This window comes from Chelmon rostratus, chromosome 6 (genome assembly GCF_017976325.1).
Source record: "Chelmon rostratus isolate fCheRos1 chromosome 6, fCheRos1.pri, whole genome shotgun sequence".
Classification (NCBI taxonomy): domain Eukaryota; kingdom Metazoa; phylum Chordata; class Actinopteri; order Chaetodontiformes; family Chaetodontidae; genus Chelmon; species Chelmon rostratus.
In genome coordinates, this window is record NC_055663.1 from 5,553,442 (window position 1) to 5,625,530 (window position 72,089).

Below are 72,089 nucleotides of genomic sequence, written 5' to 3' on the forward strand. Positions count from 1 at the left end.
AGGCCACGTTATTTTTGTCACGAGACATTTTCAGCTGAGCTTTGGTCACTGGCTCTGGCTCGGACACGTTTCTGGTTAGAAATGCTGTGATTGGCAGAGCATGTGTCTGCACCTCTTGGGCACACTTGTGTTTAGCCCATTTGCCGTGCTGGCTCACATCGCAGATACACAAACCTCTGCGTGGCATATTTTACAAAAAGCATGACTTTGACTGACATTGCTCTTCAATAACTCCAGGTAAGCTGCCTCCCATTTAGGTAGCCTTTTTGACAGGTACTCCATCCATCTCCTTTTTCATCTTCTTCTTCTTGTTTTATTGGCAGGAATATAGCAAACACATCAAACAGGCCTGGCGGTTATGCCTCCCGTCATCTCAGGAGGGCATCAGTTGAGTAACTCTCTCTTATTTCATCACTAGAGGCCTTCCTCCAAATAACCTTGATGCGCAGGATGGAAATCAGTAAATCAGTTCATAAAGTTCATCAAAGAAAGTGTTTGCTGCGTCGATGACTGGCCAGTTCATCCTGTCATGAATGCTGTGAGCAGGAGAACAGTAATAGCACCCAAATGCAGACAATGGAGGCAGAGCCGGTGCAGATCAATGATTTATTCACAGAAAAGAAGATTCTACGCTTACAGGACCATGAGGCGGGTAACAGGTGACAGGTTTGATGGTACAGGTAACAGGCAAAGGGAACAGCGAAGGCGTGAAACAACAGAGCAACATAGCAACAAAGCCGAACTGGCAGGGAATGAATGGCTGAGACGGATAAATGTGCCGAGGAGCTGAATGGAAAACAGCGACAGCAGGGCAGGGCCAACGAGACTCGACGCAGGGCAGGTGTGGAGGGAAGAAACAGGCTGAGGAAGGAGAACGGGAACACAGAAGGGGAACAGTGCAAACAGACAGCAAGACTCCAGAGAACACAACAAAACCATACGGGACTGCAGCAGGACAACGGCAGCAGGATTTTAACTTCTCATACAATAAACTACACTGCCACACTTTTACTTTTACTAACTCCCAGCTAAAGGTGTTTATTTACCACCAACTTTCTAAACAGTGTTACAAAACCTTCCAAAAAGTGTTCACAGATAAAAGTCTCACGTAAAACCAAAAGGTCAGACAGCAGCTGAGTGAGACTTTGAGGAATTAAAGCACGTCTTTGATAGTAGGTGTTTGCTCGAAAGACATCAACAGGGCTCGTCTGAGGCTGGCAGAGTTTATATGAATAACACCTTCATTTTAAGTCTGTGAAATGTTTGTATGTGGATAAAACATGAGCCTTAATTTAAACAGTTGTCATCTGAGGAGGAGGAAAGGAGCCCTGTGTGGGAGGAACTTCAGCGCCTCAGAACGAGGCTTCAAACCACTGTAAAATTAAGCTTATGAAGAACCCATTCCTCCCTGTCCCTTTCTCTCTCATGCTACCTTTTCATGCTAACAAGCATTGAACTTGCCCACAGAGGCTTTCTGTGCTCTTTTCTCCCTTTTCACAGGTTACACACTCGTCCAAGTCAGCTACCTAAAGCCCTTCACTAATGAAGGACCTGCTGATTGGACGCCTTTCTTTCTTTCCTTTCTTCTTCCTTTCATTTTTTTTCTTGCTTTCATTTCCACTCCATTCTGAGCTCTCGCCTGCCCGCACACACACACACACACACAGAGAGGTGTTAATGGAAAGGAACTGTAGAGCAGGTCCCCCAGTCACACTGAAGAGTCACCTGACCTGGACCATTCTAATTATAAGGTGTTGTTGGTCCCATGAACACACAGGCAGTCAGAGGTGCACACACACATCCACACGCATGCACAGATGTAAACAATCCCTGTGGTCTCAATGGGATGTTGTAGCTCACGTGATGAGGCCTGACATCCCGAGTAGACATCATTAGATCTTCTTACTGTATATGTTTCAAGTGGAGGCACATCAAAGGCCAAAGTCTCCATAGTGAAAGTTACCATAGCATCATATGAAAACACCCTATGGTGTCACTGCTATATGGTAATGTGTGTGTGTGTGTGGGTGTGTGTGTGTGTGTGGTGGCGGCGGCTCAGGGGCTGGAAAGTCAGGGGGGCGGGGGGGCGAGGAGCCATGTGCATCATTCAGCAATGGATTGACATCTGAAGAAAAATAGCTGCAGGTCTAATCAATTTGAATGTGCTCCCCTGAGATACTACCCTGTGTGTGTGTGCGGCTGTGTGCTCTTGTGTGTCTGCGTGAGTGTGTTTGTCAGGTGAGGTGAGCAGCAGGCATCAGCAGCATTTCAGTCCAGTCAGCAGTGATCTTGCCAACCTCTGCACGACCAAGCTCATGAATAGATCAGTACTTTGTGTGTGTGTGTGTGTGTGTGTGTGTGTGTGTGTGTATGTGTGTGTGTGCGTGTACTTGCGAGTGAGGACCGGAAAGAGTTTTTAACCAACAGAGTGGAAACACTTTTGGAAAGTGAGGACATTTTGGCTTGTCCTCAAAATGTCTGTTTGAAGGTTCAGACTTGGTTTTAAGGGTTAGGTTAAGGTTAGCCATTTGTGTGTGTGTGTGTGGCAATGTGTTACTCACATTGTGGGGACAAAATGCAAGTCCCATAACGTAAATCATTAACTTTTATGGTGAGGCAAATGGTGGTTATGGTTAGGGTAAGTCTCCAGGAAGTGAATGTTGGTGTCACAGTGCCTTCATCTGCTCACCTGCTCAGCCAGTACTTTCCACTCTCGCTCCCCTTGCCAGCCACGCCCACCGGTCCACTCACCTGATCTTCATTTCCAATCAGCCCAGTATTTAAACTGCTCTCCCCACACTCGCTCAGCGCCGTCTCTTCTCCTGTTCCCTGGTAAATACCTCAGCCTTCTGTCTCAGACAAAGAGTCCTGCCCTGCACTTCCTGGTGCCTTGTTTGCCTGTGATTGTTTGCCGTTGGCCTCGCTAAACATTTCAAGAGGCTTTGAATCCACCTGAAAGACTGAACTGAGTCATATTTCTCTGCTCATTGGATGTCCTGCAGAGTCTAATATCCTGAGAGGCTTTTCATTGAAACTAGACTGTGGACAGAGTGTCTGTCCCTCCATCCCAGTCTCCCAAAGACTTGGAAACATTAAGGACACTGTGAGTCAGTCTCATGCGTTGGATGTTTCCGTGTGCAACGTGGTAGCAGCCCGCTGTCTGCTAACTTCACACGGCACGCTGCTTTGATAGTGGAGTGGAGGGGAAAAGAAGAACTTTGATGTTTTTTCACTACTTGCATAAATGTAAACAACACCTGAGCTGAGGTGGATCTCAGCACAAACAGTGGCAGAGTTAGCAGAACGGCAAAGGTTCACCGAGGCAGTTTGACATCAGCTTGCTTACTTTCAGTCCTCTGAGCTCCATGAGCAATATCACAACACAAAGCTGCTCTCCGTCAACAGAGCTGCTACAGTTTACAGTGAACCACACACACCCACTGGAAAGATAATAGTCACACTGAGAAACTATAAACCACTACATAGACTGTTAGCTTCACAATAAAGCTGCAAGGTGGGAGGAGATATTTTGGCGGTCCACTGTTAAAGACATTTTCAAGTCTAAGGTAGGTGACTAAAGGCTGGATCTTTTCTGTGGTAAAAAGTTAATGATACAAGCCTCTGTAAATAAAACATAAAAAAATAATTTAACTCAACGTTTAAGGAGCATTTTTGATAACAAGCATCAAATCACAGATCCTAAAATTCTGTAATTCAGTGTGAGTGGCTATCGGTGAGGAAAAGATCAAGCTTATGCTTAATGAAACGTCAGCAGGTGAGCTCACTACACTTCAGATTCTTGATCATTTATGGATTCGGCAACTGTCGCACATTGTTTTGTTCCCAATTACCACATGTGAAGCATTGTTAATGTAAATTGAACCTCTTCTTCTCTATTGCATCAACAGCTGAGGCTCATGGGTATTGTGTTATTTAGACCCATCATATCAAACTTACACAAAAAAACAAACCAAAATCATTTCCCTAAACAGTTGAAATATTATTGTCAGTATTGTGTTTTAAGTAGAATTACATTTCCAGGAGTCTCCTGTGCGTCTGTGTTAATGGAAATTGAGGCTATATCACTGAAATGGGAATTCAGTGAGAAAAAAAAAAGTCACATTTCAGTTTTCCATATAGCCCAGCAGTCAAGACTTCAGGTTCAGCGATGCCTCAACCACACATCTGCAGTCAGCTGGCTGTAACTTTGTTGAGGCGTTCAGCAGCAGAGGCAGCGGCATGAAGCCATCGTGTGTTTCAGTGTGTCAGACGTCATTTTGTGGAATCACACATTTCAGAATTAGATTTTCAGGTTGACTGGGGGATTGTTCTGCTCAGTCTGATGTGAAACACAAAATGCTGCTCGTTGTTTGATCGTTCCATTTGTTTGAGATGAAAGCAAAAGTTCAACTCAGAGTAAGTTGTTTTTGTTTTTTTTTTCAGGCATGCTGACTGACTTTGATCACTGCTGCTTGCTTTGGTAGATAAGAAAATGAAATCAACACCGACCTTGAAGCTCATTTGATGAAACGACTTTAAACAACAGGAAACACACTCTAATCAAAGCTGTAGTTAAGGATTGTCATCTTTCCTGACCTTGGTTTTGTCCTGGTAGAGCCAGAGCTGGTGATGTGGACAGTAGTTGTCCCCGTGGCCAGATATTCATGGTCCCCAGAGGATGGTCATGACTTTGGTGACCCTCTAACCTTTCTTGTAGATTCAAGATTCAAGATTCAAGAGTCTTTATTGTCATTGCACATGTCAATGAAATTTTCGTTGCAACCCCCATGTTAGATGGTAAGAAAGATAAGACTAGAAAGAGTGAATAAAATTAAGATAACTACAATAAAATAAAATAAACCAACATGCAATAAAAAAAATATTCGTGAAGCAATTAAAAATATAACAGAATGAAAATATACTTAGGCAATAAAATATACTAAACAATAAACAATAAAATATGGAAGTGAAATGTGCAAACAGAATAAAATATACAAGCAGAATAAAATATAAAATATACACAGTGAAATGTACCGACAGAATAAAATATGCCAATGAAACTGAAATGTGCTGATATACTAAAATGTATATAATTATAGTATATGTGTGTACATAAAAGTCAAGTACACAGAAGGTGCAGGTGGAGGTAGAGGTGTAGGTGTAAAGTGCGGTGTGCAGTGTTCACAGTTCACACAGTCTCTCACTGCAGTGAGGGGCTGCTGGGGGTGATAGCTCTAACAGCTCTGGGGAAGAAGCTGTCCCTCAGTCTGTTAGTGGTGGTGCGGATGTTCCTGTACCGCTTTCCTGATGGAAGCGGTACAAACAGTCTGTGGCCCGGGTGGTTGGGGTCCGTGGCGATGGATCTCGCCCTCTTTCTGACCCGACCTTCATATATAGAGTCTAGGACAGGGAGGGGGCAGCCCACGATGCCCTGTGCAGTTTTAATCACCCGTGCCAGTTGTTTCCTCTCCTGTGCCGTGCAGCTGCCATACCACACTGTCACACTGAGGCAGAGGATGCTTTCAATTGTGGCCCTGTAGAAGTTAACGAGCAACCGAGAGGAGAGTCCAGCCCGTTTCAGCTTCCTGAGGAAGAAGAGCCTTTGTTGTGCCTTCTTCACCAGGCGGGAGGTGTTCATGGACCAGGAGAGGTCAGATGTGATGTGGAGGCCCAGGAACCTGATGTTGTCCACACGCTCCACCACTTCTCCGTCCATGAGGAGGGGGGCGTGATCCGTCTTCCTGGACCTCCTGAAGTCCACAATGACCTCCTTGGTTTTCCCTGTGTTCAGCACCAGGTTGTTGGCTGAACACCACTGGGTGAGCTGGTGTATCTCCTCTCTGTAGTGGGTCTCGTTGTTATCTGAGATGAGACCCACTACTGTAGTGTCGTCTGCAAACTTCACGACTGTGTTGGTGGGGTGGATGGCAGCACAGTCGTGAGTAAACAGGGTGAAGAGGGCTGGGCTGAGCACACAACCCTGTGGCGTGCCCGTGCTGAGGACCAGAGGGGATGATGTGATGTTCCCTATTCTCACCACCTGAGGCCTGTTGGTGAGAAAGTCTCTGATCCAGTGGCACAGAGATGCAGGCAGACCCACCGTGTGTAGCTTCAGCGCCAGCTTGTCTGGGATGACGGTGTTAAAAGCTGAGCTAAAGTCTACAAATAGCATCCTGACGTAGGTGTTGGGCTGCTGCAGGTGGGTCAGGGCTGTGTGCAGGGTGATGGAGACAGCATCCTCTGTGGACCGATTCCCTCTGTAAGCAAACTGAAGGCTGTCTCGGTCCGAGGGGATGAAGTCTCAGATGTACCTGAGAATAATCCGCTCAAAGCACTTCATGATTACCGGGGTCAGTGCAACAGGCCGGTAGTCATTCAGGCAGGTGATGGATGTCTTCTTCGGTACCGGAATGATGGTGGAGGACTTGAGGCACTCAGGAACCGTGGACAGCTGCAGGGACAGGTTGAAAATGTCCAGGAACACTCCTGCTAGCTGGTCAGCGCATGTCCTCAAAGTCTTGCCTGACACCTTATCCGGTCCTGCAGCTCTGCGGGTGTTGATCCTGCTCAGGGTGGATGACACCTGGTGCTGCTGCAGGACGAGGGGCTGGTGCTGCTCCTCCAGCCGGGGTAGGTGTGTGACTTCTCTGCTGCCTGATGTGTCGAAGCGGGCAAAGAAGCTGTTCAAGGTGTCAGGCAGGGCGGGGTCGTGGCTGGTGAGCTGAGTGTTCGGCTTGTAGTCCGTTATGGTTCTGATGCCTCTCCACATGCTCTGTGGGTTGTTGTTCTTGAAGTGATCTTCAATTTTGTTTTTGTACTGGAGCTTGGCCTGCTTGATTCCTTTCTTCAGCTCTGCTCGAGCCCTGCTATAAGCCAGCCTGTCTCCAGATCTGTAGGCAGTATCCCGGGCTTTCAGCAGGGACCGCACTGTGCTGTCCAGCCATGGTTTCTGGTTGGGAAACACTGTGATGGTCTTAACAGGGAGGACAGCATCAGTGCAGAACTGAACATAAGACAATACAGATGATGTGTACTCCTCAAGGTCTGCCTCTTCTCTGAACACAGTCCAGTCTGTCAGTTCGAAGCAGTCCTGAAGTGCAGAGGAGGCCTCCTCAGTCCATATCTGTACTGTCCTGGTGGTCGGCTTTGTTCTGCAGGCCAGAGGCTTGTAGGCAGGAATGAGTTTCACGGAGATGTGGTCTGACATGCCCAGGTGTGGAGCTGCTACAGCCTTGTAAGCAGCAGGGATGTTGCAGTAAACTTGATCCAAAATGTTACTGTCTCTGGTAGGAAACTTTATGTACTTATGAAATTTGGGAAACACCGCCTTCAGTTCAACGTGATTAAAGTCCCCCGCCACAATCACGGCCGCCTCCGGGTTGCCGTTCATCTGCCCGCTGATCAGGCAGTACAGCTCCTCTAATGCTAACTTAGCATTAGCCCGCGGTGGGATGTAAGCGGCCACAATAACAATAGACGAGAGTTCTCTAACCAGCTTGAACGGTCGGCATTTCACCGCCAGGTATTCCAAATCAGGAGAGCAGAACGTGCTGACGGTGCGTGTGGCTGTACACCAGGCATTGTGTACATACAGCGCCAAGCCTCCGCCTCTGCTCTTACCTGAAGCTGCAGTCCTGTCCGCCCGGAACAGAGAGCGCCCCGCTATCTCCACCGCTGCGTCCGGGATGTTGTCGTCCAGCCAGGTCTCTGTGACAACGGTAACACAGCTGTCCATCCGGCGAGAGACTATCCTTAGACGGACCTCGGCGATTTTGTTGGTGAGAGACCTGGCGTTGGTGAGGAAGAGACTGGGGAGAGCCGGTCTGTGAGGGTTAGCTTGTAGCCTAGCACGCACGCCGGCTCTCTTCCCCCGCTTTTGTTTACGGTGCCTCCTCCGTCTCCTTGGCAGGTAGCACCACAGTCAGCAAAAATCCTCATTTGTTCACAAGAAATATTGAAATATTATGCGTATATTGTCATGAAATGGATGAGCACATTCGCATTCCCCAGAGGACTGAACCCTTTCCAATTTGTATGATCCACAAGAATGGGGTCAACATCCTCTGACCTCTTTAAAGAGCCCCTGAAAATATTTCTTTTGCTGACCTCAGTGGCTTAACTGGTCGCCTCGCTGCAGTGATGCAGGTGTTCTGCAGGGTGTGCCTCTGATATCGGTATTGGGTGTGGTTACAGATGCAGCAAAGCACACCTCTGACCACACCCATCAGTGATGCTGGTCATTATCACAAACGTGAGCGTGGGGCGAGTGTTGTAGTAAAAACATCTGGCACAGTAAACGCAGGTGTCGACCAGTTACATCCTGTGCTGCTCATTAAAAGTGAGCCAATAAGTCACAGATGATGAAAGTGAATATGTTTAACATCATTTTAAAGCCTTAAATCACATGAGAGCGAAGCATATAGTGCCATAACTGTTTATACTGATATGTCAGAGCCAATTTAAAGAGAGGCAGCAGAAGCCAGCATATACTTTATGTTTTCATGACAAAAATATACTTTCAGAAACCCCTTTAATAAGTGGAGATGAATTTCAAAGTGCCGGTGAAATATGCAAGGAGAAAAGGTGAGCCGCCTGGCATCTCAGACACCAAATCAAAGACATTAAAAGGGTCTCTCTGAATTTCCCAAACAATCTTAATAAATGTGAACGCCTCACAGAGGTCAACAGATGTGTCACATCTTTCAAAACAACAGCATAAATCACAGCATGCCGTGTCACTGCAGCCTGCTCACTGAAATTTGATTGATATAGTTTTGTTTTTTGGAAGATACATGCCACATTGCTCTCTGACAATTTTCTTTTTGAAAATACAAACTAACACACCAAAAAAAAAAAAAAATCGTGTGCCTTTTACACTCACATGCCAGTGAAAAGCAACCGTTACATAGCATGTGTTTGATGTTTAATGGATAAGGCAGGCGATGGTTTATTTTTTCTAATTGACAACACATCCCATGAAGCCAACAATGTATAGAGCCCATTCATAAGCATTGTCTGTGTATGAAATGCCTGATTTATCTCCACACGTTTGCATTGACACTGACAAGTTTATCTTCAGATAATTGCGCACATCCTCCTGCTGCTGTAAATACTCAGTACTGTAGCATACCAAATGTGTTTTAATCCATGGCTGAAAATAGTCCCTAGCAACATGGGCTGATTAACTTCCATGGGGCCCCTGGCAAAAAAGAGCTACTGCTGAATCGCTTTTTGCTCCCGATTCCTCCATCTGTGCATTGTGTACAATATTGCCATGGTGGAATATTACATGGCTCAAGCTTTGCCGTGTGCTAATTTCTTTAGAAGCAAATTAATTTAGGAATATGTACCATGTAATTATAATATATAATGTACTAGAAGTAGATTTTGATTGACTCTCTTCAAGAATTTAGTAGTGCACATTCCTAAAACGCCAAACAAAGTTTAAATTAATCACATTACCAAACTCGCTACACTTGCTACACACGTCTTTTCCAGCACAGGAGCTTCCCATAATCTGAATTTGTAAGAACCCATAATTCTGCGGCCTTACGTTCCGCCTTATGTTTTAAGAACCAGAGCATTCAGGATTATGTCGGATGCTGTCAAACCAGCCCGCTGCTGGATAGGATAGAACATAATCATTTTACAGCTCTTTTTTCTTTGCAAGTAAAATAGCTTGTTTGCGCTGCCCCACTGTTTGAGATGTTACAGCGGAAATGTTGCCATGTTGCAAATGAAGTGTTGCTTTTCTTTTTCCCAAAAGTACCTGGAACTTGGATTTAGTTTCACCTCCTTAGCAGTGCCAATATTTCAGTAACTTGCCATCAAAGTGCGGAGATGCAGAGAAAACAAAAGCAGAAGCTGCAACCATGGCTGCACTCTTTTAGTCTTCTTTGAGTAACTGTTGCTGTTTTGGGAAGGTATTTTCTCCTTTTTGAAAAATAAAACTAGATATTTGTGACCTGGTTTTAAAGATTTACATCTTCAGTATGAGTAAATTAATGAGGGCAGACAGAGAAGGGAAGTCATCAACTATCATTATTGGTCTCTTTATGGGATCTGTTGACAGTAGGGAAACATTGGCTTACACCTGTCTTATCCTTTAACATTTGTCATATTGATATTATATCACACTATACTGGGTGCAGTGAGAGCAACGCCTCCTGACATCGATAGTCTTAACAATTCTGCCCATCAAATTTATTTATCGGAAAAATGCTTTTTTACATTTCTCCACCTCTTTTTATCCCCTTTATCTCTTTCCGATCACAATCAAGTCTGCAAAGCCTGGAGATTTCTCTCGCTGTCCATATCAATCAGTCACTCCACCTCTCTACTCGTGCCTCTCTCTCTCTTCTTAGTTCAGATATGAAATATTAACCAAGGCAGGTTGAGAAGCAGTTGATCGGCTGTCCCTTCATTGATCTGCCTGCTCCTCTCAGCAATGTGTCCCATGCAGCTGGAGTTATACTTCCATTAAGCATTAGTAGTTTCAAGTGTATTTTTTTCTCTCGCTCTGTTTTTTTCTTACTGTATGTCCCCATTTCAGTCTCTTTTCTGCTGAACGTCCCTGTCTTTGTTAGCCCATGTCTTTATGTCATAAAGCAACATTTTGAAAGCGGTGATATTTCAATTCCAAAATTCAAACAGCTGTGTGCAACTCAGCCTTGCTGGTGTTAAAGAAGTCCATGTAAATGCAGGCCAGTGAGCACACATCTGCACTAACCTTGACAGATTCTTGCTACTGACTAATGGGGAAAGTCCTGCAAGAGCTTTAATAATTCTCTGTGGACCAAGACAATTTAAATTCTGAGTATGCCAAGCCTTGGACTCATTCAATGATTTATTTTCTTTACCTGCTCATCCCCTCAAAGGGGAATGGAACCCATTCCAGCGTTCAATAAGCAGGAATCAGGGTCAGACCCTGAACAGTGAATATACTAGATCACTAGAGTAACGGATTGCCGGCCCTTTTCCACCTCAAGAACTTTTTCAGGAACTGTTTTAGGAGCGTTACCTGGATTTTGACTGCATGAATTTAGTTCTGTTTTGATTCTTTTGCAGGGCCGCCTAGGCTCGGCTGATAGAAGTAATAGGTGGGCAGTGTTGGTGGCCCTGGCCAGATTGCACACGTCTGACATGATAGTTGGCAGGCCTGTCTATCTTAAACTGTGTGTTTGTGTTTGCTTGATTACAGAAAATGAATTTCCAATGGATTTTAATAAAGGAGTAATTTCTAAACTCGTATTCTAATTTATAGAAGAACAATTTGAAGCAGGGAAATTGGGAGGTAGTGGAGCAGAATTTTCAAGTTTGTTGCTACCCTGTGATTTGAGTCAATGGAGGGCTGATTGGTTTACCCTACAATAAATGTAAAAAGTCCTTCATCCAATGTAATCAACTCCATAACATTTCTTTCTTATCACTTTTTGAAACACAATTACAAAACGCTTCAGACACACAAAAAGATAAAAACAAATAAAAAAAATGTGTTTTTAGAAGCTGCTTGAAATAATAAAAGATTCAGCAAATCTGATAAATGGGGGAAGATGATCGCAGAGGGTTGGGACTAAAACAGCAATGGCACCATCACCTTTTGTTTTGCAGTGCAAGCGAGGGATCGATAAAAGGCTGAGATTAGAGGATCGGAGTGGTCGAGAAGCGGAATACAGATTGAGGACATGAGAAATGTAACCTGGGGCAAAGTCATGAACGGCCTTATAAGTAATCAACAGGATCTTGTAGTTTATTCTGAGTTTCACAGGAAGCCATTGGAGGGAGGACCGTAGAGTAGTCCTAGTTAATCGCTGAATTCTGAACTAACTTAACGGTTTAGAGCAGCTTCACTGAGACATGTGCAGGGGGAATTACAATAATCAAGGTAGGAGAAAATGAAAGAGTGAATTAATAGTTCAAGATCTATAGAACAACATACATCTGATTTTTGTGATAATTCTTATCTGATGAAGGCAGGACTGGATAAGATGAGTAATGTTGGTCAAAAGCCACATACTGATCTAAGATGATACCAAGATTCTTAGAGGGAGATTTGATATTTGAGTGAAATGGACCAATTAACTGATCAACTGCAGAGGAAAAGTTATCTGGACTAATTTAAAAAAAAAATCTTGTGTCATCAGGGTGAATGTGGAGGAAATTAAAGGACATCCATTCTGTTGTGGCAGCTAAGCAATCATAGAGGGAGGACAGTTGATTCAGGCTTAGCACAGAAAGAGGTTTGTGTATCGGTCTACAGTGATATGACACGTCTTGAAAGTGGCTGAACAAAGACCCATTAAAAAAGGACTGGTCCAAGGAGCGAGCCCTGAGGGACACCGCACAGCAGGGGAGCTGAGGAGGACACATTAAGTCATCTATTTGTCAAATCAAAAGTAAACAATTTTGAACCAGCTGTACCACAAATCTATCAAGAAAAATGGCGTGATCAATGTTGTCAAAGACAGACAAATCTAGTAGGAAGAGAATTTTTTATGACCCTTAATCAATTTCAGCAGTTGGTTATCAAATAATATTTGCAAGGATTTTGAATAAAATGGGTGGCTGTAATTCTCTCACTGGGATGGGTCTAGTGAGGGTTTTTAAGAAGGGGCTGAATGCTGGCAATTTTAAAATGGTTAGGAAACAGACCCTGAGGTGAGAGAGTGGCTGAAGATACAGAGCAAGCCGGGACCTAAGAGAGGAAAGATGGATTTTAGGATTGTTTTTAGGAATTCTATCTCATAGACTAGAGGAGAGACACATACGACATGTAGTGTTTTTACAGATCTGCAGGGAGATAGGAGTAAATCCAGACAGTGGAGTAGGATGGCTGAGTGGTGTTGGATAGTAACAAACCACAAAATTGGGCCTTAGACCATCAATCTTGCCTACAAAAAGATAACAAATTTTCACAGTCAACAGAAGATGAGGTGGGATGACATGAGGAGGGGAATTTGCAAGCTGGTTGATAGTGCTCAACAGGAACCTTGAGTTGAGTTTATTACTATTAATTATGCCAGAAAACTGAGCAGCTTGTGCATCTTTAATAGTCTGATTCAGTTTAAGCAATAGCTCCTTCATATGGAGGTGATGAAGTTCAGGTCTAGATTTTTTCCCATCTACTTTCAGCCTTCCTATATTCTCTTCTTTGTTGTCTGCTTTCATTGTTGATCTAAGGGGCTATATTAATAACCGGGGCAGCCTTGGTGAAGTGAATTGAGCTGAAGAGTCAAGAGCTGACGTACACAAATCATGAAACCAACTAACTTGGTCTTTAATATTGGTGACTTGAGTCGAGCTATTGGCCAGATTAGGAAAACGGCTGGAGAATGTGGGAGCAGACTGCTCATCAAGACTGGATTAAATGTTTCTGGGTTATTTTACTATGTAGTGTAGATGCATTTAAAGTAATATACGTTTGTGGTCAGTCTGATTATGATTAACTATTAGGAACCTATTATATTTAAGAACAAGAGAGGATAGTAACTGAGGATTGATTGAGAAAACCCATATTTGAGTTGGTGGGTCAATAAATGCTTACACAACAAACAAACATTATGTAAAGCCAATTACAAAACTATAAGATTCAAACTCATACATACATTATTAAATCCCCTCGTATTGATTTGTTTTACAGTCAACAGACACTTGAATCACATTAATTTGAAGTGAGGTGTTCATTCTCATAAACCACATTCAAATCATTACATCAATCATTACAAATGGTCTTGGAATTGTAATTGCAGTTTGCACTGCAATTGCAAGATATACAATAATTCCACAAACTATACATCCATGTTGTACTCATCATACAGTATAGCTTATATTGAATAAAGTGTCTGCTGAAACGTTCTGTTTTGCACCATTAAGGATTCTTATGCTTGCATTTATTTAATATATCTGCACTTCTATCTTGTGTGCTTTCAATATTTTTGCTATATATATACTATAACTTGACTTATTAGAAAAAAAAACCCTCATAGTAACAGATTTGCAAGAGAACAGTTTCTTGGACAATTGAACACAGTCAGAATTTAGAAATAATACCATTATTTTCTCTGCTATTTTTCCAGTGGCTGAACAACAAAAAAAGCAATTTTGATGGATGGACAAGATGCATGTTTGGTTGAGCCCAGCCCTGCCCGTAGCCACTGCCATGGTTCTAACACCGAATAAGTTTTTGCTCTGACGTTAGCACTTTTTGAAGGCCCAGACACTTTCAGGGCAGAGTTTGCAGGGATGAACAGCACTGGCTGGTTAAACACATGCTTCAAGACTGTCTAGCTGATGTGCATAGACCTCTGTGTTGCTGCTTTTCCATCATGCTAGTTAACATGACCCTATGTCTCTCAATCAAGCCACCACTTTGGCCCAGGTTGAAATATCTGCATGACTATTGGATGGATAGCCTGAAACTTTGTATTAACATTCATGGACCCTCTGACTTTGGCGATCTCCTGACTTTACCTGTCACCACAACAATTGGATGATTTGCCATGAAATTTGGTACACACATCCATGGTCTCCAGAGGATGAGCACTAATTATTATGGTGATCCCTTGAGTTTATCACTTAGATAGATAAACTGAGGATCTATTTTATCTCTGCCACCAGTTATCCACTTACCCAGTAAAAATCTCAGTATCTACTAGATGCATTGGCAAAAAATGTTGTAGGCCTACAGCCATTCATGGTTCCAGATGATGTGTCCTAATGTCCTTCCTGATCCCCTGACTTTTCCTCTCGCACCGCCACGAGGTTTGCATTTTTTGGTTTTGAGTGAAATGTCTCAACAACTATTGAACGGATTGCCATGAACTTTGGTGCAGACACTCGTGTTCCACTCAGGATAAACTGTAATAACTGTGGTAGTCCCCTATGTTTTGTCTAGCACCATCATGAAAGTCAAAGTTTGCCCAGTAATTTGGTTTATGAGAAAATACCTACAAAACTAATGACATTCCCATCAGCCTCAGCTGTACTTTGTGTTATGTGCTAATTACCCAATTTTAGAAGGTGAACACGGTAAACATTATTGCGGCGTGGCAACATTGTCAGTGTGAGCATGTAAACATGCTGACATGTTAGTATGCAGTTCAAAGCACTGCTGTGGTTTAGTAGAGTCCCTGGTGTGACTGTAGACTCTTATTCTTGTTAATTATTATCAGTCTAATTTGCCAAAACTCCACAGTTCCTCAGATGCAATGGAAATTGGAGTCAACTCAGGTACTCAAGGGACCTTGTCTTCCTAAGTTTAGATCCTGGAACTATTTGGTCCTTATATGAGAGAAACCAGGAAAACATACATGTAAACGCTGTACAGTAAAGCCCATTCAATTGACTTTGGGTATCCCTCTTGTTGTGAGGCCACATTGTTAAAATACTGAGCCATTAGAGCTAAATCACGCCACCTTGTCATAACCCCTGGGTGACCTCAGTATCAAGTGTTCAATTAACCCTCAAAAACAGCATCAGTTTCCAAGCCAAACCAGAAACAACCGATTCCTGCCAGTTGAACAGATGTGCTTCCCTGCCTTGATTTCCCTACTGCACCCCCAGAACTCATTTTAGTTTGAATATTGGCTAATGGAGAAACCATTTTCCCCTAAGAGGACCGCTTTCAAAGAAGTGTAGAAATTCAAGGAAGTGTAGAAATTCAAACCAGCGTGTTGTGGGACTACCCTATACGCTCCTGATTTACATTCAATCAGCACATCAGGATGAATTACAAATAATTCATACATATTGATACAAAAATTCCCAGCTCGAAACAGTAAAATATTTCTGAGAGTTAGATGACAAGCTCAACATGTCTGAGCATTAAGCATCAGCACGTTGTTAGCCTAGCTTAGCATAAACATTGGAGGCAGGGGAAACAGCCAACTTTGTTGTCTCCAAAGAGAGAAAAAAAGGCAAAAAACAACCCCAAAACTTAAATCTCACTTGTTTCTTTTCTTTAAGACATTTAAATGGGAGGACAGTGGGTTAGAAGGGTAAAATACATAAGAAGCCCTCGACAGCGGGAGGGTTGACAGCCGATTGGTGAAGTGAATCGAGCCACATCAAGGGAGACTCAAAAAAACCCAAACACAATCTGACGCCATATACAACAGCCAGGAGCTGCGTTTATGCACGGCATCCCAGAGTCTTGTTTGCTGCGACTAAACACCAAAGCCGCTGCTCATCTGTACCTGGCAACCAAGCTGTAGCATGAGAATTTGCATGAAGTGCAGGCCAGATGGATGTCAAATAGCTCCAACACGTGACTCCCCTAATACCACAAATGGTCATTTTTCGACATGTCTCCTAGAAAAATATTCATTTGTATACAATTGTGTTTTATCGTATTGTTGTTCGATATTTCTTGTGATGTAAAGTGTCCTTGAGTGTCCTGAAAGGCGCTTTTAACAAATAAAATGTAAAATGTATTAATTAATTTGCATTCATAGTTACATTGTGCTGATGAAAATAATTGCTGCTGGGATTATGCTCACAGTCAGTGTTTGTTTGAATGCATGAAACACTGCATGTTGTGTCCATGTTATGGAGTCGCAGGTAGGTGGTCGGGGTGGATGTTGGGCGTATGAACACCAGACTCCAGTGTTTGCATCCAGACTGTGGTCACGTTTAGAGAACAAAAGCATGTTGGTGAAGCTTCGAGGAAGATTGTGATTACTGCTGACTTATTTGTTTTTAAGAGACCTAACATTAACATTAACTGAGTGCTGTCGGCGCCTAAACAAACACACAAAAAGATGAATAATGCTCTAGCCACGACGAGTGGATGGTGCCTTGCAGGGTGGAAAACAAATCAAATACATGGTCAGTAATTATACGTTCAGTATCAACATTTTTGTAACTGGCCAGGAACCTTTGTTAACAACATTTCCTCATTATGTTACTACAAAACGTAATCCAGTCAGTATATCTATTTCCTAATTAGTTTTATATAAACATGATTTCTAGGAGACTGGACTCCATTTTTACAGTTTTGTTTGTGTATGGATTAAACAAATGAGATGCGGCATGTTGATTTGTTGGCTTTAGAGGGGCAGTCGGTGGATTTTGTTGTGTTAAAAAGGGATTATTGTGGTGCCTGTGACCTCACTCTTTTGATAAAAAAATGTTTGCTTGTTTTTCAAAAATAGCCTAATTTATCTCTAAATTTCTCTCAGTAACTCCTTTGTTTGTCATTACTGAGTCCAGCACTCTCTGTCACTTTCTCCTCTGCTCCATCTTCACCTCTTTTTCTCTCACACCGGTCTTCTCCTTCTTCATCCAGTGTTTTCTCCTCAGGTCTTCATTAAAACTTGATGGAGATGAGTGAAGCCAATAATCTTCAGGCCCCCTGAACAACCCTGCCTGAAATCAATAGGTTTGCTTGAAAAAAAAACCCAATGCAGAGTGAACAGGGAGGTGGGAGAAGGTCTGGTTTATTAAATATTAAACAGCCGGTCTCTGGGGAGACGGGGAAGAGTTGTGGTGATGCAGTGTCTGACCCAATTAGCATCTCCTGTTCACCTGCCAGGCTCCAACAGTGGCTCCACTCTGACTTTTACTCAACACGACAAGCCACTTCTGGGGCAGTCACACTCTTCAGGAGCATTATCCCCGCCGTCTTGTACACTAATCATGACATGATGCATCTGTGCCTGTCACACCCTTGAAGGAGGCCATGTTGGCTCGGTGAAATATCAGTCGCTACCAGCTCCACAATGATCCTGCCATTCAGGAGAGCCGGCTTTCAACAAGTCCTGATGAGACCCCTCTGGAGCGAGCTAATCGTTAGTAACGTTGTCTCAGCTCTTTGTGTTACTGATCACAGAAGCTGACTCATGATATTTACGATGCAAATGTAATGGTATTTTTATTTTTGTTGTCCCAGCAGTGGAACCTAGGGTGTGTTGTTCAAAGGGTTGTTGAGGTTGCATGTGGATATGTGCTAATATTTCTAGGCATGTTAACCTGCGCTGGGACAGTAAAGGTGCCACATTGACATATTTTCACGCCCAATTCGGCTCAAACGCTGACGCTGGGTCAAAGCCATTTCCACATTACTTGTCAATGTACTGGGTACCCCTTTAGCATAATTTTTCTAAGCCGTGGTCAATTTGGCACTAATAAATCCGGTTACACTTTAAAAATACAGCTTGCTGAGAACCATGATAAACACATGGTCAACACTTTGCTTTGGTTAAGGCACCACAATTCTTTGGTTAGGTTTAGGCAACAAAACTACTCCAGGCAGGAAGGCATGAGGAGTCACAGGTGGATCTTCACAAAGAAAAAGAGAAAAGATTTATTTGCAAAGAAAAATGAGTCAGTACATGAAGATCTGGGCTCATAAAAGAGGTCAGCTCAACATAATTTACGTCGGGCTATTATAACTTCAACTGAATGGAACTGAGCAGACTGAACTGACCTAACGAAGACAAAACAAGAACAAGCTGCACACAAAGGGGAACGAGCTGTATATACACTGGTTGTTGCATGTATTCCGATTGGCCACTTCCTGCATGCAGCAGCTCTGCTCCAGCTGCTACAGCTTTTGCTCAGGTCCGGCCAGGTGTCCCTCCAGCAGCAGCCAGACTTGAAACTCAAAAGGCAAACTAAACAGACAAACTGCAAAGTGACTGTACAGAAGCTAAAACATGCACACTGCAAATAGAAAGTAGTACTGTCAGCTAATGCTAAAATGTATGTATTGAAAACAAAAGCTATGTGTCATCCTTTATGTGTGTGAATAATCAAATGTAAAGAAAACTAAGGTGAGTGAAGGAGGGTTAACAACATGTGTGCAAGCTGCGTGACAGCAGTTGCAGCCATCACAGTCATGTTTAAGGAAAGATCATAGTTTGGCTTAAAATGATTATGTTGCTGATCTACATCACATCGGTACATGACACTATCGCTTACAAGAGAAATCAACCTCTTCTGATGCTTTCACACAGGACATGAACCTTGATCTCCTGGGTTAAAGTCCTGTGTTTGACCCATCTAAACACCCACCTCCAAAAACAAACCTTTCTCGTTCTTTATATAGTAGGGCATTTGATGCGCTGGGAGTGACAACAGGCTGTTTATAGAAGTCTTCGGGTTTCCCTGCATGCTGAAAAATGATGAGTTAGGAGTGAGAACGGGTTCGTCACATCCAAGCATTTACCTATTTTACCACTGTGTGTGAGACAAGTGGCCAGGAGGTGGAAAGCGGCCCTGTTTCATGACAGATTCATGACAAAAACGAAGGATGAGCTATTGTTGTTTATGGACCTGGTCCATTGCCTCTGCACTTCAGTATGGTGCCAGATGACAGTGACCCACCCCCCATTAAAGTGTCATTGTAACATGGGAGCCATGTCAGTGGCTGCCCCAGAAATGTTCCATAAGGAAAATCTTGGGATGGATTGTCTCTAGGTGGCCGTAGACCTGGTCCACCTGGTGGCGTCCCGACAGTGGCGAAGAATTTCTGCTGACCTTTCTTTTACTCTTTGCAAATCAAGAAAAATTAGTTTACCTTGAACAATTTGAATGAATGAACAAATGTAACGATGATTTGATATACACAGGTTTGATTTCATAAAGTCATCAGTTCAAAGTAAGCGAGATACCTTTGGCAGTAACTAGCACTCTAACTGATTACTTTCTAAATTCAGTAATTAAGTACCATTACCAAATGGCTCGTTACTTTTTATGTGGCCAGCTAAACTAGTCTACACTTACTGTTCATGCTGCCACGATTTCGATTCTAAATCAAAAATCTCTTGAAATAAGGGTCAAAGGTTTGTGGTTTTGCCAGTATTTTTTTTTCCAGATCATCCCATGTCCTCCAATTTCGCTCTCTGATTCCAGGCTCCAACACCATGTCCACGGTCTTCCACCACCTCAGAGACCTCCCCTGCAATGCAATGACCAGCAGCAACAGCTTTTTTATTTTTCTCTCACAAGTGCCAAAAGCAAAAGCTTCACCAACAACTCCTGCCTCACAGCAGCCCTACGGCTGCTCTGAGGGGACACGCTACGTCAAATCCAGGAACACATAGCAAACACAGGACGGTCTGTTGCTGTACCCCTCTGCCATCTACTTCCTCTTCTTCTTGTTTTTGTGTTTCTCAGTTTGTTACCAAACTCAGAATATTTAAGTCTAGTTTAAGTGAACAGGGTTGTGGTGAATTGTAAAGATAAACTAAATCAAGCTGCTGTTTGTGTAATGGATGTGTTTTTCAGTGTAAGAGCTCAGTTTTAATCAGCTCTGTTTTCATCGAGGATGGGCTCTGCTCTGTATCACCCTCTCTCATGTATATGCAGTGATAACTATTCAAACACTGTAGTTCAGTAGGCAGGTAGTCATTGGTGTGCGTCGCCTGTTATGAGACAGGAGCTTCCAGATGAATGAGTAAATAGCCTAGACTAATTCAAATGGATGAAAGACAGGAATGGGCAACAGATGGCAAAAGAAAGAAGCTGCCAAAACAATTCGCTGCACCTCCTTTTGTCTCCACCTTCTCCATCGTCCCACAGGCGAGGAGTAAGGATGGAGGTAGGAAGACGCGATAATGGTGGTGTATCATCCTTAAAACCAATATATTTCAGTTTGTTTCAATCATTCACTGAATATTTGAATTTCTATTTGATGTTTATTTGGTTTAGACAGTGCAATGAATCATTTATTGATCACCTGTCTCTTCTCCACCTGAGGTTACTTCTCCTGTCTCACACGTTGTCATGGAGATCATTGGGATTGCAGTTATCATTGAGATTGGGACACTTAATCACTTCTGACACACCTATATCAAAATTATGATGAAAAGGATGACTAACAAGGAAATGTTGCTGTCTGATAATCAAACTGAATTGCCACTACGTTTCACTGCTTTATTCTAATCAATCACTAACCAGTGGGGTATCTGTCCTGCCAGCATCACTTCCAGTCAGCAAAGCTGCAGCAGTAATTTGCTTTAAAGACATTATTTCTGATGTGGATTGAAGAAATACAGCTGAGTCAGTTTCATTCATGTTTGTTGCTCTGTTTGTGCCATTTTCTGCCTCAACTCTGTTTCCTAGAATTTGCGGTGGTGTCATGCTAAATTGCAACTGCAAAAATACGCTTGAGGAAAAGTAATGCTGCCCATCTTACCCTTGGATTACATAACATTGTTAATTAATGTACCTGGCAAGTTGCAAAATGTTGATACTGAACTCACCATTAAAATGTTCACTGACATTATATTCCATATGTTATCCTACAATATCCACTGCTGACATGCAACTCATGGCAAATACAGTATTATTACAGTTTTTAGGGCTATGTTTAGGCTCTGGCAGCTTGGTAAGGGTTGAAAACTGAGATAGTACAGCAAGCTTTCCTTGAGCAGCTTGCTTGTCTACCAGCTGGTTCTTACTTTATTGCTCCCTTGCTAAAATTAACAAATATCTGCTGATGAAAAAAATGCCAAAAAATGACCAGCCTTGTCTTGTGTAGATGCATTTATCAGGAACCACTGCAGTCAGCGCTAAACTTGGTGTCAAATACATTGTGCTTTGTGTATTCATACATTCTATGCAAGCTGAAGAACTTCCACACAGCTCTGCCACGTTGTAAGAGGGTGAACAGTAAACACTGAGGTTGATATTAATGAGATCAATGCCAGATTACATGCATACAAATCCCTCTTACCTCGGAAGGCAATCTAAACCTGGCACTAAAATGGGGGACTCCCCCACTACTCATAAAAACTACTGTATACAAAGGTAATTGCTGAAGGTAAATACATTGAATGGCTCTTGCAGAAAAAATGCAGACCAGGAATATTATCAAAACAGGGTTTGATTTAATGGGAATCTTAAGCATTTTAACTTTAAGGTTGGGGAAAGACCATGATGTTGGTGTAATGCAGATAAAGTCTACAGTGATTTGAACCACAAGACAACTGTGTTTACTTTGAAACATTTAATCAAAATCACAATATTTGACTAACCTTTACCAGTCCTTCTGTTGGCCAAACCTTACCACACACTGAGATGTGAGCCCCAGCCACAGTTTCCCATCTCTAACACCAATCCATCACACATAATTGGGAAAACAAATTAGTATTATAAAAACATGCCATCGCTATTTTTCTGGCTCCTGCCCCGGACGATGACACCCCAGTTCTTAATCCTGCCTACAAAACTCTAATTGGTTGTTTTTCCAGACAGAGAAATGGCCGTCAATAAGCACAACACTAGACCTATGTGCATCATCGAGAAATCTAGTTGTTCAATTGAAAGATCTGGAACCAGGCTGATGGGCAAGGATGAATAGACTTTGAGCTGAATGAAGGAAGCGAGATTGGAAATGTAAATCCTGCGAACAATTCCATCTTCTGTTTTCATGGCGCTTTAACACTCGGATGTCTTCTCAGGCCTCCGATTCACATTCATTTGCGGCTGCTTAAAAGATGAGAAAGGATCAGTCTAATCAAACAACGGTGCCCGTGTCCCAGCGGAGATCTACGTCTCTGCAGTGTGTACGTGAAAGCTCAGTAATTTCAATCCTCTTTAAATGGTGGTACAATAACAAAACAACTGAATGATTGCTAATAATTATTTCAAAATACATCCGACAAATACACATCTCCCTGGAAGGTTTTTCCTCCTGAAGTCTGACTCAACAAACAGCTCTGGGCCTTGGTGAGATGCTGTAAATAGCTACAGTATGTACAAAGTAAATGACTTGTAAGGCTGGGATCTCAGGGGTGTGTGTGTTTGTGCATGCATGAAACATGCACTGACTTTGAAACCCTGGGAGAAGCTTAGATGGTGGTTTCTTTTTCATTTTCATAAAGACGTGAACAAGAAGTGGTTTCCTGAATGGACCCCTAATGTACTCATCTTTTGGTTTCATCTGATGTGACATATTACTGTCCTGCAGCAGGACTGTATGTACACAGGATCTGCACATGCTGTGACTGAGCTGGGCTGCATTTACAAATGATCCATCATGTTGTGATTTGACAGTTGACTTCAAAAAGCAAAGCAAGCAAAATTACAAAGAAAAAAAGACCTAAAAGCGTAGGTGTATGTAACCTCCAACTTCTTGACACATGCCATTAAAATGCAACCACAATATGAAATGATTTGATTCCTCTCTTTCCTGCCAAAGCACAGATTTCCTCTCTTAATCTTTATACGCACTGAGAAATGACAGTAAACACCTTGTCTCGCTTATTCTCTGTCACCAGGTGTCCTGACAATTCATGACAACTGACAAGATGCTTCCTGAGCTGCTTGACACCTGACATTTGCAGTTGTTGCTCCTGGTTGGATCCTTTCCTAAAAGATTATTTGGGTTTCTGTACAAGTGCATGTAGAATTTAGAGGTTGTTGTATGCTGAAGCTGCTATAATCAATACTTTTATAGTTACAAATGAGTGTGCATAAGGGAATCATGTAGTAACAAACCCACACAGAACTATCATGTAACTTCCCCTTGGCTCTGCAGAGTGCTTTCGCTGCAGCTTTACTGTTCTGATTCACACTCACGGCTCTCATCTGTGTCATTTTTGCCCCCAGCTGGCAGCAGTGTTCGACAAAAAGCTTTAAAAACCCTCTCTACACTACCTGCCCAGCTTCAAACCGCAGACGGACAAAGTTAAAGACTATCTGATGAACATAGGGAGGCGTTTAGCAGGCAAAGAAACAGACATTTCTGTCATTGGTGGAGACCAAAACAGAGCCAAAAGGATGGAGAATACTGGGCTGACATTCATCAGGTGGACACAAGCATCATTCTAAATGAATGATAATGTTCCTGTGTGACTGCTGGGAGTGGGAATAAGCAACTGTTTGCTAACACATTCCCCGAAAGAACTTTATGAGGTGATAATAGCTGGGATTTCTGTCCAAATGTATTGCAAACTTTGCCTAATTATGAGAAAAGAAAAAGGAAACTGAGAATGAGAATTTTTTCCATCCACTACAGATATGTGATTATTAGTCAGAGTTAGCTCATCGAGATAAGCAGCAAGTGTACATATACCTTTGCAGAAGAAGAAGGCACATCAAGTTAATTAAGCAATTAAGCATTTCCATATGTTTTAATATGAGGAAGGTTGCATTAGATCTGTGTGGAGCAATGAGGAGTGGAAATAGCTTCTTCGTCCAGTTTGCCCTCTGTATTTACTCAGTTTGCTCTTTTCGACTGTTCAGACTAAAATATCTGTCGAGTCTGGGCGATTGGTTCTCGGCTGCGTTCAAACATGATTATGTGTGTTGTTGCTCTGAACGGAACGAGATCACTGAGGATAAATGTGTGTTGATAAAAACGTCAGAAAGCTTAGACTTGTCTCATATTTGATGTGAGCAATCGATCAGCTGCGGCCTTTAAACACTGAACGAGCGAGAGGGGAAAGGCTTGCAGACGGACCCACAGCTGTCTGGACCTCTGAGTGTATGATGGATGATACTCAACCTCTCAGTCCATCACTGAAACAAAAAGCTGCTTCGACATCAGTGTGACTCACTGCACAGACCCTCTTTTTATCTGCACACATGTCTCATCGGACTTCGGTCAGCGCTTCGTGCTTTGCCTCACGCTTGTTGCTGCTGCACTTCTTTTAAAATGCAGAATTTTACCTGATTTTATGCATCATATATAATCTATTTTTACCTGTATTTTATTATTTCATGCTGTGATTTGATGCTTTGATGATTTATTATCCTTGTTTTTATTTTCATCCCTATTATTATTATCAAGTGGGCTTTATTCTCCATCTTATTTTCATTTTTTACCTGTTTTTATGTCCATTCCGTATTTCTATGGAAAGCACTCACCTGGTGCATGTGATTTCTTGCAATTTGGGTATGAAAGGTGCTATACAAATAAAGTTATAATAATAATAATAATAATAATAATAATAATAATAATAATAACTATTATTATTATTATTATTATTATTATTATTATTATTATTATTATTATTATTATTATTATTATTATTTTGTCTACCAGCTGCAACCATTAACAAAGAGAAGCAGACATATGTTTACTGATATCTCTGATTTCTCACTTCATGTTACACATGAATGCATGTTTAACTGTTCATCTTTTCTCTGTGTATGTGGTGTGTGTGTGTGTGTGTGTGTGTGTGTGTGTGTGTGTTCTCCAGTGCTGAGCCCATGCCCTGTTGCTGCAGCCAGAAGGTGTCACTCCATCTATAAGGGTTTTGCTCAGTGTCTGATGGCTCTGGGCGACAGTCTGACGGATAACGCCCGCAAGGACGAAGACACACACGAGATACACTCCATCTGCAGGTCAGTGTGTAATCACACACATCAACACGCTCTGAAAAAATTCCAAAGCACTGAGTCAGTTAAATAGGAAGTCTGCAGAGTTTCAGTATTCAAATATGCATTTCTAAACCCCACAGGGCAGTTAGGTCAGTATTAGTGAGTATTCAGTTACTTCAGCAGAGAGGGTTTAGAAAACAAAGACTGAAGCTCTCTGGGGAAAGAAGCACACATTCTCTGAGCTGGAACTGAGTATGCAAGGCTTTTGGAAAGAAAAGTGTAGACAAGCATTTTACAATTCCACAAAGTCATTCATTCTGCTATCTGATATCAATAGGGCACGTCCTGACTGTACATCTGTACAGTACCACGGATCGAAGTCTCGGCTCTCCAATCCCTCACTGTTCAAATGTTACAAGAATAATATTTAATAAATAGCTGTGTGTGAATGACAACATTAACAGAGACACATTAGTAAATTTACCTTTGACAAATTGGACCACTGCATTAAAGTTTCATGACTGTTGTAAAGGAGAATGTGCTTGTGGTGTATAAAACGTCTACAATCATAGACAGGGGGATTCATCAGAGACGTCTGATGTCAGATGGTAGTGATGATTATAATGATGATGATGATGATGATGATATTCTCTGCTGGTTTTCAAGGTTTGGGTCAGTCAGTCTTCAGCAGAACTCTTAGCGAGAGGTAGCATTGAAAACAGCTACTCACATTAGTAGGTTGTTGCTTTGCAGTTCAATAATTTCAGTGTTGTAGGTTGTCAGTGTATCCTTTGTTATTACAATGATATCACAGTTTGCTTTTTTTTATTTATTTATATAGCACTTTTCAAGGCAGTAAATACAAAGTGCTTAACAGTTGATGATAAAAATGCTAAAATGATGATAAAAATTAGTTCAGAGCTAAAAAATAGCAAGTAAAAATACAATTTATAAAATGCAAACAGATACTCAACAATCAAAGCAATATGACAAACAAAACAGAAATTCCAAGACTAGTAAAACTCACATGTTTTTCACATTGTAGTCCAGACACAGCTGACTGTGAGGGGGAGGCAGTTCCATAGTGTTGGAGCTAAAATGGTAAAAACACAGCCTGGATATTAAAGAGCAACTGGTCAGAAGATCCAAGTTACTTGCTTCAACGAAAAAATTTGATGACAGAATTTTGATTTGCAAAGCTCTGAGCCAGTGCTGAACTGATTTTGGCAGCATGTCTAAATCAAAACTCAAGACTGAACCAAGTTCTTAATGTAATGGTCAAAATTCAGATTTGAATCAAACATATGGTTTTCTATTCCCTGCTAGATGCCCAAGATGTGGACTAATACACTTTGAAACTGTCTGGGCTAATGACAATTTCTGTTTTGTCCGTATTCAGCTGCAAAAAATTCAGTGACATCCAATCCTTGATGGCAGCAAGGCAACAGTGCAGATTATCCAGATTTTTAAGCTTGTTGGATTTAAATGATACATAAAGCTTGGTGTTGTGCCTAACTTGTGTCTGTATAACAATGATAGGCAACAATGCGAAACTGAAGCACAGTATGACTGAGAGCGTATACGTGCTGAACAAGATGGTACCGAATATGAGACAAGATAATCAATAATCAGCCTCAAAGATCTCTTTGTAAGATATGAGGTAAACCATCTTTGCTAACCCAGTGCTTTAGTCAGTCCAGCAAGAAGGTTTGATTGACGTTGTCAAAGACGGCAGATAAGACAGTACTGAAATGGAGTCATGGCCAAAGTCAGTATTCATAGAATATTGTTAGTGACTCTCAGCAGAGCAGTTTCAGGACTATGCTGCTGGTTAAAACCAGACTGAAAAGGCCTGAAAATGTTAGTTTTGACACTGATGTTAAAAAAAGCTAAACACTGCACCTTTAAATGGAGTGATTTTAACCTCTACTATTAAGTCCTCACTTTGCGTGCAATGAAATATAAACTGAAAGGATACTGTAGCTGTTGTTCATCTCACCTCACCTAAAAGATGATAAAAACATTTTTGGACATATTTGTGGAAACAGCGTTGAGGATTCAGGCCTCTGGGTGCCTGTTTCCTGTGACAGCGGTGACATTTGAGAGCCATAGCCCTGTAGGCCTATAGCAAACGAATGTCGATTCAAAACCTTTTTCCCTCTTCAGTTTGCAGAGGAAGAAGGAAAAGCTGCCTGGCTCAGATGGCTGATTTGACAGACGCTCTTCAGCGGGGCAGGTGGAAGTACGAAAGTTTGCTCAGTTAATTATTCTGCCAGAAAGGTGGTAAATATAGCTCAGAATCGCAGAACTCGCTGTTTTACTTCCTGCATCTTTAAGCCATAATCCTACTGAGCGTCACATGCTGTGGTGTTCAGTAAGGAAAAGGAGTGTACTTCCAAGAATAGGACTGGTGGCTATTTATGGCAGCATCAACAGAGAATGAGCCATTCACAACTTGAACCAAAACATAGAAGTGGATCAAAATATGAAACATATATTTCAAGAAGTCAACACTTTTATCAAGGTCACCGTAAATGAACGTGTTAGCTTTTGTTTATGTTCATCGTCATGAACTCAACATGCTTTTACTTTTTTAAAAATGTAAAAATTCCAAAACATTATACAGCTGCCATCTCATTGTCTTCATTTTAGCATCTTATAGGAACAATTGTTCTGTCTTCATGCATCCATACATAACTTTTATAATATAAGATGGTGAAATGCATCAATTATTCAATGACGATCAATATATCATACTTTCATTGTAAAAAAAACAATTTCTCCCTTCAAACATGCTATAATGAACTCAACACAGTCCTTCCATACTGTCCTACATGCTTCCTGAGCTCATTTGCAAAGATAAACTGGCAAATGCTTTTCCTGTGCTCACTTCATCCAGCCTTTGTTCTCGTGACAGACAGCTAAACTTTTCAGGTGACTTTGAAGTGACTGTGAAAACTCTGCCAGTAACATCAGCACTCCAGTCACAAACTGTCTGTGAGTCGCAGCGTGAAAGTGGGTCCACTTGATCACTATCCCGGCGCTGTCACCTCAGCTGGGTGGAGTTTGTCATCAAATTAATGTAAAATAAGCACATCGGTGACCTGGCTGTACGCGCCAGAGTTGTTGACTAATCAAGTGAACCCAACGTAAAACCGGATGCTACAGAGCCACCACAGTGTTCCGTGGGGGGGCATTAATATGTACAGTACATTTCTACACCGGGACAATTCAAAGTGTTTTACTGAGTAACAGATACAAACGATAAAAGACTTAAAAGTAAACATGTTTAGTTGAAACCAAGTGAAATAGAAAGATAAAATAATACAACAAATACTCCTACAGTTAGAATGAAGGCTGTGTAAAAGCTAAGCTGGAAAGGCTTTTAGCCATTAGGCTATGATGGCAAGGTGAAATAAGGTTTTTAGCTTTGACTTAAAACTGGTCAGTATCTGGGCATGTCTGACATCATCTGGGAGGTTATTCCAGGTCTGTGCTGCATAACAATAAAACTGCTTCACCATGTTTTGTTCTAACCCCTGGGGACAGCCAGAAGGCCACTCCTAGGATTCCTGAGGGTCCTACAAGGTTCATACAGCACAAGCATGTCAGAGATGTACTTGGGTCCAGAGCCAAGGAATGATTTGTAAACAAACAGCAAGATTTTGAAATCAATTCTCTGAGCGGCTGGTAACCAGGGTCAGGATTTAGACCTGCTGTAATGTGGTCGTATTTCCTATTTTCTGTCAGGTCCCTGACAGCAGCGTCCTGAATAGGTTAGTTATAATCAAGTAAGTCATAATAATAGTTTCAGTGAGAATTTAGTTTGAGTTGTCTAAGAGTGTTTTTTTAAAGCCCTGTGAAGAGACGGTTGCAGCAATTCACTGATTTATGTCTCATCTGTCAATCGTTGTTCAGCAGAAATATATAAAGTATGTGCAAATATCAAGTGTCCATAGAAAGAGAAGCGGTCGACAGAGGAAAAGGAGTGATCTCTTACAAAACTGAAGTTAATGATCACTAGTTCCTAGCTATTGTTATGATAACTGAATGCTAACAAACCTTGACCGAACCGTGCACAGCCATGCATAGTTAATTTACTGCTAAGTGAAGCAGCATTAGCCTACCTTTGTGTGACTGTATGCTGCCACCTGTCGTGTTTTGAACCTTAATCGATGTGAGGTGTGTTTTGTGTTAGTTCAGCAGCTCTTCTTGACACCTGCAGTAAATAGCCAGAGGTTTGCGCTCTTGATGTTACAGTTACTGAGTAACAGTGATTTTATGTAGCCTCTCACTGTGTAACACACAGCATGTTATAGCCTACACACAGTAACTGGTGAAATGTCTGATGTTTACTGCCTACCTGATGTCTCTCCATCTACGTTAAAATGAGAAAATGTTAGAGCTGTAGTCACACATTTACTCTGTCCATAGGTCCTGCACTCACAGCACCTCAGCGTGATCTAATTTGTCTTTGCTTGTTGGTCGTGTGATTGGCTGTAGCTGCCCACTATACAACAGCATGCACAACGTTGAAAGTGAAGTTCCATGGAGTAACAGCAAGTTGAACAGGCTGAGACTACCCAGCTAGATGGGTAGCTGCAGGGTCAACAGCCAGGAACCACCATTCACCAATGTTTTGCCCATTTAATCCAGGAATGTCTCCTGGTGGCGGAACAGTAACAGGGACGTCTCCCTGCCAACTGATAGGTGTTACACTCCCCAGCACTTGTCTTTCCTCTTCAGCCAGAGCCAAAAGCTCACCTTCTCTGCCTCCTCCGCTAGCTCTTTCGTTGCCTTCTTTAGGTTTCCTCCAGTTACTCCTGTGTCCCTCAGCAGGCATGTGGTTGACAGCCCCACGTAGCCTCTGCATCCGACCTCTACTGGATAGATGGTGGTCTTCCAGCCAGCCTTCCGGCACTCAGCAGCCAACTCTGAGTACTTGGCTATCTTTCGCTCGTAGGCTGACTCAATCCCCTCCTCTGCTGGTATTGTGATCTCAATGAGGAGCACAGATTTTGCCCTAGTGGACCACGCCACGATGTCAGGGCGGAGAGTTGTGGTGGTGATCTCGACTAGGTAGCCCGAGCTGCCTGTCAGGGTTGACTCTCATGTCCCACTCCTGGCCCGGGGAAAGCGGCTTAGGTGTTTCCCTCAGCCTGATGTTTTTTCTCCCGCCAACTTCTGTAGCAAAGTTGATGTGGTTGTGGTTCGCTGCTGCTGGTATCCCTTTGCGGTCCTGTCTTCTTCCCTCTAGCACCTCGGCTAGCTTTCTCAGGACCTGGTCATGGCGCCATCTGTAGCGTCCCTGGGAGAACATGATCTTACAGCCTGACAATATGTACTGGAGGCTTGCATTAGGGGTATTGCAGAGTGTGCAGCTTACCTCACTCCTGAACCACTGGTGAAGGTTCTGAGGACCGGGAAGCGTATCATAGGTAGAGCAGATGAGGAAGCTAAGCCTTGCCTGCGGGATCTTCCACAGGTCTGACCAGGTGATTTTTCGGTTGGCGACTCGATCCCAGGTCGTCCAGTTCCCCTGTCAGCCCTGCGACACAGCCTTGATCTTGTAGTGCTCTTCCTCCATTCTCATCACCTCCACTACCACCATCCCCTTTCTCTCTTTGTGGCTGGCCTTGGACCAGAACCGTAGTGCTACTCCACAACCTAGCCCTGCTCCTCCTGCCTGGACTCTGCCCACATTCTCTTGGTGTTGTAGCCAACTGATGGCTTGGTTAACCTCAGTTTGGGCATTCCAATTCCAACCTGTCAGGGCCTTGGCTTTCGCATCCCTTACCGACTGGTCAGCGGACTCCCTCAGCTCGAGCACGAGCCTGGTCTTTTCCTGCTTGTAGCCCAAACTGATTGACTGAAGCAGCAGCTGGAGGGTGTTCCTTCTGACGAGGCCTGTGTCAGAGAGGCACCGTGGCAGCCCAAACAACTTTCAGATGAATGAGTTGGCTTTCCCATCCATCTTATTTGTGGTGGAGGAGGGGATCTCACTCATTTCAGCGGCCACATCACCCTCCTGTAGAGCGTGAATTGATAACACCAGACCATGATCCAACAGTACTAAAACAGACTCATTGTTCAGGCAAATATCATTTCGTAACATTATGAGTGCAATCTCAGTGCCGTGATAGGGCTGATATCCTGACTGAAGGTTAGTGAAGCAATTATTTAGTGTTGAAAATTTGAAGTTATTGATGAACAACTTTTTCACTAACTTTACCAAAAAACAGTAAGTTTGATATAGGTCAATCGTTAGCAGCTACAGTAACATAAAGACTGTTCTTCTGTAGGAGAAGCTTAATGATTGCAGTTTTCAAAGCCTTTGGAAAAATGTCAGATTAGAGAGAATTGTTAACGAGCAGTATGAGGTCTTTCTCCAGGCTCCTCAAAACTGTTTTAAACAACCTAGTGCATAAAACATCAAGGCAACAGGTGGACGACTTGAGATTGATGGCAGCTTCTTCAAGTGTTTTGTCATCAGTGGGATTAAATTGTGTCATATGTACCAACAACACTTTTATATTTGGCAGTGAGGAGTTAACAGCATGTCTGATGCCTTAAATCTCGTCATTAAAAAAAGAATCAAAGTCTGCTCATTCATTCTACATTTGCTCGTAGAAACTAGTTCTAGTAGTAGTAACTAGTAGGGATATTGGGACTGGAGGACTGGTTAGCCTGGCAGTGGTAGCAAATAAGATGCATGAATTGTGACTGGTTGTTGATCTCAGAGAAAAATGATTGCACAGCACCTTTCAAGTTCAGAACATAACTACATGATTTTCTTTATGGAGCTCAAAGTGAATCTGGCACTCCCTTTTTTAGGCCCTTGCGGCCATGTGCTTATTAGCAATCAATTAAAGCTTAGCAGGAGTAATGACATCAATTACATTCAATGCTTCCTTTGAACTGAAAGTATTTAGTAGATCATCAACATGTCGCCTGCATTATGTATGTGTTCATTAATGACCCATAATGAATACATAGAGTTAATTGAAAGCATGTCCGTAAAAGTGGAGTATTTTATTTGCCGCTATATAAATATACATAGAAGGATAAAATCAAGCTGGTAAAAAGTTCTAAAATCATTGATTAAAAGTGACCTGTTACATATTAAATAGGTTTAGTTTTTGCTTGGTTAGAGCAGGGCCTGAGAAACTTGTCTTACATGGAATGTGAATCAGATTTGTAGGATTAGAAGATTTTCCTGTGACCTGCTTATCTAGTCTTTGTCTTGACACTGTCGCTAATGTATCTGAGGAGGTTGTTCTCCCCCAGGGGCCCAGGCTATAGGATACAGGCATGGATTAGTATGTGACATAATGTAAATTAGAGAAGTTAACAGCTTTACATGAAAAACCTTTAGCGATTCAAATTCATGGTCATTCACATGTCCCCCTGTCGCGAGTGGATGTCACACCCGGGCTTTCTGTTCATGCTATTTCACCACCTGCTGAGTCGTCTGCAGCTCATTAGTGTTTGTCCTGCATTACACAAAGGAAGACCTCTGCACAGTGTTCGCTGTCTCTCCTTCACGGGTCTTATTGCAGCAAATGACCAGACTGTGAAAACAGCAGCGAGTAGTAACCTCAGCTCTGTGTGCATTGACTTATGATAAGAATCATGACATGACGTAACATAAGGAGTCACAAAGTAACGCAGGCTGTGCTCAAATCGCACACGCATCCCTGATTCGAAAAAGGTTTGGACACTGTGTAAAACCTAAAAAACAACAGAATCAGTCATTAGCAAACAAACTGTGTTTGCAGACAACAGTTTGAGAAGTGTTTCTGAGTTCATGTAGTAATCTCCTTTTTACACTGAACGACTGAGCCTTTCCAGGATGCTCCTTTCATCATGATACTATCACCTGTTGTTAATCAAGCAAACACCTGTTTGGAACATTCCACAGGTAAACAGGTTCCCAGTCTGCTGTTGCTCCTGTCCCACCTTGTTAGAAACATGCTGCTGCATCAAATTCAGAATAAGCAGATATTTACAAAAATCAATGAAGTTGACGAGGTAAAACATTCAATTAGTACTGTTTTCTATTTCTGTGTCAAAAGGATTAGCAGATGATTACATTCTGTTTTATATGTTTTGCACAGCAACTTTTCTGGAATCAGGGTTGTAGGATTAAGTAACGGTGTTAGTTGCCTGTGTGGCCTTTAGAATTCAAAGGAAAAGTTTGATATTTTGGAAAATACACTTTTTCCTGAGAGTCAGATGAAATTGAAAAAAGAGAAAACTATTACCTCTCTCATGTCTCTTCACTAAATACGAGGCTACTGCCAACACAGCTGCCAAAACAGCTGGATAACTAAGTGTAGTACAAAGACTGGAAACGAAACCAGACTACCAGCAACTCTGTCTCGTTCTGTTTTTTTAATATGTACAAAAAATGACTCTGAAAAAGGCAAAAATGCTGTTTTGTGCTGGGTTGTGTATGAGGGGTGTTTCCTGGTCTGGACACCAGGGAACTACTGGTTCCAACCAGGTTCGAGCGATCTTTGCATCAAGTAAATCAGCCGCTGCCAATAGCTTCAAGTTAACATACAGATGAAAAGTATTCCAATCTAACTCTCGGTGAGAAAGTGAATAAACATATTTCTGCAAAACGTCGACAAACTATTGTTAGTGCACAGTCAAACAGATATTGAACCAATGAAATCACCAGTAAACCAAATGCCTTCAGGAGAGCGCTGATACAGGGAGTGCAGTTTCTGCAGAAAACTGAATAAAATGTCTGGTAATTTCTTTGGTGATGACAGTTTTGACCAAATAAACTTACAAGTCAAAACAAACACCAAGGAGGAACAGATTCCTCAGCAAGGCTGAATTTTAATTCCAGTTTGATTTTACCTTTGAACGCAGCGCTGCCCCGTCTCCTCTCCCAGCATATCTTCACTCTGCAGCTCTCGTTTTAGCCTCTCATTGTTTGAGCTGGAGGCCTGATGACTCTGATTAAAGATGCAGAGCATCTCTCACTTCCTTTTCTCTTCTCCACCTTTTCCTTCTCCCACCACTCAATTTCTCCATATCCTGTATCTATCCATCATTCCTCCCTCTCTCTCTGTCATCGTCTCACTACTCTATTTATACGTACCTCTACCATCCATCTTCCTGAGAAGTCGTATTCTCTCGACCAGGGAAAGGAACCATAATGTGCGATGGGTCTTAGAATAGGATCGCTGATCTTACATTGCTGTAAGATCAGCGATCCGCAGCGATACAGAGCCAAAGATGAACTCCTGAAGTAGACATTATCATCACAGCAGTGTACTCAGATACTGGGAACAACAGAGAATGCACTGCTGACACTGCTGACAGGTTAAATAGTTATATATATATATATGACATAACAGGAATTGTGAGCATTTTTTTTCTCACTTCATTATAAATGAGGCTTTTGCAAACTAAAGAGCATGATCAGGCAGTGACAGCAAACATGCTCTATATAATACAGTTTACACACACACACACTGACACACACACACACACACACACACAAACAATGTGCTAATTGTATGCTGCCAGTAGTCCTGATATGGCACATGCAGCACAGGAAACAGAACTGCTGCATTGAAAAGATATTTTCCAATATTTTGTCTCGTCTCTTATGATGAAGAGAGATTTTTGTAAAGTTTAGATTTTTTAAACTACATGTCAATCTCGTCTTTTTTCATTACCAATGTTGCATATTGATAAAGGGAATGGAAATGCTGGAGTATTCTGGAGATAATAACTAGCATCCATTATGTGTTACTGTCACCACCCATTTATGTCTCATCTGTCAATCATTCATCAGCAGAAATGTATAAAGTATGTGCAAAAATCAAGTGTTCTTATAAAGAGAAGCTCTCAACAGAGGCAAAGGAGTGATCTATTACAAAGCTGAAGTTAATGATATGGTAGGGTTATCTAATGACATGCTAACTTAATGCTAACAAAACATCAGCTAATCATGCATAATTCATGCTAGCATTGATTTTGAACATATAAGCAGGTGGAAATTAGCATTTAGCTCAAAGCACCACCACCTTAAAAAGAGCTAGTTTGTCCAATCTGTTTTCTGACCTCGTTGGAAGGCAAAAGTGTCAATAGCCCGGCCACACTTGAAGGCGGAGTGAAAAGCCGGCCATCATAGAGAGGGCGGACATTGTTTAAATATAGGAATAAAAGCAAACATTTTCAGACAGTCTGTCCTGGAAGGGATTTAAAGTGATGCACTCATGAGATTGAGGGTCAAACCCTGGCTCCTTCCTCGGCTCAGCCCAACCACAACGTGCACTGGGTGCGAACGCCGGATTGTCGCTTTCGGAAAGTTACGAGAATTGACAGACACAGACCCACGGTCCCATCCTGGGAAGAGGATCTGAAGCTGTTCAGCCATTCAACAAACATGTCTGATGAAGCACACTGACTGTCAGTCACCGCTCCTCTTTGTGTGATGTGCGCATCGGTGTGTATTCATGTTAAACATTCTTCTTTTCAAGAGTTTAGAAACGCAGTTTAGATTACAATAAGGGTATCAGGATGGTTCAAGGAAATTTCCTCACAAGTAGAATACTGTCTGTGTGTGTGTGTGTGTGCATGTGTGTGTGCATGTCACCCTGGCCCTGCAGCCCACCCGTGGTACCCCTCCACTGTTGTTAAGTCTATTCTGTTCCTTGAGGTACCAATTAAACTACTAATCCTGCAACCCAGCCACCTTAGTGAGAGTGTTGCCTAATACAGGGACATAAGAGCTCACACGAACACACACACACACACACACACACACACGCACGTCGACATACACACTTCTCCCCAAACTACTCTCTGTGTCCTCGCATCACTTCTTCTTTCTCTTATTTTTCAATCTCTCCATCCCTCTTTGCTTCCCTCTCTCTCTCTCTTCCTCCTCTCTGTTTGCTCCCTCTTTCCCTCCCTCTTGTCTTCCTTCGCCTCCCTCCATCCCTCCGCTCTCTTTTCCTTTTCAGCTCCCTCTTTCCACTCAGGAACATGGTTTTAGCACTTCTATCTGAGCCACTTAATGAGGAGGCAGCGCGGCACTCCCCTCTGAAGATCTGCGAGCACATGCGCACTCAAACATGCACATACACACATGCACACCACAGCGTAGTCTGAATAAGAGGCTATGATTTGCATCTAGGCCAAGGCTGCTCCATTGTCAGAGCGCTCCCAGGAGTTCAGCGCTGCTTTTATTCCTCATATTCACAATAGGTATTATGCAGTCGCAATCATTCACTGTGGATCCAGAGGAGGTGAGGTGAAAAGGAAATATTTGGGGCTAAACATACAGAGGATTTAAGCACAATAGCATTAAACAGTAACCTTTTGCTGCAGCTTTAAACAGAATGGGGGTGGTTTTGATTAAAAATAGTTGCCACTTTACATTAAGGCAACATAAAGGGTTTATAGGGCATCACTAGCACTAACTATTTATAGTTAAAACCACTTGTTAAAGCTTTGAATATTAGCAATAAGCTGTTATCATGACTTATCCTATATAAATAATAAGAAGGCTTGGGTTGCCAGGTTATGAACACCTACATCAGTACAGCTCCCCTACATTCACTGTACATCAGATACATTTACAGCAATAAGATACACTGCAGTTCGAAGCTGATTTCATAAGAATTTGATATTTTATATATATTTGATAAATAAGAAAAAAAAAATAAAATTGCCTACTGCATCAACAATAGTAAACAGAGACAGTGATACACTTTTTGGCCTCTCAAAGGCTTTCTTGCTGCTGACTCAGTTTCATCCCTCTGAATGTTGGAGGATTTCCAGTAAGGGCGGCAGCAGGTACAGATGACGTTTTTTGTTGAGCTACGGGAACAGCTTTTTCAGAATAGTGCTCTTTTAAGTTGCATAAATCAACCCCATGCATTTATTTACAACAAGTTAGGTTGATAACTTTTCAAGTGCTGAGAAAAAATGACCCCCCAAAAAACCCAAGAAAGCAACAAAGTCTGAGACGAAGACCTTGATGACTATAACACAGTGCTACAGGCAATTAAATCCCCAAAACAATGGTGAAAATGGAAGAAAAGGCGATAGCCCAGTCGGCAGAACTCCAGGCTGTCCACATTCAGAGGGAATAACAAAATGCAGTGGAACAGGTTAATAAAAGAATCGAGGCAGCCGACGGCCGAGTATCTGAGCTGGAGGCTGAAGTTAGCAGACACTCAGACTCAGTCACCTCAGTGCACTCAGATGTCAGCAGTATGAAGAAAGAGCTGGACACTGCTCACGCTGTCTCAAAAAGCCTCCGACCATGGACCGGGCACTCCGCACTCTCCATAGAAAACAGACACAACCTTCCACCGCTGGCACAAACAGCCATTATTTCTCGAAAAAGCCCCTGTTGAGGAAAGCCGTAGAGATGCAGGACTTAACTTGTGAGTAGAGAATGGGCAGCCTTTACTGAGGTGAGGGGTCTGGTTCTGGGCTGTGAAGGAGTTCACTACCTGAGATACCGAGCAAGCGAACAAACAGGAGGCAAATTTTAAGGATCCAAAACTAGCTGAGGAGTTCGTCCTGGAGAAGCTGGTGCACAAGGGTTCATAGTGGACAGTCGCAATCTCAACGAGCTGAAGAACGCACGCGACACACACCGTGAACAATAAGGGTGGGTGTATACAGAGGCTACCTTCTACTTTAACGTGTTCAGGTTTGCTTGCATTTCCCATTTGATTTGTTATTCTTGCTGGCAACACTTAAATGCACAAAGAAGAGTGGAAAAGAGTTGAGGCAAGCTGCACCACAGGCAGTGTGGGTGTGTGAGTATATGGGACATTTCATTGACACGCTCAGGAATGTTTTACTCTCCATCTGAAATATCTTTGATATTCTTGCTGCACAAAGAAGAGTGGAAGAGAGTTGAGGCGAGCTACCTCACGGACGTTATAGGTGTGGGAATACATTTGACATTATTATTTCATTTTGTTGTATTAAAACATGTTCAGGACTGTTTGGTTCCACATTTGAAATATATCTGGTACTTTTAATGCCAATGTGTGCAAAAGAGGAGCACAAATACAGTTGAGGGAAGCTACGCCAAAAACAAATACGTGTGAGAAAAAATGGGTGAGGTTTTAGTATTGCTGCATACCACGCTTAAGAATGTTTACTTCCACTAGTAAACAGTTATTTTACACTTGTTTGACACCCTCAAAGACAGTGTGCTATGCTGAACTTAACTTTTGGTAAGCATTAGGAGAAGAGGTCGACGTCATGTGTGGCATGTTCAAGCCAGTGCTCATCCCCCACCTCTTTTTCTTTTTTTATGGCTACAACTCTATTACCCATGCAGTCTTTTCAGAACCGCTGGCAACAAAGCCCAGAGATCAGACAGTGGCATCGCTTGAGAGGCTGTCTTGATGGCGGCCGTGGATAAGGATATAGGCAGGGCTGACAGCACATTGGTGAGCTGGAATGTAAGGGCGCTGAATCATCCGGTTAAGTGGAGCAAGGTATTTAATCACCTATGCAAATTAAAAACTGAAATAGGGCATTTACAGCAAAGTATTTTATTAAATAAGGACCAATCAAAACTCTGCAGAGGATTTATGCAAGTTTCCCACTCTGGCTTTAATAGCAGAAGAAGGCGGGTGGCTGTTCTCCTGCACCGAGATGTACAGTTCAGAGAGTCTGACATCATAAGGCATGATAGTAAATCTGCATGCTGCATTAATGCATTTCTTAAAGCCTCTGGAGTGAGCGACCCCTGGAGCCCCTAAGTCCAAAAGGTTTTCTTTGTTTCCCCGGCACACCAATCCTACACTCGAACTGATTAGCTTTTAATACTCAAAAAATATCTCCCATAATTACTCAAGTTGAAAACAATGGGATGGTCATATTAGACCATTGTCCAGTACTTTTGAAGCATTGCTTTGCTTTCCCAGGCGTGCATGGCACCTTAACCTGAGACTACTTCTGAAACAAAATGTTGTGACTTTATAAACACACATATACTGTACACCTATTCCTCAAAACTAATGAGTCCCCTGAGGGAAGTTATGTTGTGGGAAACCATGAAAGCATATCTGAGGGGACGTGACATCCTATAATGCTGACTGGATTTAATTTGACCAATTACACTGCAAATCTATACAGAGAGAGGATTTTGCTCCAGGCACAATTTGATTCCCTGACTATAGGTAATGTTATGGATCTTCATTTGAAATCATGCCAATATTTCTATGAACATGTGCCTTTAGGCTCTTGAGCCATAAAGTTAAACAGTCAGCAACAGCTGGTTTCATATCTGCAATAACAGATGGGGAAGGTAACACTGACAAAGAGACATTAACACTCAATTTGAGTCCTTCTATGAAGCGAGTAACAAAGAATTAGTAGAGGACTTCTTCGGTGAAGTAAAAAAAGGCCTCCTTGGATGAAGTCTGGTTTAAAAAGAAATATAACTTTAACAGAGATTGATTGTGCAATTAAAAAACTGCAGTCTGGAAAGGTGCCAGGCCGTGATCAGTGTCCGTTACTGGCCAAGGTATTTGAAGAGGTCCTGAGAAAAAGGCTCTTCCCCCAACTATGACACAGGCTTTTATCTCATCATTCCTCAGAATGAATGAAGAACCGCTGTTTTGTGACTCTCGGTTAATCTACTATGTTGCGAATAGAAAATTTTGATCAAGGCTTGGCAGGTATTCCTGAGAAAATTCTGTCTACGCTGATACATCAGATCATGTTTGTTTCATGTTTCACTGCAGGTAGACAGCAGCCTTTGCTGCTCGTCAGTGTTATCTATCAATCCAACAACGTGGAACTGCATACTATAATATCCTTTGGTGCACTAAAAGCATTTGACAGGACTGAATACAACAACCTGTTCATTGTGCTCCAGAAGTTTAGCTTTGGCCACGCTCTCTGTTTGTGGATCAAGATTTTGTATACGGCAGCTCAAGCTTCAGTACGAGCACATAAGATAATATCGAGCTATTTTCTGCTTCTCTCCTCTTCACGAGACAAGGCTCTCCCCTGAGCCCTCAGATACTCAACATCACCACTGAACCCCTGGCAATGTTAAGAGGAACCACGAGTGTAGTTAGAGTGCAAAGGAGGGACAATTGCATAAATTATCACTTCAGTCACTGATAATCTTCTCATTTTTCTTTCAGATCCATCTGCTGCTATAGCTATTGCTCTCAACCTTATCACTGAGTTTTGGCTCGCGTATTTTATGTTATTTATTCATTAACTGCAGATTTACTGTGTTAAAGTAGTTTTCACCGATGGTCTGAGATGCCTAACAATAATCTGTTTTTATGTTTCTATGTTTATTTCATTTTAGAGTATTGAGTGTTGCTGTGAGTGTAAAATCAATACAAATATCAACCCTCTGAATTTATAATCCAGTGTGGATGCGTATGTCCCTGTAAATAAAGAGACTTCAGTGACCACGAGCGGTTGGGGCAAGCAAACGTAGCATTGGGTGCTAATTCCAGCATTACTTGGCCTGTGTTGGCTGCTCTTTTCGGCAACTTAACTGTCAGCACACGTCGCCTTCCTACATGAGCTGAGAGGTTTGCGGTGCCACCGGCATACTTATGATATGCAGCATTTTGAAGATGGATTAGCAGATTAGCAATGTAAAGATTTCAGGCAGCTCTCCAGATTTCTGCCAGAGTGCAGAGAGACAGAGAGAGTTGCATGAAAAAATCGTTGATTGGCAGTCACATAGATTTTATGTCAGTGTCAACAAGTTGGGCTCACAATAGAGAATCCAGATCTGTTAGGGTGATGGTAGCAGATGTGGACATATTACAGGGGACAAGTTAGTGACACTGTGAGGGAGTGGATACTCAGTCTGATGGGCTCAATCCAAGATGCCTGATCACCACAGAGGGATTAAAAACTTATTCAAGTTTGTCATCTGACAGTAATCATAGAAAAAAGTTTTTTAAAAAATCAATTTAAAAAGTGCAATGAAAAAAACACTTAAAAATCCAGTGAAAAGAACATGGTGCTTATCATTCAAACAAGCTCAGTCTTACAAAGTCCGAAGGGAGGTCTCACCTAAATGACAGGATGTAGTTGCGGCACAACACTGAGAAAACCCCTCATTCAGGCTTTTTTAGCTGAAGTATTTGTAAAGCACAAAGAGGAGCAAGGTAAAAAAAAATGTGGCCTTTGTTTCCCTGGATACAGTCGCACAAACAAAAAGCTCTCATTCTACCGATTGCTAAAACAGGTTCATCAGAGAGCTCTCTCTCACAATCAATAGCGGGTTATATGCATGGGGGGGCCGATCCAAGGCCCATAGTCACAAGGGGGCCTCGTACATTTTCCTTTGATTTCATTTGGATTAAGACTTTAAAACATGTTCTTGCTTATCCTGTGAGGCAAAAAATCAATTTTTTAAAAATGGCTGGAAATAGAAAATGTTTCTCGGTGGTGAACTAGTAGCAAAGGCCAGTAGCCGGGCTGAGTGTGCTGATCCAGATGTCAGCTGTAAGTCCGGCCTTATCTGGCCGGACTTACAGCTTATAATATGACACAGATATCATAAACTCATTGTGAAGCCGCATCTGTTTTTACATGATGCGATGAATTAATATAAGTTTGGGTGTGCCACGAGGTGTAAATACAGCAGAGCAAAATCACAAGTTACTATATGAATATTTAAACGTGATATTAGAAATGACATGCTAGACTGCGAGAATCTTAATTTTTTATTTCTGTGCTGTGTTAATGAGCAATAATACTTACTCAGTGACTGGGGAAGAGAGCCCACAAGCAAAGCTCAGTAGACCCCCCCCCCCCCAGTCCTCTTTCACAGAAGCCTTTCGATCTGCCTTTATATTTTTATCCTCTACAGATTCAGATAAGGCCATTCCTGCTTTCATTGCATCTCATTGTAGCGTCTCTATTCCTGTTCGTGCCTCGGTTTGAAGTCACTTTCAGCTCCACGGCTCATTTCGGATGCAGCAGTTAGGATTTCAACTGCTGCCAAACAAAGACGCCATAATTTTCCCAAATTCTGCATGTCTTTCTGGTTGTAGTGTAGATTTAGAAATGATTTACAGCGGCGAGAAGGAAGAATTTCAGCTATTCGTTTTTTCATTTTTACAAAAAAAGCCGTCACATACAAGAAAGTGGGATTATAGATGTAAAAGCCTCCACATGAAATAGGTTTTTTAACATGTATAAAAATAGTCACTTACTGTTTAAGCCTTTGCTTCTGAGATACTGCGTCTGAAAATTATAGATCAAGTCTTGTGTGAGGGGAAAATAGAAAGGTTTTTTTTCTCCTCAACAAGGTGAAGGAAGCCTTGTGGAAGCATGTCAACCTGGTAACCCTGATGAAGGCCACTGCAGCTCAAGTGTGATGATTTTCATATAAAAGCTTTGTCAATCACTTCCTCAAGAATAGCAGATTTTCTTTTTCATTTCTTTACTTTTTGCAACTCACTGGAGCTTAGAGGTTGCGACCGGGTTTTTTTTTAACCTTTTTGTACATCAACCTTGGACGGAATAGTCACGATGCTTTCTGAGGCTGTAGGATGTGAAAAAAAGACCCACAGAGCTGATGCTTCACACAAAAATCCCTTTTACATTCAACTTGTGTTATTTCCAGCTCTGATATAAAAGATGATTGCAACATGTGGGTGTATTTGTTGAATGTTCTAAGATAGATAGGCACAATAATAACTTTATAATGCAATGTATAATAGTCACGAATCTGAAACTGTCCTCTCTCTAAACTGTATTAGAAGTAATGGTATAATGAAACAGCAGTGAAATTAATGAGGATAAAAAAGATCAACTTGTTTTGTCTGCTTCAGTGACTTAACCAGTACGCTATTAGACTATTTGGGCCCCATGTATAGTTTTAAAAATGTAAATATTGTAAAAAAAAAAAAAACAATGCAAGCGTAGATGTAAAGTGAAATATATGATACAACATTGAAGATTAATTAAATATGTCACCTTTTTCTTTAAATCACACCAGAGCAAACATGACTGACACCACAGGATCTGACGTACTGGGGCTACAGGCTGATATTGTTAATGCAGTCACTGATTATTGTACAGACCTGATTTTCACCAAAGAAACATAAAGGAATAGTTTGACTTTTTTTGGAATTACTTTTGTTTGCTTTCTTGCTGAGAATTAGATGAGAAGATTGATACTCATGTCTCATGTCTGTGTTTTAAGTATAGAGCTAGAGCCAGCAGACAGCTAGCTTAGCTTAGCACAAAGACTGGGAGCAGGGGGACAGGGGTAGCTCGGGTCTGTCCTAAAGTAAAAATCTGCCTACCAGCAGCTCAGTGCAGGGCGGGCGCTTCACCTTTGTATTAATATTGAATGCTTGGCTGCTCACACTTAGCAAGAAATCCCCGGGTGGTCTCGTCCACTGATAATTCTAATGAAGTTTGTTCAAACTAGACAACCACATCCTCAACAGAATAAATATGAATAAACAGAATAATAAATAAAGAATAAAAGAAGGAAAGGAGATAAACTGTTTGGTCATCTTGATGTTTCCAGGCACTCAGTGGAGGCTTAAGGAAGTCAGAGCTCCCAGCCCAAAAAATAACCTGGTCCATCACATAAACACCTATAACACCTTCGTTACAACGTGTTAATTTGTGAACTTACGAAGCGCTGCTGGGTGAATTATTTTACGTTTGAACAGAGTCAGGCTAGCTGCCTCATCCTTCTTCATGCTTTATGCTAAGCTAAGATAAGCTAAGTAGCTGCTGGCTCACAATCTTCTCATCCGACACTTGACAAGAAGGTGAATAATCACCTAATTTCTCAAAATGTCAAACCTTCCTCCAGGTTACGTCTGACAACAGGTTGCTGATAGCCCTCGTGCTCAGTGCCAGGTGTGGCTAACTCTGCTGGCAGCTTTGACTTCGGTGCACTCTGCAGCTCATTATCTTAATCTGCTTGTGAATATACACATTTAATTTACTGTAACTTAATCTAATTTAATGAATATTATACTCTATACTTCTATCATTTACTCCATGTCATCAACTCTACTGTATTTTTCTGCTCTTCGGTGAATCCTGTCAGACTCAGATGAGGGCCCAAATTTCCTGTGACCCCTGGCAGTGGTCCTACATAATTCAGGGAATCCAGAGCTGGACAGGGATCAAACTTTACTATTTTAAGGACCCATATAAGCTGCTGTCATCTTATCTGACAAATATCAAATAAAACTGTCCTGTCATGCTGCATTTAAACATCAATGTGGAGTCTTGAACCAGCGGTGAAAGATTCTACTCTAATTCCTCTGTGATGTACGTGATGCACACTGTGTCACTAGACTTTAACATACTGAACCTTTTTGTTCCTCGTGTTCCCTAAAATCTCCTGTGCTGCTCCGCTGTGTTTCACTCTACTCTGCTCTCCTCACTTGCACTCCATTACCCTCTGCAATTTCCCGAAACAACTTTGTTCAGCTAAATGCGTTAAATATTGGCCCGTGTGTCAGAAAAGGCAGCCCGTGACACAGAGCCATGGACACCCATATGGCCATAATGCTGTGTACATTCATTTCAACTCAAAGCACAACGAAAAATAAGCCCAGAACTGGGGTTTGAAGGTTTTCAGATGTCAGCAGCAGCAGCAGCGTGTTAGCTGCAGAACAGACATACTCTCAGGAGGTTTTTTTATTGTGAAAGCAGCTGGTTGTCTGTCAGTGTCCTCAATGCGTTTCTGCTGTCTCTGCACCACCTGTGACTGGAGCAAAGACCCACACACCTACATCCAGAAACACACACACACACACACACACTGCTCGAAGACACACACAATCTCAGACCCAGACACACCAAAAGCTCTGCACCACTGCACATGACTTTGTCATCCTCTCGCTGTCTCTTAGACACACAAACACACACTTGCGCACACACCAAGGTACACAGATGATAACCAGATGCTGACACCCCACAGCACAACCCTCTCCTCCTCTCCATCAGCTGCTCCTCCCACAGCAGGTAAGCAGCCATCCTCCTCCAGCAGTGTTCTGCCAGAGGTGGACCACACAGGCCAAACACACACACACACACACATTCAGAGTCATCAAGAGAGGCCGGGCCTGCAGCGATGACGGTGGGAGGTTTTCTAAAACTGCGTGTGGCCGTGTTCATGAGTGCGTCTTCCTCGCAGTCACAACATTCATTGAAAGTGTGGCTAAAGATGGGCCTAAAGAAATTACAGTGTTGTACAGTATGTGACAGCAAAGAGGGAAGACGTGTGCTGGAATCTGTCAGAATATAGTAAGTGTGTGTGTGTCTGTGTGTGTGTGTGTGTTTCTGCGCTTCTGCATTTCTGTACTCGTGATCAGTAGCAAATGTCCTCAAAATGACATACAGTACAGATAAGAAAAGTCCTCCAGAGCGACAAAATGTTGTTACTTCCTCCTTTTCTTCTTGTGATTCAGGGGTTCAGTTCAGGTGAGAATTACAGCTACACTTAGTAGATTAGTAATGATGTAAGCCTTCAGGGCATCACAATGCAGGACTGCGACAAAGGAGAGCATCCCGCTCCATCATGATTTATTTTATTTGTCTGGATTAGATTCTACTAATCAATCCCTCACCAACTACAGTGATAAATCAAAAGTGCCCCATTCAGTGTAACAGTTGCTGGACTCGCCCACAGCACATCAGATCTTTGTCACTTCCTCTGGTATCACACGCTGAACTGAAGGCTTATCGATTTTGGTGTAGCACAGTTCAAATGATCACTTACCTCAGAACATGCACTGTGCAGAGCTTCCTTTTGCTGTGTTGTGGAAAGACATAAAGCATACAGTTGAAACAACAACCCTACGGTCAAACCTGAACTATCGATATTGGTTTCAGACCGAGAGTGTCAGTTCCCATGCTGTCGACATGTGAATGCAGCTCACGTTGATATGTCTGTCAAACTTTTAGCTCTTCAAGAACGGTCACAGGAGTAGGCCTCCAAATTCATCTCATGGAGAGGGTGGGATGGGTTGTACATGATGCAGAGCAGTTTGTTCAGTGACCTCCTGCTCCTCACTGACTCAGACATCGCCCGGTTGTGACCAATGACGGTTCCCGTCTTGTGAGTGAGTTCTGGCATTGACTCCAGCAGACCACAGGACGGGAGATGGCGCTCACCAACACAGACTGGGAGATCTCCAGCATCTTGTTGCATAAGATCTGGAAAGACAATTCTTCGGACGACGCGGTCTACGTTGGTGTTGGTCCGCCAGTCCAGTCTGTTGTTCAAGTGGACAGCCAAGTGCTTAGTGCTCAGCAACCCCAGTCTCCTCAGCCATGACATTTAAGAGCTTGGTTGGAGTTTTCTCCCTCCTAAAATCGACCACCATCTCCTCGGTCGTGTTTGCATTTAGGAGCAGATGATTCACCGCTCCGTCAAGTTAGCCAACAGATCCCTGTTCTCCAGCTCTTGCCCCACCGCCGCAGCGTCAGCAGAGAGCTTCTGCGGGTTGATTCAGAGTGATGCTGAAAATGTGAGGTGTAGAGTGATGGAGGCAGGACAGTCCCCTGAGGCGCTCCTGTGTTCTGTGTTAATAACCACCACATCAGACAGGGAGCTCCCCAGCTGCACAAACTGGGACCGAGCAGACAGATAGTCAGCGATCCAGCAGACAGTAGATGTGCTGACACCCATCCTGAGCAGCTTCTCACTCAGTAGAGGTGGTGGGATGGTGTTAAAGGCGTTGGAGAGATCAGAAAACATGAAAAAATATAGAGAAAAAGAAATGCATGCAAAAGTAAAGGTAAAAAGTCAGTGACAACTATTTGAACTGCGTTGCAGATGGACACAGATTTTAAAGCCGAGAGGATTCAGTTGTTTTCACATAAGGTTAAAAGCTCCTCGAAGGAAACAGAAAGTAAAGGCTTGGTGCGGGAAAACTTGCATCTATGTATATGACATTTGACTAATAATGGAAATAAATTTATGAAAGAAAATTGTTATGCTTTAGATGGATAAAAATTACAATGCAATACAATAATACAGTTTACATCGTTATCATGTTTGTCATGTAATGCTTAACTGGATAACATTTGTGAATAATCTTATAAACACTTATCTTATTCCTGATTAAATATTTATGCCATCATTTCCATATACTCCTTTGATGTACATGCCCTGCATGGCATGCAGCCTATAATAGCAGGGGCAGATTTACCACTTGAAATTCTTAGTAGGCTATTGGTTAAAATGATGAGTCCCTGGTTTCAGAAGCAAATAAAAGCAGGCTTGGACCAACATTTGTTCAGGATGGACAGAGAATAAGTGGATGTCAGTCTCTGTGTGGGACCACAGGTTATACCTGGGACACAGTACATACCTCCACCTCACTGAAGTGCTGTGGCTGGCGTGTGGGGGTGTCCACGCAGACAGCGTCAGACTGGTCTATTTAGCAGTCACTGAGAAAACTCTCAAGCACAGGACAGGATGTCGGCCCGCTGTGTCCGATCAGGACGGCGTGCGTGCATGGCTCCTCTTTGGCATGCGGCTCGGCGAGGAATCGATTCCCTGAACTTTTATGTTTTTTTGTGTTAAAGTTTTTCACGTCAATACATTTTAAACGGAGCCATCTGCCTCTGCTCTCTCCACCAGTCTCCCCTCTCTCTTCTAGTTAACACTCAGCCAGTGTTTCCTCAGAGACAACTTAGCCAACACATTCATGATGAGAGAAAGAATTAGCAGCCAATTACAGTCAGACAGACTCAGCTCTGGACGTGGAGCCTGAAGGTTATTGGAATAAAGTTTAATGCTGTGTTTAACTGAAAAAAATATGTTTTAACCCAAGAGAGCTCTGTGTAAGATTACTTCTTTGAGTCTCCTCTTCAGCATCATTTTTTTTTGTTTGTTTTTCTTGTCCTTGTTATTACTCTTGTCAGGTCTAAGGAAGTGTTTCAGAAGTCTGTTTTATTCTGATAGATAGAACACAGCAGCGACTAAACAAACACCCAGTTCATGACAGCTTTCCCTTTTCTTGAACTAATGAAGGTTCTTCCTCGTTCCCGTCTAACCCACAGGGCAATCTTCGCTCTCAGAGCAGTGAAGATCAGCAGATGGTCTCTTGGCAACTGCAAATAGAAGTCAAGGGGCCAAACAAATAGATTGCATTTGATTTTCTCAATGAAAGGACTAATGCTTCACTGCCACTACATGATCAGTTACTTTCAGCGCTGTCTGCTTAGATCTTCATGGGTTCAGTCAGGACGATCGCCTGTTTCTAGGAGATTGCCGGTTCAGGTGTTTCACACTTGTCCTCGTGCGTCTTCATCTGTCTCCCCCCCCTCTTCTTTTCTTCAGGTCGTGGGATGAGTTCCATGACTGTGCCAACGTGGCGATGGCCGGCTGTCCAGAGGAAGCGGCGGCCGTCTGGGAATCTCTCCGCCAGGAATCCAAGAAGATGCAGTTCTCCGGCAACCTGTACGACATGTGCTCCAACCGCAACAACCTCCCCGCGGCCTCAGTGTCCCCGCACGGCTCACCCAGTCAGGAAGACATCAACCAGGAGTCTCTACGAGGGCGCGCTGATCACCTGGCAGGCTGCCTCCAGCTTCTCGTGCTACTGTCTCCTCTGCTTCTGCTGGTGTTTTGGATATAAATACCCCAAAGAAATGGGACTACTGTGAATAGATATAAACTTTGTGTATTTTTTTTCCCCAAGTCCATAGACTTTCCACAGTATTTTTTCCTCTGCTTTGCTAGGGGTTGAATATTTCTAAACTGCATGTTCAGAGGCCTGGCAGTCTTTTTGATAACGTATCTCTAAACTGCCTGCGCTGTTTCATGCATATTCTCTGCCTTTTAATTAGTCTCTTAGTTGGAAACACACACAAAATTCATACTGACATACACAACCGTGGTACAAACGGCCTGCAAACACATACATAGTTAAACAGATGCATACAGCAGCCTGGTGTCACCTGGCTTTATCCGCTGTCCCTCTACAGTAAGTATGAGCTCGTATATGATGGTTCCAGGGGGAGTCTGGCCTCCTGAGTGTATAAAAGAGCAACAATATTGTCCTACATGATAAACCTAGAAAGTGATGAAGAGGCCGGCTGCCACAACTGGCTAAACACATTAATTTATCAGCTTTATAGGGTGAAGCATTTGATGATTATGTAAATCTAACATACCTTGTTAGCTACCTTGCAGTTTGTCTCAGCGGATGAGTCTGTATTGATTAACCTTTCATTTCTTTCTCCTCTGGTCCCTCAACGCTGCCACTGTCGAAGTATCCGCTCCTGTGATCCGCAGCAATGACGAGCTTTAAACATGAAACGCTCACAAGGGAGAACAAACATTTGTAGGATTGCTTTACAGGTGTTTGAGAAAAATGTTCTCACAGTGTGATATTAAAATCAAAGCAAGACACTCCTAAAAACACACACACAGTAGGCTGACACAGTTAAAGACAAAATGAAATACAAATACATTTTCAAAGTGCTTATTCCATTGTTCTGCATTAATTGTTACAATTATCTCTTGCAATCTGTCAAATATACAAAAATATAAAATTCAGGCATTGGGATGATAGCTAACCCCCTCCATCGTCACTTTGCATTAGCTCACGAGTCGCTAGCAGGAGTGTGTGTTTGGATAGCAGCTGGCAAAAACATTTACAAGACATGAATTAGTAAGCTGTGGGTCAAGGCTAACAGTACTCAGCAGCCCCAAATCACTGTGGTTCAGTGATCAGTGATAAATCTTTCAAATCAATCCCCTCCCGACCTACCTGCAAATCTAAGGAACAACAGAGCATCACAGCGCAGAAGCTTAAGATGCTTTAACTGACATTTCACTGTGTACTTGAGGAATTTGGCTCCTCAAGACCTTTCTTGTTTGCTAGCCGAGCAGAAACACAATGTGGAGCTCAGTCCAGAGGCTTTTTAATTCTCCCTTCAAGGATTCATACAAACTAAATTTAGTCCCTCCAAAGAATCCTGCCTCAATATAGTGCTCAAATACTTCCATCGTTTGGGGAGTCACTAGAAAAAGCTCAAGGCCCTGAAACGAAAATGGAGAAGGACTCCTGCCAGTACTGAAAACTCTCTCCCAAATAAAAGAACTATTGGGTGTTCAAAAAGTCCTAAATGTTTCCCTAAGTGCAAATTCTCAGCTAAGGCATGCACAGCACTTATTGGCTTTGGCTGTACAGATTTGTCTGTAAATGCTTTGGGAAGCAGTAACATTGTTGCGGATGGTATGAAAAACTAGATCGTTTTTTCAGCTGCCTTTCAGAAACAAAATCATCTAAGGGAATCTGAAACGTCAATGTGTTCAGACTGGGAATAATGGCCCCAGCAGTTTGTCTTCATGAACATGTGGTGTCGCACTATAGGATCATATCATACCACAAAAATTGAATAAATTAAAGACGATGAAAGAACATTTGTCTCAACTGCAGCACTGAAAAGAAATTCTCTGAAGTCTGTTGGACTCTAAAATTAGACTCTATATTAAACTATGTCATATATATTCTATTAAAATAGATTTAAATTACATATATGTTTGCTGAGGGACAAAAATAAAAAAATAGAAAGTCACATTTTTCTTCTTTTATTTTGAAAATCAAACACTGCACATTGCGTAGAATGTGATTTCTTATTTGCCTGACAAGCTCCTCTGCAGCTGCTGCAGCAAAATGATGAGCTGAAGTTAAAGTGAAGTGTGCTGGAGTTGTTGTTATTTGGTGCTTGCCCAGGTATGAAATCCTCCGGGGCTGCTCCTTGGCATCCTGCACTGTATAGTGTGGGACCAATATGTTCTCCAGTCAGCATCGCGATCCTCTTGCATGCCAAGTGTATTTCATGCTCCAAGAGTCGTAGCTCGGCCCCGCAGGCCTGCTGAAGCTGCTTCTTATTCTAAGTGGCTGTGGGTAACAGTTGTTTCTGTCTGGCCCGGGATCAGAAATACTATCAGATTAGAGACAGAGAGATGAGTACACCTTGAAAGCAAACACTGTTCTGCCTAGTTGAAGACTGAGTCCACCTGTCTGGCGCCGGTGTGTTTTACACAGGAGACTTTCAGCTGAGGGTTTGCTTTGCTTCATGAAAGAAACAACCGTGACACTTTTTCCTTGTTTGTTTGGGACCTCTAAGTCAAAAGTAGACTTTTCATTGAAATACTTTCTTATTCTTGCCTCACAGAAGCTCTAACAGAAAAAAACCTTCGGCCAATTTTCCATCTTAACCCTGGATGTAAGTCACTGGAATGCAGAGAATAAACCCAGTAGCTATTGACCCCACTGGTAGAATCCACTGCGAGGTAAATCGAAGGCTAAAGAGACCGAGCAGAAATGTAGAGAGCACTGCGAGTGAAAAAACTCCAGTCAGCCCACAGCTATTTTTTTACATAAGGGACTTAGCCCAGAGATATGCTTGGATGGTTTAGAGAGGCTGCTGTAGTTTTTAACTTTAATTAAACTGACAGAATGAGCAATTAGAGGCCTCGATGGCTGATTCACCAAGGTGCAGCAATTTGAAAAGCATCTCCGCAGAGCTCAGATAAGATGCTGTCACTGGAGGCTAAATCTGAGTAAACCATAAATTTAAGGCTACATAAGAAAATCAGATTGGATGTGTTTGTATAAATACAGGCCTGTAGTGAGTTCAGCCGCCATAACCTCACTGAGAGCGTCGTTTAACGGGGAAATAAGTGCTTCAGATTAGATTTTAAAGTCTGCTTTGCGCAGGGGTGCTCGAAAACACGAAAACGCTCGCAAAATCTTTTATGAGAAGATAAGTTTCATGTAAGGCAGGTGGACAAATGCGATTTGAGAGTGGTGTTCAATAAAACCGCAGGGTAATGCAACGTTATTGGCCAGAGCAGAGCAGGGAATTATTTTCCAGCACCGCATTTGAGACTGTACATCTCTTCGCCTCCGGCAACAGCTCGGTACTCTGAGAAGACGAGACAAAGGGAAGCGTTCTTAAACAGCAATACATTATTGTCACATTAATGGTCCCGTGTATTTGGTGTTATTAGCCAAAAGAGATGGCAGGGATGACTGGTAGTCTCTACATCACATGCTTTAGTTAGTGCTAATGTTCATTTTAGCATTTTACATAAACCCTGTGCTTCATGTCACAACAAAGATGTGCGACTTTCAGTATCTCCCTCCTCCATGACACTCAACGCAGTCGTGTTCATACAGAGTGGCGTTTCATTTTGACCTGTCGTCAGAGCGAAGCCACCTTCGTACCTAATGAGTGGATGTGAGAGCGGCATCGATTTTCTCATCTAACTCTCAAAAAGACAGCGAATCAGATTTCCCAAGATGATGCACACTTACTCCAAAGAGCACAACACCATAATGCAGCGGTCAAACCAACAGAGACAAGAAGAAGAAGCACCGAGAAGAAATCAAACATTCTGTCAGACTTTTAGCCAGCAGCACTGACTGTGAACACACACACACACACACACACACACACACACACACACACACACACACACACACAGGTTACACTGGGAGAGACATGGCAGATGGCAATAGTGAAAAATGCATGACATTTTGACAAGAGGTTTAAGTGGAACAGATCAGACAAGGCAGACAGACAAACTCTGACCCTGGAACCACATTCATATACTTGCCTTGAGCAAGTGGCTGCAAGCAAGGTTGTATTTCCAGACTCCAAGCTCAGACCTGACACCACCAGTTTTAATTACCGATAGGACAAAACAGGAACGACTGGAGACTGGAAACCTTGGGAAGGAAAGTACAAAATAAGTAAGGCACTGACCTGTGTACGTCGCTGACGACTGAGGAGGGCCTTTTCATCTTAACTCTGCTGCTAATATAGAAGAATAATTAAGTGCATCTAAATGCCTCCTCTCTTGGTTACATGCACACGCACACACACACACACACACACAGATGCATCGCACAAATAAATTGAAACAACTATTTCTAAATATGGAGAGTCAAATCACTGTTTTATGACAAGAAACATACAGACTGACAATGAGTTAGGTCACATGACTGTGTATAGTGTGAATAATTACAGCTCTATGAATATCAGTGTATATAGCAGTAATATATTTCATATGTGTATAGACAATGTCATATTTGCCCTGCAAGTGCTACTTTTAAAGCTTTAACATTTTCTATTAGTCGTGCGTTGCCCCTTGTCCATGTCATTCATCAGCCCATGATATCCTGCATGAATTATGGCCACAACCTGCGGTTATTCCTTTCACTGAACCAGAGCCTGTGATGTGCAGCAGGTGTCTTCCCTCTTCTAGGAGCTTTTTGAGGAATGGGGATGGGAAGACGGCCTGAAGAAGTGGCTTGCAATTTTCCAGATTTCAGGGACAAATTGCACTGTTCATGGCTGCACCAACTATCAAGCTCAGCTAAATTCTGTAGCATGCTGCTAACTCAGCACAAGGCTGCCTGTAGAGAGATGATATGACACCGCAACTTCGGGTCACGTCCCAGAAGTAAGAAAACCTGAATCAAAATCCCACTGATTACGCTCAGAAGTGAAGATCCAGCCTTGGAACAGAGCCTTTAGTTCTGATTTTAGCTGCATTTAACGAACACCATTACCCATAAGCCATGTGGACACTGTTGGTTTTTTTACACAGCAGAGATTACAACTAAAAAATTGGAAAAAATACTTTGGAGGAGAGTATTATGGATATAAATACAATCAAATTACAATGACACAGGGAACTGACAGACAGGACGTGACATCACTTTGGTCCTCCATAATCCACACATGGTATCATGGGGCTGGGAATAAGGTGAATAACTGCAGCAGAATACAAATACTGTGTAGTTTAAAATGACGAGTCTCATTGGAAGTCAAAATCCTGTCACATACTGGATTTCCACCTTTAGTCAAATGCACAGTAAACTGTAAAAAAAAAAATAGAAACAGCAGCTCAACATAAACTCTATGGCGATATTTAACTCGATTGTCCTTTTCTCACTATATTGTCGTCTTTGTACTGCAGATGGTGATTGTTTTCTATGTTCAAGGTTGTGTGCAAGTGTGTGTGTGAGAGAGAGGCGGAGAAAGAGAGATTAAATATCTCACTGTGGTGTAAATTAGCTTGTTGAATTAATCATTCATTTGCACAACACGTTGTACATTTCATTGTTACTGATTAAACAGCTTTTCTGCGGCGCGCTCCGATCCAAATGTCGCCCGCTAACATTGTTTGTGGAAAGAGCATGCAGCGCTGAGCTTTCTTTGCATTTTTCTGTGCGGGAAACAGAATATCAGGTATGTTGAAGCTGAGAGATGAAAAAAAAAAAGAGAAAAAACGTCTGGACTGGCTTTAAAGTGGCGCTGCTGTTGCTGCTTTGGGCTTCCCATCAAACAGAATGAAGATCCAAACATCTGGGATGATGGATGAAGGATGGACTTTTCCAGGGATGAAAGCACAGGAAGCTGTGGGCACATACAGATCACATAGCTGCATTTTCCTGTGGACAGAGACAAAAGCTCTGTATTGTACATTAGCGCATAAAGCCAAGAGTCTTTTCAAATGGTGCAGAAACTGCATTTAGTGCTTTTCAACAGAACTTTCTGGACTTGTCCTTTGCTGTTTTTCATTATGTCCGCTTGTCTCCCTCTTCTTCATCTTCCTGCCTTTCTTTGCCCTTTATGTGCCATCAATCTGCTCCTCTTACAGGCATTTTCTCTGTCCCTCCATCCCTCTATCCATCCATACGTAGTAGGTTTTGCTACCTTTATAGAAAATCATTAAACTGGTGCTTACTGATGGACTGATTGCGTGTCTTCATATTGCTCGCCAATATTCAAATGAATGTTTCTGGGTGGGGGATTTAGTGCTTGGGGTGAAAACAAGGTTGCATGCACTGCACGAAAGAAAAACTATTATTGCATCTCGTAAAAATGGTAGAAATAGCTCAACAGGGGATAGAAACTCAAAGTGGTTCGTGACTGAGGTTTCTGAGTTGTATTTGGAGCCGTGTGAGGCGTGAGGACCAAATCCTTACGACAGACGCTGCTTTCGTGAGTGTTCGTGTTTTTCCTCACAATGTAAAACTCTTCACTGTGAGTAACGAAGGCAAGTATGGAAGGTCACTGACAAGCGAGCTGTTTAAAGAGCACAAGACAAATGTAAACAGTAGTCATCTGCAAGTCAGCAGCGGAGAGCAAGGACGAGTTTTAAGAGGAAGCGAGGCCAGAATTCAGACTTAGATGCAAGTTTTAAGCCTGGATGAAGAATAGTGTTGTTACATTGACAGCAGATGCAGTACAGATTCCTTTGCTCAGTATCTTCAAGGCTGTGTGCTCTCCACTGAAGCAGTTTGCATTAAGAAAAATAAAAGTCTTTGGATTTGACCTAAACAAAAAGTGACATCCATCTGTTCAAAGGATTAATCTGATTTATTGCAACTTGATTATAGTTTGGTCATCGCTTTGGTAATGACATTAAACTCACCTGCTTATTTGTTGAGATGAGCAATGTTTTGCCGTAACTGAAAAGAAATCATCAAGCCAAGAAGCACAGAACATCAGACAGCTTTCAAACAAAGCCCCAAAGTTAGCCGGACTTAGTTGTAGACAAAACAAAGGTTAATGGTTGAATTATTACTCAGTGAGTGTGATTTAAACATCCATCGCAGTTAATCCCTGTGAAATGAGGGACTAACACTGACGTCTCGGACGCACACACTTTCAGTTTCACCTCCAGCTCCTGCCTCAGACAGCCTGGCTAAACTGATGTTTAAACCTGTGTGACCATCTCACTGCTCACGTGATCCTGCTCTGCTTTATGTAAGAGCATTGAATCTGCTTTTTGACTTTTCACTAGTTGTGTACTTAACGGGCTCACATACAATAAATAACCATAGTTCAAGCAGCAGTGGGAGAAAAAAAAACTCTCATTTGTTTTCTTGCCAAGGGTCAAATCAGAAGATCAATATATATAACTCTCACATCTATCTGTTAATATAAGGTTGTTTTAGCTTAGCATAAAGACTGGAAACAGGATCAGCAAGACTGGCTCTGCCTAAAGGTAAAAAAATCTACAAACCAGTTCACGTACTTGCTTATTAACATACTCACTTAATTAATTATTAATGTGTAACCTCTCGTAAAACCACCATGTGTTTTGTTGATGTTTCATGTTCGAGTCATTTCTGTGTTTCTAGTGTTTAAGTTAAACTGACCAGCTGCTGGTTGTAGTGTAGCCTTATAGTTAATTGACAGATAAGAGGCTGGTATCAGTCTTCCCATCCAACTCTTGGCAAGATGGATGGATGGATGGAACATAATAATAAAATATCCAAAATAGCAAACAGTAGTGATAAAAAGTATTGTACAAAAGAGTTTTTTGTTTGTTTATTTGTTTTTTTTTAGCTGTTATTGTACAGTGTAATGCCAGCATCTAAGCACATTTTCAAAAATGTTGAACTACTGCTCTAATGCACACTGATGCAAATCCTCAGCTCCCTCACCTTTCACCTTTTATCAATATCTTTGTCATTAGTTCGAAACACAGATTTCACACTTGGATATCTCTAAAGAGTCTTTTTTTTTTTTTCTGTGACATTTCATGCCTCTAGATTAAAGCGTCACCGGGCAACTCAGCCTGTTCGCAGCTCCAAATGGCTGCAAGAGATAAATGTTTGAACACACTGAACTTCAATACCCAGAAATCCTTTAAGGTGACATCAGTACGCAGAACGATATTCCTGTGTGTGATGCGTTATACCAAAGGAGAGTAAAGTAATGAAGCTGGCAAAGGTCTTACAGTGCTGAGTGCAGCTCTTTCTGGACAGGGTGCTGCTCTTCCTGCTGTGTGGGAGTCTGATTGGATTTTACTCTTAAATTTTGATTCTTCATTTCCTGAGGCCGGAAAAGTCAACACGCCTATTAATAGAATATTATTAACTCAGACAGAGAGAACCCGTTGCAGCCACACTTCATGATTAATTCTCCTAAATAAAGTTTATTTGTCATGTGATATTATGTAAAGTAAAAATAATGTTAAGCGTTTTGGACAGACAGTTTTTACAAATAGTTGAATAAAGATGAATTTTCAGGTCTTATTTCACCAAACACCATCAACTAGTCCTGGCTGAACGTGTCTGGACTCAAGCAAACCAAGTGAACCTCCGGCACAATAGCGGGTGCCACCGGCTGAAATCCTGTGAAAAACGTATTGCCGTTTTCTGGATCGCAGCCGAATTTGAGTACAAAAGCTGAACACATGTCTGTGGTATGATTGAATCCTCTCTCTAGCTCCTTTCTTGGGCTTTTTCGCCGTCAACCTGAAGATGTCACACATGACATGTGCCTTTTTCTTGAAAACAACTTACACTGGTTTTCCCTTGGGTCAGTGCTTCGGAGTGGATTCCAGGAACAATATTTTTGCACATTATGGCCATTATGTGAAATACGACTCAGGATGCTTCACACTGCCTTGACTCCTCATGTTCATGCAAAACCACCACAGGGATAGCTTTACCCTCAGGGCCTCTGAAAATACCTCCTGTGTGAATGTGGTAAGAGTTGTTGTTATACACTGGGCACACTGCCTCCTGACCTTTTGCTGCTGCTCGCATACAATGAGCCAAATATGTGGATTATAATGTAACCCATACATAAATCTGATGTATGGGCTGTAGAAATTCAAAGAGTGTATGTCTCTCAGCAATACATATATGTACATAGAGTATACCATATATTTCAATAATACATTTTTACAGCTATGCAGGTTAATATTTGCAGAACATAAATGCTGATATATGAGGCATGAATTTATTTTTTGTTATATTTTTTATACATTCACACAGCTTGCTTGTATGTCAGGATCGTCTTACTGTGGAGAAACAAACGCCACAAACTAATGACATTTTTGATATATACACTTAAAACTGCATTATAACGTCTTCATGTTTTGGATGTTTTTTTCAAAAACTGATGCACTAAATCTTTTAGTAATTCTTTTGATTTAAACCTTGCAATTTCCTAAAAACATGACAAAAACCTTTACCTCTGTGTAACACAAAACATAGATCAATAATAACATAATTTCAGAATACTACTGTTTATTTATATGCATTGTATTGGTCGATTTTATCAATATGTACAAATAAATATTTGTGATCCATGTTAGCACATACAGTTTTTAAAAATTGTGAAAACATATGTCCATATAAGCATAATGCCCATTATTGTTACAGACAGACTGTCAGTGCCGTTTCACAACTGCAAGAAGCAGCATCTTTGAAATCCATATTTACACATTATGTTTAAGTCCTGGAGGGTTTTGTCTTGTTATTTACAGGTTGGTCCCTCAAGCTGTACATGCAAACCCTAGAAAGAGAGAACACGAGAGAAAGCCAGCGATGCTGTGAGTGTATATGTGTGTGTGTCTGTGCTCCATCATCACAGTATGGTGTGAGAGAGCGAGAGCCAGAGTCTCAGGTGAAAAGCATGTATGTTATGCAGGAGTTGCTCCCAGTTATTTGGATGGTTTTTTGCAGATGAATATTTTATCGCTGCCGGATGCCTCAGTAAACAGAGACGCAGCAGCAGTTTATAGAGCGAAGTTGAAGTCCCAAACCTCGTTGGGTTTACACAGTAAGTGCAGAGGCACGTGAAAGCACACACTCCAGTGGTCCGGGACACTGACACAAATACATGCTGATTCAAAAACTGCATCTGCACTTACAGATAGTGTGAAGGTGCTATAATGTTGGTTTGGACTCAGCAATCCGCTTCAAAGGTCATTTTCCTTCCTGAAGTTTCTCTGTGTTTCCAGCAGGCAACGAGCAGCAAACCTCCAGCTCCCGTGGCCTCAGTTATAAAGAGAGCTTCTTCTCAGGTTTGTGCTCTGAAAACTGTGGGCAGAAATCTGCGTTGAAGGGCTTTTTTTTATTCATGTTGACCTTGAGTTGCTAAGGTGTCCAGCACGCTCTCCTGCGTGAACAGCTGTGAAGCGCGTGATTGCCTGTGATGAAAACCAGCATCAGATGCAGCACTCTGTGTTGTAATAGCAGTTAATTGTGCAGGTTTAAAAGGAAGTTCAAGCAAGCGAGTTGAGAGAATCATCAGGCGATGCAGTTCAAGACAAACTCTTACTTTCTCATTAATGAGCCCCCTGCTTTACGATGAAAGTCATTGATCTGATGAAACTTTCAGTTTCTCATATTGATCAATTTAGTTTTTTATTAGGAACGGCCATGGCACATATATATCAGGGGATGTAATTAAAGGCTTTCAACCTAAAGTATTTATCCGCACGTTTCTTTGCCCTGTAGAACTCTACATGGAAAAGCTCCAGCAGGCAAACAGATTAAAATCAAGCAACTACTTGCTTCATTTCTGACCATTAACTTGTTAAAAAAGAAGCTAACGAATTAGCTTTACAATATTTCTTTAATTTACTCACAATTTCATGTCAGTGCATTTTGTAAGATTATCGTAGTCTTATATTTATAGATGTGATGGATAGTTGATGTGAAATTAAGCTACTCAATTACACAAATTACACATTAGGGTTTATGTCATATCTAATCATTACCCAGAAATTATTAGGTTGAATGTATTAGTAGCGTGGTGTATAGGAGAAATCTCTCTACTCTGCTGTTACAGTCACAAAACAGCAGGTGATTTAGAAAAGACAAAGCAGTCATTGTCCACAAAACTTCATATAATAACATATATTATTATAAATATTTGTATTACTGCTGCTATATGCTCACTGCTATAATTATAATGGCATAATTGCAATGTCATCTTCACTCAAAGTACAATAAGACACATCTGAGAATCACCAACAAAATATATGTCTAAAAGGTAATCTCGAGGTAAACTGGAGGCAAATGATGGGATCACACAATCCGCAACGCCCATCAACCTTTTAACATTCCCACCCTGTGAGTTGCAAAGGTGGCCGATAATGAACTGTAGGTTCGTCACGACTGACCGCCCTCACATTACACGCAGGCACCTGATCCAGTGTTAGCATAAACATATCGATTAATGTCATTTTAAGTACATTTCTGAAGTATACCAGCACTTTTTTAAAATAGTTGTTTGACACTTATTTGTTTATCTTTTAATGGATGGTTTTCAGGGTCAGTGTATCAGTAATGACCTTGAAATCATCTTTAGTTTCCTTGTTCATTAGTAATTTAAAGGGAGCCTCTTCAGAACGTTTCTGAAAGACCTTCTTCACTCTGATCATCAGCACTGCAAAGAAAACAGAGGAGAGACAGCTGTGAAGTAGAAATTATAAAGGAGCAGGAAATGCAGAGTTGTCAGAGAGAGTATCTTCCCTATTCCTGTCACTTTATTTGCTTTTAAAACAGCATTATTGTTTGTATGTGCGTAGGGCAGAGAGAGGGAAGGGAGAGTGAATGGACAGGGGGTGTGTGGTGATGAAGAGAGCAAAGGAGAGGAAGAAAGAGACATACTGAGGGGATACGAGGACTTGAAGGACGGATTTTGAAGATATATTCAAGGGAGGAGCGAACACAGGGGGAAGGAGAGGAAGAACAGAAAGGAAGTGAAGGTTATACTAATGAATGGGTATACTGGGGAAGACAGAAAGAGGAGGAGGAGAGAGAAGAAAGCTGCGGCGAGAGGAGAGGAAGGTTAAGAAGAGAATGTGCAGGTGTCAAGGGATGTTAAAGAAAGACGGTTTGTTATTAGAAAAAAAGGAAGGTCTGCGTGTGTGCGTGTTTGTGTGTGTGTGTGTGCGTGCGTGCATGAAAGTGTGTGACCTTGAGCAACCAAATCCGTTGCTACATGTAATTCAAGGCGTTTTACAAAAGTGCAGAAACACACACACACACACATACACACACATACACACACACACACACATTCAGTGTCAGTGATGATGATCTAACAGAGATGTTAATTGTCTGCAGGACTCATCACACATCATTGGATTGATCCAGTGTTCAGAACAGCAATCAGATAAGCAGCAGGACGTGTGTGTGTGTGTGTTAACACTGAGTGTCATGGTCATGTAAGTTCTGTTCCTTTGTCTCTATGTGGGTTTCTTTCTCTGTGTGTGTTTGTTTGCACGAGATCCCGCATGCGTGCCTGTGTGTTTTCTTCCGCGGTGTTATTGCTGCAGTAATCCCAGTGACGGTGGCCTCACTGCCCCAGCTGTGGTCTGGTCTTTTCACTAATTGACTCTAATCAATTGAGCTCTAACCTTTCTATCAGGCCTCTCTAAAGGGGGGATGATGCTCTTCTTCACGCCCCGCATGTTCCAATCAAGCCTTTAAACTGGGACACCGCTTAATTCAACATCCATCAGTGCAGTAAGCAGTATTCCCGCTCCAAAACCTGGACAACTCCATTAATCATACACACATTAATACGCCGATGCTTGAATCTGAAGGATGTGCTGTACTCCGCTGAAGCCTCAACAGTTCTGCAGCTAAAGTGCTGAGATGCAGTAAAGCGGTGAAGAGAAAGCGAGTTCTTTTCCAAGCTTTCTGCCAGTGTTGTGCTCTTTTTCTTATTCTGTATTCTAAACCTCGTTTTATTCCCGTGGGTAAATGAGTTCACATTCCTTCTCTTTGAAAGGGAGTGACACTAATTGCGGCGCAAAAGAAAGGTTGTTTCTTTCTACCCTGTTTTCATGAGAGCCGAGTTCGCTTCCCACTTGCTCGTATTATTCTTAATTTTGTCCTTGCAAAATCCTAAACTCAGCTGACAAAACAATCCCAACTCTCTTGTGCTGCCGCTTTCAAGCGTATCACATGGTATTCATCAAGTTTAACTTTAAAGCCAACATGAGTCAATGTTATATTTGACTTTTGTATACAGTTTGAACTTATTGTTACCAAGCAAAGCACTTCTTCCTGTCGTCAATAAAACTCTTGATTGAATGAAATTATGTTCAATCCTGAGAACAAAACAGAGAGGGGGAGCTGTTTGTGACTGACCAGCATGTTCCTGGCTGGCAGGAGAGTTCACCAGCTATAGTAGCTCGCCAATTAGCCTCGTGCGTAGTCACTGCGCCATCCAGCCTCACATGTTTCGCAAAGACCTGCGAAAGTTCCTGTGGCTCGAACACTTTGGAAATGTGCCGTGGTGGGACTGCTGAATTCATAATCATTGTCTACAATGGCGAACAGGTCCAGCAGCCGCATGGGCACGGGATCCGTAACGGGATGCAGCTACACCCGGTGGAATTAGATAAATCTTAACAACTGCAGATATAAGGAGTTGTGCACATCTAGATAAACAGCTGGTGGCGTCGCACTAATTCTCCAGCCAGGTTCCATTAAACCATTGCAGAAAAGGATGGCAATGAGATGGAAGTCTGGCATTTATGTTTGTCACACGCATTAATTGGAGGGAGTTTACAGTCTCTTCATCGCTGAACACAAATCTGATGTTTCCGTCTGCAGCAGTGGAGCAGAAGCTTGTCACAGGCTAAAAGTATGTCATGATTTATTCACCAAGTCTGTTTCCATTACACTTTGTCACGGTTTGCTTTTAATTAGACACTTTAATTTTTTCTGCAATTTCAAACTTTTTCTTGACTTGGTGAAAATGTGTATGAGAATACGACCCTGACTAAGTGACATATTGTCTGCGCATTTCATCTCATATTCATACCAGTAAGAGTACAGAAGAACTGACAAACTGTACAGTTAACCAAAGTCAACACAATAACTGCAGGAAGTTTGTGTAAAACAACATGTGGAGGAAGGATTTGAGCAGACTATTTTCCTGTGAATATTGTATCAGGCAGAGTTTCCCTCGTACCTTTAGGACCTTTTAATACAATCTCTGTCAGTATTATGTATTTTATCATAGATACTTAAAGGATAACTTTCGTTTTTTACAACCTCTTGCAGCATAAAATACGACCATTTACTCACCCAGACAACTTTGGTGGCATTTGGAGTCGTTTTGAAGAAATTAGCCCCAGAGGAGCGGCGCGTATATCCGTATAATGCGAGTACTCGGGGCACCTGTGCGCAGCCTCTATATAACGCATAATCTGCGGCGAAACTCGTTCATATTCCAATATTTTGTTATGATATGCTGGTGCTATTCCCCTCTGAGCCGGCGGTCGGCTAGTTTAGCTGTAGTTTTGCACAGCTATGGTTCGTTATTGCGTATTCGTAGCCAAACGCCACAGAGTCAGCCGTGTTGTGGCTGGCTGCTCGCAGTGCCCGGCGTTCGGTAATGATGTCATCCACGTCAGAGGTAGTTGTCTAGAGACGCCGGATGTTGATAACATGCCATCACGGGCTCAGAGGGGAATAGCACCAGCATATCATAACAAAATATTGGAATATGAACGAGTTTCGCCGCAGATTATGCGTTATATAGAGGCTGCGCATGGATGCCCCGAGTACTATATCATAAATAGCTAACAGTACTCTGTTACCCCGTCCAGAATGCAGACTCATTCCTGGTTCATTAAGTCTTCAAAAGCACAATGGCCGCCAGAGCCTTCAGCTGTCAAGCTCCTCTCCTGTGAGACCATCTCCCAGTCTCTGTCCAGGGGCCTGACACCTTCTCTACATTTAAGAGTAGGCTTAGAACTTTCCTTTTTGATAAAGTTCAAAGTTAGGACTGGCTCAGGCTTCGCTTGGACCAGCCCCTAGTTATGCTGCTCAAGGCTGCACCTGGATTGTGGATCATGGTTGTGCCTTGGTTCTGCTTGATGCCCACTACTAAGACTACTACTACTACTATCATACACACCTCTCTCTCATCTCTCACAGATGGCTGCCCAATAGAGCCTGTTCTGCTCGAGGTTTCTGCCTGTTAAAAGGAAGTTTTTCCTTCCACCATGCTTGCTCATGGGGGAGTTGCTGGGTCTCTGTACATTAAAGATTATGGTCAGACCTGCTCTATGGATATATGGATGTTCATTCATAGGGAGATATAGGCCAATGGTATCTTATTAAAAAATGGCTTCTTACACCCTTGTGACCCCTAGTGAGGGTCATGACCCCCAGTTTGGGAACCAGCGCTTTAGTTGCAATATGTTACACTGGAAAAGAGGCTGTTCTATAAATGTGTAATGCGGTCAAATCTCAGCAGACTTTCTCCTAAAGCTCTGTATTGTGGTTTGCAGAAAGTCTCCCCATCTCTCTTACACACACACACTTACACACATACACACACATACACACACACACACACATGAGTGCTGTGAGTGTGTGTGTTGACATTCACTGTGCTCCCAATGCCTCCTCTGGTGCTTGCACTGGGAGCCACTCGATCCCTGATCGATACACTGCTTTCTCTACATTCACACACACACACACACACAAATGAACCCTTTGCTGTATCTAGTTGTAATGGTGGAAGTCTGACACCCTTCCATTCCCCTCTGCCTCAACCTCTCCTCTGTCTTTTCTTACCTTATCTTAACTGCTCTTTCTGTCCTCTCTTCACCCTCTCCACCTTCTTCTTCTCCTCTTTCCCTTCATCATATCATATCGGTTTCAACCAGATGACAGGCAGTCAAACAATCTCCTCCTCTTCCTCTGATGAACAAAAATATTCTGATAAGAAATATCTGATAGCTGTGCATCACATGGAACATCCGTCTTTTAGTCCAAAAGTCCGTCTGTGTGTGTTTTTGCTGTGTGTATGTGTGTTCACTCGCGTGCTTGGAGAGCCCAGATGGCAGCATTCACCGTTTATTCGAAAGCTATAAAGTGGTTTTCATGAGCGTTGCTACAGTCCAGGTACACTGCTCAGCCACGGGGGACACAACTGATCAAAGAGTGTGTGTGTGTGTGTGTGTTTGAGATTACGAGTGCGTAAAACAAAGAAGGTGTGCGTGTTTATATGTGCATCTAAGTGTGTGTGTGAAAGTTTTAAGTGACAGAGAAAACAAAAGGCAAAAGAGCACGTGTGAATGAAAGAAGAGACAATTTAAGAGGCATGCATGTGTGTGTGTGTGTGTGTACACAGGTTGGTATAAGGTGGCTGTGATTAATTTCCCTCCATAGCCGTGGCTCTAATTCCCGACTGAGGTGGGAATGGTCCCTGAAAGAGTCCCAGTGGAAATCACAGTAGGCAGGCAGGCAGACAGCAGCTCTGAGAAACACTGATGAATTATCCATAGAGAGGGAGGGGGAGGAGGGGGTGATGGTGAGAGAGATAGAGAGCGGGGGAGAGAGGGCTGGGGTGTGAAGAAGCAGAGGGAGAGGAAGGGAAGGCAGGAAGGAAGTATTGGAAAGATGGTGGGATAGTAAATACAACAGGGAGGTAGAGGAGGAGTGTGAGAGGTGAGAAAGAGAAGACTGTTTGCTGATGGATGGAGAGAAAAAAGTGAAAGTCACAACACGTTTTCCCTGCTGGAAAATTCACAGTTACACTGCTCATCCACCCCCAGTGTGTGCCTCCTTTCATTGCTGGATCAGTGTGTGAGCTGGGTTGGTTCTGTTTGGAAACATAAATCTCCAGGTTACACCTCAGTACCAGCAGCCACCCAAACAGTCTCAGGTGCATCTCAACTGGAGGGAAAATCAACCCTGGAACTAATTCACCACAGAGAGCAAAGGTCAGGCAAATACTGACATGACGTGTTCACGCCCCCTATGGAAGAATCTGTGCCCTTCACATTTCTCCGTTCATCCATTCAGATTTTTCTTTTAGTTTCTGCCCTGGATGTAATTAGAAGCGGGTTTCAAACTATTTGTGGCAAATTATGCAGTGTGCAATGTGCATAGACATAAAGCTGCTGGTTCCAGAAAGCCAAATTTAGTACTTGTGTGAAAGACGTTTTTAGGTCTAACATGGAATTTGAAGATAAATCATAGAACCAAATCTGGAAGGAAAGCTAATTTAAGACTGAACATTGCTAATGGTGGAACATTGCTAAGTACATTTACTCTTTTCTTCTGGTTAAGAACATTTCTGAGGCACTTTCATGTAAAATGTCATGGATGAATTATGTTTATGCTATACTTTACACAACCTTTAATTCATGTATTTATATACATATGTATTATATATTATTTACATCTTTTATTTGAGCACTACACTGTAGTTAGTCACTTCCAGACAGGCCTTTTTCCCAGAAGACATTTTGACATACCCCAATAGGAAAAAGCACAGGTGCAATTAATAACATTACGATGCTGCATTCAGTGTATTCTGCATGCAGGATCAATGAATACATTTACATGCACAAAATACTCTGGTTTTTGCCCTTATTCCAAAAAAATCGTTTTCCTACTACGCTGTTTTCATGGCTGATGTAAAGGATTCCTGCAGCCTTGCATACCCCTGTTAACATAATGACGTACGGCGTTATTTGCTGCGATATTTGTGCATATGCACAAGCGTGGTGACAGTCCCTCATAATGTTTAAAAGTAGGCATGTTTCTCCCTCTGACCAGAGATGTGGCCTTTTCTTTGTGCATGCATCTCTACCCCAGCATTGCCAACTTTTGGCTCGTTGGTTTGCTGTGTTGTGTTGTGTTGTGGCTTTGTGTTGCAAACTATGGTAAAAACTCCAGCTAAAATGTATATTGCAAATGTGCTTTATACATGTCCAAAGAACGGTCCCAGAACCTAAACGATATCTGCATACCCCACGTCTTAAGCAAAACATGCTCCATTCAGAACATCATTCTGTTGAATTTATCCTGCATTAAGCTGGTTTAGTGTAAGTGGACAAAGCAAACATCATAACACAGAACTAAAGACATGTCATAATATGTAAGACCAAATCGTGTGAAATTAATTACGTATACTATATAGACTTTTTAATGCGGATCAATTACTGTATGTGTGGGTGAATCTTAATGCATACAACGTCTCCTTTATCTCAGAATCGCAGGCAAACACACACTGACATGAGCATCGCTAACATACCTTTTATACATATTTATTTTTATACATATTTCATTGTTGCACAGGGCTAATTTACGTGTTTTTCATAACCCTTCCTGATAACCACGACGTTCTTCTCCATAAATGATGTACATTCGGAGTTGTAGATTGGGCTGTAAGTGGGTGTGTTTATGTTGCGTGTGGAGTATGAGGTGCAGTGATAGTGATTTCTGCCATTTAATGGACATTATGCTCAGTGACATGGATGTAATTAAACCACATCATTGCCCTGTTGGGTGAAATGTGTTTGACCAAATAGTTCTTTATGGCTATCTGTGTATATGTCTGAAGTCCTTGGTTTATTATTACTGCACTGTTATTAAAATAATCATTATTACATTTGAAAGCTGCATACATCCATCTACACATAACACATTATGGATCTGTAATGACTGTGTTATGAGGGCGTTACCCACACAGTTCCCCCAGAAGCTACTCACTGCCTCAAGGTTTTAGACACTGTGCAAATTGCACAGAAGATTATTATATCATGATCATTGTGCCTTTAATGAACTCATAAGCTGCTTTTAATGTCTAATGACCGGTGCTTAGAAGAGCCGGGCACAGACATTTCCTAAGTACAGGGCATGAGGTATTGTGCTCAGTTGTTAGCGTTCCACAGAAACTTCCCTTCTCGCTGTGGGGACATTAGGTGTATTTTAAAATTAGCCAGCGAATTGAAGGAAGCGGTGAGCACAGCTATGTCAGTGTTTTATTCCTGGACCTCCATGAAAAATGATTCACCAAATTATGCACCTGACACCTCCTTATGTTGGATGGTGGCGCCTTCAGTGGTTGCTGGACCACAAATCCTCCACCCCCTCAGTCATGTAGCTGGGAATATGGCTACGAAGCACACCACCCGAACACGGTTTACACTGGCTTTTCAAGCGAAGTCAAATTAGTTGTATTTATATAGCCCAGAATCACAATTTGCTTAAAGGGGCTTTACAATCTGTACAGCACACGACACCGTCTGTCCTTAGACTCTCCCAAACTCTTTTAACAGGAGAAAATTAAAGAAGCCTCAGAAACAGAGGAGCAGAGGAGGGATCCCTTGATATGCAATAGCTGCCATGTAGAGCAGACTCACAACAGAAAATTATACAATTAAACCTTATGTCCATCCATTAGCTTGGTGAACCAAAGCGTCTTCCTCTCGTGCCTCTTCTAATACATCTTCTCATGGCACGCACAGCCCTAGAAAACAAAACTCTAAACACTCCTTTGAGTATTATGTCAGGATACTGGTCTAGTGTTAAATCGGTCTCTGCTGAGAATAAACTGGCCTACATCTACCGGTATTCCCAGTCCCCGGTTTACCATGACTGTCCTAACATGTACTCACGCAGTAACACTCCTCATTCAACATTAAAAGCCACTGATTCAGGTTCGCTCTCTTGAGGGCAGAATTCACTTTCATTTATATATTGTCATGTGCTGCCATCAAAGGCTTTAAAAGTCTGTCCGCAAAGATCAACTTTGAATCCTCACAAGACAAGTTTGTATATTGCACTTACTGAACACTCGCCACGTGGGAATTCAGCAAGAGACGAAGAAACGATTTGATATTTGGAGGGATAAAAGTATTCCCGTTCCTGCCCAGAGTTAGATTAGAAGATCGATCAGCTCCTCTAAAGCTCACAAACTCATCACAGGCTGTAATATTTTATTTTTTTTAATCCATACACAACCTGAAGAATAGACATTACTGTTTGTGATTTTAGGGGAGGCTGTGTGCTGGACTAAGTGACCAAACAAGTTGTTTTAAGCTTCAGTTCTTGTGCTGATTTAACAAACATGACGTTGCCTGTTAATTGCTGACTTTTAGCGGTGCTGGTCGGTGGATATGTTTTACCTTTAGACAGATCAGATTAGCTGTTTCCCCTTGTTTCCTGTTTCCAGTCTCTATAGTAAGATAACAGGCTCCAGCTACATATTTAGTCCATGAGAGTTCTCTCCAAGAAAGTGATTAAAATATCTTAACTAAGTGACTGAAAAAAAAAACTAAGTGTATGAAAAAAAAATCACAACTTGTCTATTGGAAGCAGAGGCAGTGCCACAACATATCTTTTGAGGAGTTGGGGGAAGAAGATTTGATGCACAAGGTGTCTGACTTTGACAGCAGAGACCACAGTTCGCACTCTGCTACCAACTGTCGGTGTTAGTTTCAATAACCTTTATTTAAATGTATTATCCTCATAGCTCCCTCCATCGTTCAGTTATGTTAACATTGGTGATTGGAGATCTTGGTGAGTGTGGCGGCCTCCCTAAACATATGTTCAACAGGGCAATCTGGTGATCCCACAGGTCGCACTGATTTGAAAGAGAAAAGGTTGATGGTAAAATAAAACTCAAACTATTCATTTACATCAATCACAGCTTACAGATTTCTCTGTTTAATTTTAAACTGAGCATGCTCTCTGTAGGGATTATTAGCGGTGCTACAGTTGTGCTCAAAAGTTTGAGGTGAAATAGAATCTAATCTGGCAAGACTGTTAGCTTCTTCAAAATCGTCTGAGCGATCGCACCTATTTTTAGCAATGTGGCAGCAGTCCGAGATCTTACCTAATACTTTGGTGACAACAACGCAGTTCTCGCCATTTACAGCGTTCGTAACTGACAATGAAACCAATTATTGTAGTTTTCCTTTGAGTCGTTTTAGTCGTCCCAACTCAATCAGTCCTGAACCAGAGAGAGCAGAAAATGCTGCTATGACTGGTTTGAATAGGGGTGATGTGGGTTGTTTTAGAAGGCACGGATAAAACATAGTTTAGAGGTTAGCTCAGGAGGTAATTTTACAGTCACATCCTCCAACCAGTCAGCCTGAGCTCTGCATCCTCACTGCTACACTGCTGCCTCTTCCTAGAAGTGATCCTGTACCTGCTTCCTAAATGATGTTGCTTTGTTTAACGCCGGTTAACCCTTTAATGGATCAAGATCTGCGTCACCCTCTCTAAGTACAGATTGTGCTGAACTGCTTCTCCCGAGTTTGATTTCCACTCAGTAATGAGACCGTGCACCCGTGCTGTCATCTTTCCACTCTGCTGGTATCAATTCCAATCAAGCTTCAGCACATTTGAATCTCTCCATTCAGCTGCACAGTTGTAACTCAAACATTATACTCCAAAGGGAAAATGTGAGCCATTTCCAAACAAATGACATAACCACTCTCTAATATAAGACTGACCTCTCTGTGCACTCAGTGTTTTCTCTAAAATCCTCTCCTCTTTCACTTTTCACATTTTCCGATAAGTTGTTGCTGCTGGGTTGAGGAAGTTATCCAGCCTCCCATGCTCACATAACTCTATCAGCACTGATTGGATGGTTTCAAAAATGCATCATCATCCCACAAAAATAAGGCTTCTTTCTTACAGTTCCAACTTCTTTTCATCACTATTCCCCTGCCTTCTTTCCCCGACCCACACCTCACTGTGCGAACCAAACAGTTTGGTTTTAGGTTATCGTGAATGCAATGAGACTTCAACTAGTATGACTTGAAAACAGACTTAAACCAGGTTTTTAATGATGTTTATGGATATGCAGGATATTACTGAGACTGTTTAATCTGCCTTGCCTAAAACGATGTAGGAACTCCCCTTCAGAACAAGGATGCTAGTTCCTGTCTTACAGCTGTAAAAGACCATGTGGTCAGCTCTGACCAGGTACCAAAACAAACTCTACTCTACTCTACAAACTCTTAGTAGCCCTGTTTGAATTTAGACAGGACTCCCTGACATCAGGACCCCTGCCGTGCCCGACACCTCACAACCAACACTTGTTTCAAACATACAAGATTTCTCAAATACTGGAGAACAACTCCAACATTACTGCTGGAGCAGAACCACAGCTGTAAGTGAAACACCAGCCGCCACCACCATCTCCAGCCACGCAAGTAGGATGGTCCTTTTCTGCTCACTGGGTCGATTTATATTTGTGAATTTATAGCTAACACCTGTTGTGGAAGCTCAGTGATAGTGAGTGTGTGATGCTGTGAGTGTCTGACTGACCCCCACAGCGAGCCACCTCATCGCCCCCATCGCATATGCACAAAAAGCTTCTCAGGTGCTTCCCATTAGCCAGTGACCCCTGGTCAAACCAGTTCGCTTGTATCCTGGTTGTTTCTAAAGTGGTGCAGCCCTTAAAATGTTAGTAGCATGTAAGATCCGTCCTAAGTTAGAAGTGACATTCAAACTAGACTGAGTTTGAACGTATCTGGTGCCACCAAGTGCTGCTGAGCTTCATCTTTTATAGGTCTTAGTATATTTTAAAGGCACATGAGCTGCCACATGTCTGCAGACAGAAGGAGTTCAGTATTAGGATTCATGCTGGAGTCCACCTAACTTATTTGTTCCTTCCTTGCTGGTTTCATGAGCCTCCATGAAAGTCATAAGTCATCTGGTGCAGTGTTGGCGGGACAGGAGACTCCTCTGAGCACTGGAACTGACAGCTCTTTTATGTCGTGTGCCTCATTTTGCACATCTTATTATTATGGAGGGTTTACAGCCATTTGGTTTAGCGACCTTAGCAAATTTAAAGGAATCCATGTTCAATGCCCTTCTCGTAATGGTGAACACTATTTTTCAGTACCTCCAAAGTACCTCCCACCGAAATGCAGATGTCACAGAATACAACACAAATACATTGCTGATACCGTCTTCATTACATTTTTTGAATTAAGGAAAACAAATCTGATAATAAAGAAAAAAGATGAGAGAAAACTAGCTCAGAATGAACAGTCTGACTGAAAGTTCAAAAAGCGTTTCCCTTTGACAGCTTTAAGACTGTGCAGCACCAGAGCGTGCTTTAAAAGTGAGCTCCGTGAAGACAAAAAGTATTGAAAGTCAGACATGAGTCAACTCGGTGGGTTGTGTCAGTGGTTTCAGGGGGCCAGATGTTGGCTTTCAGAGTCTCATCTACCACCTCAGCTGAGAAACAGTAAGAAAAGAGAAATATTGATGGCG

The 72,089-nt window shown here is 42.2% G+C and overlaps 1 protein-coding gene across 1 annotated transcript; it reads left to right on the forward strand.

Annotated features, from left to right (window-relative positions):
- Positions 1-756: 756 nt before the first annotated feature.
- nrn1la (neuritin 1-like a) lies at positions 757-48,887 on the forward strand. Its single transcript, XM_041938581.1, has 3 exons — positions 757-841; positions 25,149-25,293; positions 48,590-48,887. The coding sequence occupies exons 1-3, from the start codon at positions 757-759 to the stop codon at positions 48,885-48,887; spliced, it is 528 nt and encodes a 175-aa protein (XP_041794515.1).
- Positions 48,888-72,089: the final 23,202 nt, after the last annotated feature.

Coding starts and splice junctions, on each gene's coding strand:
- nrn1la (XM_041938581.1), top strand. CDS start 757: ATGGCTGAGACGGATAAATGTGCCGAGGAGCTGAATGGAAAACAGCGA. Junction 842..25,148: donor CGAGACTCGACGCAGGGCAG/GTGTGGAGGGAA, acceptor TGTGTTCTCCAG/TGCTGAGCCCATGCCCTGTT. Junction 25,294..48,589: donor GAGATACACTCCATCTGCAG/GTCAGTGTGTAA, acceptor TCTTTTCTTCAG/GTCGTGGGATGAGTTCCATG.